Consider the following 72,089-nt stretch of genomic DNA (forward strand, 5'->3'; position numbering starts at 1 on the left):
TACACTTTGAAGTCTCTTTTGTACACTGCCAGACAGAAGACTCATCTTGACTGCAGAAGCAGACATTTTAAGCACTAGAGAGCAACTGTCAGTCAAATGTATGCATAATTTACATTTGTGTTGCAATCATTTTAAGCCTAGCAACTAGCTGACACTGACACTTTAGCAAAGTCCAGAGTATTGGTTGATTTCTGCTGCACCATAAAATCATTCCCCTGTATAACTGAAACAGGTCAATTCTTTCTGACTCATGTTTATTAAAAGTGAACACATGAGCAATTTCCTGTCCTGTCTACATGAGATTTGATGTAAGCTGAGTGAGGAAAAGGCAGTTTCATCTATTTAAAGTAGCTGTGGACACATTACATGACGTAGAGCTTGTGTCATTTTGTTACAGTGACATAAGCACTAATATGATTGGCTGTAGGTGGGCCCACATGACAGATGTTGCTTAATTTATTCACCTGAAAGATTCTTTAATTGAACCCAATCAGAGGGCTGAATGGAACTCTAAAACTCCAATGCACAGTAGAGGTGTCTCCCCGAGTATCAGTAGAGGTTCATGTTGAACCGTAGAGTAACGCAACCCAAGACCCTGGAAGCTTATCTTAAGGTGCCCTTCTTAAATTATTTTTATATCATAATACATAGAATTATATGTGAATATATAGGAATGAACATGTTGCACTGATCGTGATAGAAGTAAGATATTATTAAATATCTTAGCTAGCTAACACACTAATGTATTTGGTTAATTCGCCATAGATTGTCTTTTCTCAAAGCACAACATTCCTGGTCTCTTTGGAAATATGCTATGTGATGGTAATACACAACATGGGTGATCACAAGCTTTAAGACACTACACTCCCAAGACACAGCTGCTTCACTCAGGAGAGATGCAGTACCTAGAAATGCAGCAGTTTAGCTCGGGGGGGTATGTTATTTTTTATCTGAAAAGATGTGTAGCCGTCTGTTATTTTGCAACGCCTGGAGCAATTTGTGTGGCTCTAATACAACATGCCAGAGTGTACTCATATTTGAAAGTCTGTCATCACCTACACTATAAATACCATTTGTATGTTTGTAATCTATTAATTTGACCATTCATTTAGAGTCTGAAAGGCATTAATATTGGTTCCACATGAAATCCAATGTAAACTGGAGGATCATTGAAGAGGTTTGCAATCATTATCAGTGGTTCTTTGCTGTGGCTTTGGCTGACCTAGTCTGGGGTAGGCAACTAGAACAGAGAAGCAGCTCCTGAACTCAGGTTAAAGCACCTTAATGCAATAAAAAAAATAGATTTTTTTTTTTTTTTTTTTTTTTTTTTTTGTATTATTTGATGCTACTTACTCTTCAAAAGTGAGCTATAAACAATTCATGAGCTAGCCAGATTGAGACAATACTTTACAGTATTTTAGAGTATGAAGAAATATAAGGGGATGCAATTGTGCAATTTTTGGTCATTTAAATTTTGTTGGCACAAGGTGAAGAGGGGGAAATGGCAAATTGTAAATGTAGGGAACCTTTCTCGGTTATACAGGTTACCAACACCCCCCTTATAAAAAGTTTACCACAGTAACTTTCGTTTTCTCAAGCATTTACCATGTTTTTTTTTTTTTTTTTTTTTTTTTTTTTAACAAGCTTTACCATATCAATCTGCGCTTTGGAATTCTTGCATTGTGCTTTATTAGACTTTACCATGTTTTTACTAAGGTAAACTTTTATGTGAAACCCCACTCCTCAGTTTGCTTTTTTCCATCCAACCTGTTATCTATTATTAAAAAAAAGTTCTGTGAGATGTAGCGGTCTACTTGAGTGTTTTTTCAAGCCCACGCATTCATACACACATCCTGTTTAGTCTATTGACGTACTAGTATGTTTGGTTTGTTTTTTATATGTTCATCACATGTTTAACCTTTCTGAAATATTACCACAAATCTAAAACGATCATCCTTTTTTCTGCTAAAGATTTATAAAGCAAGATGTAATGCATGTCATAAAAAATGTGTATTTATCTGTTTCAGCTGCTATTTCAACTGCACATAAAACCATAGCCTTCTCAGCCCATTCCTCCTGCTATAGTGTAGGTCACTGGGCCTAAACATAGCGTTGTGGCATTGTTTCACATCTCACATGTGTGGCTTTCTGATTTCATACAATAAGGATTAACAATGTGACTTAAGGGTTTTCACTTCTCTCAGATGAAATCCGAATTAAATGTGGGGAACGTGAGGAATATAATTTAAAAAAATGGTTGCAATGTTCATGACCCTATTAGTGTAAACTTGATTGAAATCATTTTTAAAGTTGATGTTGTCTTTTTTAGATTCAGAAAGAAAGAAAGAAAGAAAGAAAAATATTTTTTACAAACAGTATTTAATTTATTTGGCATTACATTTTTAAATTGAAGCACTGAACTTGATCTAGGTCAGATATCAGTTCAGAGGTACAGTTGAATGCAGAAAAAACTGATGTTAGTTGAATCATCAAACCAGCTAGATAAGCCTGAATCATTTGGCCTGGATTTCAGCAGACTGTCTATTTAGGTGTGATCTTCGACCCTACTCTTTTATTTGAGAAACATATAAAAAGATTACAAAATCGTCTTTTTATCATTTGAGAAATATTGCAAAACATAGACCTATAATCTTTACATCTGATGCTGAAAGACTAGTACATGCCTTTGTATCCTCCAGAATTGATTCTTGCAATGCGTTATTTTCTGGCTTCCCAAATGTTTATTGTCTCGTTTGCAACTGGTTCAAAATGCCACCGCTAGAATCTTGACTAAAACCAGGAGAAGGGAACATATCACCTCAGTGCTGGCCTCTTTGCATTGGCTTCCTGTACATTTTAGAGTTGATTTTAAAATAGTGTTATTAACTTATAAGGCCCTAAATAACTTGGCACCAACCTATTTAGGAGAACTGTTTACCCCATATATCCCCAATCGTAACCTTAGATCCCTGAATATGGGTTTGTTGGAAATCCCTAAAATAAAGTATGTTAGATGGGGAGGAAGGGCTTTTTGTTATCGAGCCCCCAAACTTTGGAATGAGGAGCCCAGCAATACAGCCGGGGAATGGAAGCCAGCTCCCCCTAGAAGTAGCTGACGGTGTGCAACTGATACCAACATATTAGGCCTAGACATAGTCATGGGAAGATGTTGTGGTGGACTTTTGACACATCCCCGTGTTGATCAAAGGGTCCCCTACACCACGCTGGTGGACACCGGGTTGAGCGTGACACTGGTGAGGCCCAGTATCTACCAGAAAACCATCGAGAGTCAGCAGCACCACTTGACGCCAACCACCATGCAGCAGTGCACAGTGACTGGGGAGCTGTCGTCGATAAGATGGAAGTAGGCCATGAAGATTTAGGTCTGGGGCCTTACTTTGAGTCATGAGATCTGGGTTGCAGCAGTCCAGGACCCTTGTATCCTGAAGATAGACTTTCTCTGGCTGACCAGCAGTCAGCTGGACCTACAGCAAAACCCCCAGGAGGACCCCGCAGAGGCTGGTGAGCTTGACCACCAGCCATTTCCAACCCATGGTCAGCCCGACCTCAGCTAGCAACTCATCAGCCTGCCAGTGCGGCCGCAGTTCAGTCATCTGCTCACCAGGATGCTGCTTCAGCAGCAGTGAACGCAGTCTGGCACCGTAGCTGTGAGGGGCTAGGCCAGGAGCAGCAGATTCAGCTGTGTGAAATGTTACTGGAACACAAAAATACCTTCACAACCAGGCATTCGCAGAGGTGACAAAATCAGTGCTGTCCAGGACTGGCACGTTCCGTCCGACCAACACCAGTTGCGAGGGTTCCTGGGGTTCGCCTCCTATTACCGCTGCTTCATTGCCCAGTTCACCCCCATCGCTGTACCCTTACACTGGTGGCTGAGGAAGGAAGAGCTGTATGACTGGATTGCAGCTTGTCAGAACACCTTTGCTACCCTGCAAGCAGCGCTGACTCAGGCATCTCCCCTCATCCAACTCTCCTGTTCCTATCTGTGTGGATTGTCCTTCCTCATTCGCACAGATCATGCTGCGTTGCAGTGGCTGCTGTCATAACGGAAACCAGAGGGGCAGGTGGAGAACTGGATTGAGCAGCTACAGCCCTTCAGTTAACGAATCCAGCACAGAGCCGGGACTCACCCCAACCAGGGCGTGCTGTCCCGTCGCCCCTGTACTGAGGAGGACTGCAGCCACTGCCACTAGCTGGTCTTTACAAGACATATTTTAGTGTACCTGTTTGTCTGGCATCCACTTAAAACAGACAACACTAAGAAGTAAACATTTGCTTGTAGGGTTGTATGGAATTAGTAGTCTATGATAACCTTCTTTTTCACTCCTCTCTTAAACCACTAAGTGGCAGTATGTCCTATTTTATTCTAGCTCACTTTTATAAGGTTTTGCATTCACTGTGTTTTACCTCTATGTCAGTCTGTGTTCGTAAAAGACCTGGACTGAGAGGTCTCCACAGAGCTGCTCTGACCATCAGTTCTTATCGCTTTCAGTTGTGTCATTAGTCTTTCTTTGGAACAGCCTTGGGGTTATGGAATGCCCTTCCAGATTCCACTGTGTCATTGTCAAGCCCCTCTAGGTCTTGCATATCACTTTGGATGTATAGTATCTGTTTGGAGTTATTTAATTGTTTTATTGTTATATTTACAGAGTATGGTCCACTTAAGTCTATCTTTATGTACCTGTGCTGGCCCTGCAGGGAGAAAGTAAACTAATGTTACCCTTTGAAGTGGTGTGTGTGTGTGTGTGTGTGCGTGCGTGCTTGTTTGGTGTTTAGAGTGTTTGAGGAGGGCTGTTTGGACATGGTTAGGTTTGATTAGGACGTTTTCTTAAAGGAATGTTTTCCTTAAGGAGTGGCACAGCACTACATATTTGCTTAAGTTTTGGTTGGTGTTTTAAGGTTGTATACATTTGGTTACTGAAAAAAGGTTTTTCTGATTCTATTTACTTCCAAGAATGTTGCTCAGGTTCTTGGATGATTTGTTTAATTTGATTCTAATGGTGTTAGTGTGTTTAATTTATCTAGCCACCTCCTTTTTGCTTTTTTTCCCCCCTGAGTTTGTCTGTTTATTATTAGTTTGTAGCCCTGCCATTTGTAGGGAGTCTAGACTGTGTTCCCTAAAATGGATGTGCTTCTAAATTGTGTCTGATGTTGTAGAGATGGTGTGCTAGTCTGATTTTGAACTGTCTTTTGGTTTCTCCAATGTATATTATAGTACAAGTTGTACACTGGATTGCATTAATACCATTTTTCTGTTGTGGTTAAGTTTTTGTTCAATGTTGCATGTTATATTATAACAAGGGCTTGTTATGTGTTTCAGTTGTTTAAAGTGTTTGAGGCTATTTTGTTGTTTTTGTTGGAGCATTTACTATGAACGAAGCAGCTTTTAGGTTTTTGTTCCTCCGAATTTAAACTACTAGTGATGCGCTACTCCTCCTGCTGGACAGAAATGTGCAATACAATACTTACAGCTGGGTGTCTGCACTCATTCAGATGCAGAATACATAAATACATAATAGTACATAAATACATAAATAGACAATAATACATAAAAAGTACAGTAATGTCTGTGCAGGTTGTGAAGGGATACATTAATAAAGGCATTTACATGTCTCTCAACATTTTCAGTACAAACCAACTACTAAAAATCGGCAGTGCATGTATTTACCGGCATGGCTGATCTTTGTAAACTCAGGCTGTTTGGTTAGGGTTAGGGTTAGAGATAGGGTTGGAGCTGGAGTAAGCATTTCAGATAGATTTAGGATTAGGGTTGGAGATAGGGTTAATGTTTGAGCTAGGGTTAGGGCAGGGTTAGGGGGTGGACCTAGATTAAGGGTTGAAGCTAAGGTAGTGGCGTATTTTTGGTTTAAATCAAGGTTCATTTCATTCAGCCTGGCAGACTTGCGATCATGAACTCCCTCTTTGGAGGACCCTAAACATAGCTCTTCCCATAAGACTAACCCTAGCTTCCATCCCTAATCCTAATCCTAGCTCCCACGCTAAGCCTAACCCTAGCTCCATTCCTAACCCCCTAGACCTAACCCTAACTCCAAACCTAACCCTAGCCCTAGTGCTAATGCTTGCTCCATCGCTAATGCAAGCTACGACCTTAACCCTAGATCCAACCCTCACCTTAACCCAAACCCTAATAACTAGACAAATGTATCCTATAATCACAGGCTTAATAATATAAGACAACTTAGTTTTGGACACCATTAACCCAGAAGGATACATTTGCAGAGACAATCTGACTAAACCAGAAAGAAAGGAATTTAAAACACTAACCCAAATTAAAGAAATCGTAATTAAACCAGCAGACACAGGTAGCTCAATAATTATTATGGACAAAGAGCAATATTTATATGAAGCTAAGAGACAATTAAACAACTTGGTACACCATAAAAAATTAAACCAACCCATTTGCCCAGATACCATAAAAAGATTCTCCTCTATCCTAAATCAAGTACAACAAAAGGAACTTCTTAAACCAAAACAGGTCTACTACTTAACAAGAGAGAACGCACCCAGCTCTTGAGCATTTTATATATAACCTAAAAAAGCTTGTCACACCTGGACAATACCGTATAAAGTTCTTCCCAGTAAACCCATAGTTTCAGATTGTGGTAGTGAATTATATAGAATATCAGAATACATAGATGTTTTCTAAATCCAATCTCACAAAAAAACATACAAGTTATATAAAGGACTCATTTAACACAATTAAAAATATTATCACACCAATCAATTATTTCCTATTTACAATACAAATAGACAGTTTATACACTAATATAGAAACTCAAAGAGGCTTAGCACCAATACAGAAATTTTTTAAATGTACCTTGGTAACTCCAGACAGGACACAGAAATACTTAAACTGTAGGTACTTAGCCTAAAAAGGAATGACTTTGAGGACATGTTTTTGTATATTTCTCATTCATGCGCTTCCAAGAGGCTCATATTTGGAACCTCCTTAAAACAACTTGATAACTTCAAAAAATTGATAAATCAAGTTTTATCATCTTGTATCTTGGCAGGGGATGCTGCTCAAATGTTTTATTACCTGAGAAAAGGGGCAATAAAATATGCACAATTGACCTCGACATGACCTGGTGAAAGCAGGAGTTGTCTGGTCAAAATGTTGCTGACACACAGAGATAAACCAGTAATTAAGCTTTGCACACATGGGGTGTACCAACTGAATAAAACAGCAGGCACTTGGAGGTTCAATAGAGAAGCACCAAGATCTTCCATGAACACGCACCAGCAACGTGCCCGATGTCTCTTCTGGAAAACGGTAACAGATATCGCTGCTTAATTTCTGTTAATAACTACTGGCCTCATTAATGTGTATAATAATAATGATTGAGCTTTAAAAGTGTCTTTTGATCATTGGACTCAATAAAGGAAAATTCTGCTTAAATCCTTGTTGTGTGCACTCCTTTACACAGAGAAATATGTAAATAATTTAGTTTCCTTACAATCTGTTAACAAAACAAGTAAAATGACTGAATCCTTGTGATAACAGCAATAGACTTGAGTGTCACACTGGAGCTTGGCTTACTATTTTAAATCCCTTTAGCTGTCTCGTCTGGGAAGTCCAGGGTAAAGGGTATGGAAAAAAAAGAAAGGAAAGCATTTAGGCAAATAATGCTTGTGAATGTGTCCTAAATACAAATCAGATATATTTTAGCTTTTCTTCTTTAGTTGAAACATTTAACAAAGATATTTCACATCAACATAATGTCTCCAGTCTTCTGTCAACACTCATATACAAAAAGCTGACATAAATCTACCAGTTCAACATATCAGGAATAGCAGCTACTTTACTTTTTCTTTCCTGTTACAAAACCTTTGGCACTAATTAGCACATTCGCATTACAAGAATTTTAAGGTTTAAAGGTTTATTATTATTTAAAAAAATAATAGTACATGGACCGGTTCTGTTTGAAATAAAGAAGTATGATAAATCAGACACCGGCCAAAAAACAAATGTGCTAACCTCAATTTACTATGAGAAGTTTCCATAAAGTGACAAATAAAGTATAGTGCTTATTTACAAAAAAAAAAAAAAAATACCATTTGATGAAAAAAATAAATCTCAACAGACTATGCCCTTTAGAAAAACACTATCTGGGATTTGTTGCATCTGCAGTAGCATTTGGGACATTTGTACTACTCAGCAGGGCTGATAAAATACATCCTTCCATTTCTCCTAAAATATACTATTCTTACTGATCAGCTACAGAGCAATACCTGCTATGTAAATAACTTCATAAAAATAATTTTCCCAGATAAATGAACCACAGCCCCAGAGTAGAACTGAACTGTCTTTCAAGATCTAATTTCAAACTACTTTCCAGTTCATCAGCAGCATTAAAGAATCTGCATAGCCCCTGATCTGCTGGACAGTGCCACGTTGTGTTCAGGTGGGATGGAAACTTGCAATGGTTACAGTTGTTTGTACATGTCACATGCTAGCTGTCATTTCCTGTGTTCACATTTCAAAGTGCTTGAAGATGCATTCCACATACTCCAGCACTCTCTGCCAGTCAGGTCCTTCAGCTCTCAACATCTCCTCCACCGTCTGCAATAAAGAGACTTGGTCAGGACAAGCAGATTATCACTAGTATGCATCAATATCACCAACAAATTCATCAACTGTTATTAACTACGATGTACAGACAACAGATACAAGCTATCGTGCCATTCTGTGATAAATGTCATGTTTACTTATTTATTTTTACACTGGAAATCTCAATTTAAGATTGGAGGTTTTAGCTTTTGAACAGTTTCACTAGCATTTAAATTTCCTGGAATGCCTGATAATCCAGATTAATTGTTGTAAAGTAATCAAAGTGGAAGAATGGAGACAAGCTTTACAGAGATACTTCTCAATACAGAGTGTGAAAGCTTAAAGCTGAAGTTGAAGTTAACAGCTAGGCATGGTAGGCCACATAACAGCCACATTCTATCAGGGGTCAAGATTAAGGGCATCTCCTCATTTTGCCTGAGCCATTGATTCAGTACAAATAATTGTAAATCTCAACTGGTTTCTAAAATCTGGATGCCATGTGGGGCTGTGGAGATCAAGAGTGTATCAGGCAGTGCTGTGTGATGCATTTCCATGACCACTTGTGTTCCTCCCTTTCTCTTTGAGTTACGCAAGCCACTGTGTTGTACACTAAGATTATAGGGTTTACCTTCTGTTGGTGTTACTCACCAGAGATGGTGGTATTCCTATACCATCACCAGTTGTGAATGCCAAATTCAGATTCTCTCTCTGTGAATAAAAAAATACAATCCATATTTACATGCACACATCACTCCAATCAGAGCCTGCAATCACTGCATTCATTCATCCTAGTCTTAAAAATACAAAGTTACATATGATCAAGCATGTAAATAATGTGCTAATACAATTTAAAGGTAGATGAATGTGACAAGTAAAATCTTCCAGATTTAAATTAAGGAAGCAGTTGGCAGACTCCAAGCCAAGGGAAACTATTTGAATTTTTACAGGGAAGTAGGGGATTAATGTATGTATCAGACAGTGAGCAGCTCAGTGTGTGTGTATCACATAGTAAGCAGCTGTGTGTGTGCCTATCAGAAAGTGAACAGTTCTGTGTGTGTAGCAGATAGTCAGCAGCTCAGTGTGTGTGTGTATCATATAGTAAGCAGCTGTGTGTGTGCGTATCAGAGAGTGAACAGCTCTGTGTGCGTAGCAGATAGTCAGCAGCTCAGTGTGTGTGTATCATATAGTAAGCAGCTGTGTGTGTGCGTATCAGAAAGTGAACAGCTCTGTGTGTGTAGCAGATAGTCAGCAGCTCAGTGTGTGTGTGTATCATATAGTAAGCAGCTGTGTGTGTGCGTATCAGAAAGTGAACAGCTCTGTGTGTGTAGCAGATAGTCAGCAGCTCAGTGTGTGTGTGTATCATATAGTAAGCAGCTGTGTGTGTGCGTATCAGAAAGTGAACAGCTCTGTGTGTGTAGCAGATAGTCCGCAGCTCAGTGTGTGTGTGTATCATATAGTAGGCAGCTGTGTGTGTGTGTATGAGACAGTAAACAGCTGTGTGTGTTTATCTGATAGTGAGTAGCTCAATGCGTGTGTGTGTGTGTGTTTATCAAATAGTGAGCAGCTCTGTGTGTATCAGACAGCGAGCAGCTCTATGTGTTTATCAGACAGCGAGCAGGTCTGTGTGTGTGTGTGTTTATCAGATAGTGAGCAGCTCTGTGTGTGTGTGTGCATTGGATAGTAGGCAGATCACCTTATTGAGAGGGCTCAGTCTGCTGAAGGGGATATGGTTGGGTAGGTATGTATGATAGACAGCACAAAAAGCCAGGCCGTCTGTCCAGCTGCTGCTGAAGTTGGTTATGTCAACATTCTGCAGATTTAAAAGAACAACATTGTTTTAGAAAGGTGTTTCTAGCCCTGGATCTTCTTTTTCCCCTAAAATCTTGTATATGTATACTCATTTATAGGCTGATACAAGCTGCACAGGTGGAATATTGTCTAATCATGTTTATTTCATTTTCATTCCTAGTCTCGTGCACAGACAAAAAACACTACCTAGTTAACTGAGTTTCATAAAGAGAATCCTGCCAAACTTGGGAGACAGTCTATCCCTACCTGGTAGCCCTCGGTCCTGTTCTGGCACCAGCACAGTAAGGAATTTCTTTTTGAGCCACTGTGGCGCTTCATCAGAGAGCTCAAACCTTCCCTTTGTCTGCAAGAGAGGCAGTGCGGGGAAATCATGGCTGAGAAGTCTAATGATAACATTGATCTAAAAGTGTACTATGTTAAATTGTTGTATCTCAAAGTAAATAAATCATAAATGTGAATACTCACCTGATCTTATTTTTTAAAGATGCTGCGGATGCCATCCCAACAGGGTTCTGTTGAGTAAGAGTTAGGTCACCCTGCTTTTTCACTATGACAAACAAAAAACATTAAATAAAAAAAAATAAAAAAATTCTCATCTCCTTTAAATTTCTATTTCCAATAGATCTTTTTATTAGCTTAACAGTGTCACCTCTTCCCTTTGCCATCATGTCCCATCCTCCACTACCTCCCTGACTGTTTTGACAGAGCCAGGCTAGCAGCTCCTACTGCTCCATCAAAAACAGGGTTCCTTCTATCAATCTATAAGTGAAAATGATTATTATTTGTTAATTTAATTGTTAATTATCACCCGCACCTGGCTGTTATGTAAATTAGAGCCAGGTGCAGATTATTTAAGGAGAGCAGATAGGCTCTTCAGGGCTTTGCTGTGTGAAGAAGTCGATTGATAGTGTGCTCAACTGTAATCAAAAGGTACTGTGTGAAGCCTTTTGTTTTTCATGTTTTGTAAGTACTGTGTGCACTAATTGTGGAACTGTGTGCTCTGTTTTGTCAACCGGTAAACACCTTACCTGTCCGGTTATTTAGGTAGGTTCCTGTAATGTAAAGTTAGGGCTTGAAGAGAGCTAGGTTTTGTTTTCACTTTGTTTATTTCTGGTATTATTAAAAGTGCGCGTCGGCACTAAGCTTCAAGTTCTGTGTCATTTAAAGGGGCAAATGAACCAGAATGAGTGCAGCTCTGTTATATATATATATATATATATATACACACACACACACACACACACACACACACACACACACACTGAGTGTTCAAAACATTAGGAACACCTGCTCTTTCCATGAAATAGACTGACGAGGTGAATCCAGGTAAAAGCTATGATCCCTTATTGATGTAACCTGTTGAATCCATTTCAATCAGTGTAGATGAAGGGGAGACAGGTTAAAAGAGGATTTTTAAGCCGTGACAGAATTGAGACATGGATTGTGTATGTGTGCCCTTCAGAGGTTAAATGGGCAAGACAAAAGATTTAAGTACCATTGACCGGGGTATGGTAGTGGGTGCCAGGCACGCCGGTTTCAGTGTGTCAAGAACTGCAATGCTGCTGAGTTTTTCACGCTCAGCAGTTTCCCGTGTGTATCAAGGATGGTTCACCATCCAAAGGACATCCAGCCAACGGCAGGCCAGTGGTCGAAAGCGGCTCATTGATGAAAGAGGCCAAAGGAGGCTGGCACGAATTGTGCAGAACAACAGACAGGCTAAGTTAGTCAACTGACAGTCCAGTACAACATTGGTGCTGAAAGACCCATTAAAGTAAAATAATGCACAACTCATTGTACCTTGACACGAATGGGGTATGGCCGACGACCTAACAGAGTTCCACTTCTTTCAACAAAACACAAGAAACTGCGGTTGCAGTGGGCTAAGGAACGAAAACACTGAACGCTGGAGGATTGGAGGCCTGGTCTAATGAATCCTGGTTCCTGCTGTTTCACGCTGATGGCAGGACTAGGGTATGGAGAAAACCACATGAGTACATGCATCCATCATGCCGTGTGTCAACAATGCAGGCTGGTGATGGTGGTGTGATGGTGTGGGGTGTGTTTTCATGGCACACATTAGGACCCTTGATAAAAGTGACATTGAAAAACGTATGAATGCCACAGGATATCTGAACATCATTGCCAATCAGGTGCATCCCTTCATGGCAGCAGTGTATCCATTTGCTAATGGATTTTTTCAGCAGGATAATTCCCCATGCCACAAGGCTAGGATTGTCCAGGAATGGTTCCACGAACATGACAGTGAATTCAGCTTATTGCAGTGGCCTGCCCAGTCACCAGATCTCAATCCAATAGAGCATCTGTGGGATGAGATGGAACGAACTATTCGGAGTAGAGATCCACTACCAGCCAACTTGACACAACTGTGGGAAGCATTGGAGTCAACATGGGCCAGCATCCCTATGGAACGCTTTCGACACCTTGTAGAGTCCATGCCCCTATCAGTTGAGGCTGTTCTGAGGGCAAAAGGGAGTGCAACTCAATATTAGGAAGGTGTTCCTAATATTTTGTACACTCAGTGTGTGTGTGTGTATGTGTGTGTATATATATATATATATATATATATATATATATATAGAGAGAGAGAGAGAGAGAGAGAGAGAGAGAGAGAGAGAGATTCCGTGAGCAGATCTACCTGTCCTTTCTCCTTCTATTCTTATTTCTGCCCTTTCGGTTATGCAGAACTTCCCAGAATCCACACCTGCAGCAGTGAGTGCAGGGCTCCCACAGGCCTCCTCCGGTTTATCGGCTCTCCATCCTCCGGAAGCTTTCTCCTTCTGGAATCAAAATAGAAACACATCAACAATGTGTTTTAAACTTCACAAATGCAATTGTTCTTTTTGTTGTTGTTGTTGTGTGAATTAACAAGGTTTCAATGTCATTGCCACAACACATTCACTGCACGTTACAGGTAACAGATGCCCCCAGTTTCCCCATGTCCAGCAAAGAATATGGGTCTTGTGTGGGAACCCCCTAGCTTCCTATGTGCAGCATAGAACGTGGGGTTCCTGTGAGGTCCCATTACTGCAGCACAAGAAGTAATAGGGGGCCGTACTTCTAAAGTGTGTTTAAGACAAAACGTCAACAGGTATTTGTAAAATGACTTAACTTCACTCTGCATTTCGAAGTGTGAAATATTTGGCTGTGCTCATGCAGATACAAGTAGGTTATACAGCCATTATACGTCTGCTACTGTTTTACACTAAAAATATTTAAGAAATAAAAATAATCTGATAGAAATACCATTGAAAAAGGGTGTGGGGGCCCTGCTGGCTGACTGCTACCTGTATTACTGCAACAGGAACTGGCAGTCCATTAATAAAACAGACAACAGTATACCAACTATGCACAGCTCTGGGAAAGATAACTTACTGAGTGTCTCCAGGTTTCATGTCTCACTTTGCTCCTTCACATTGCATATTTGGGAGGGAGGCTTTTGATCATTGAACCCTGGATCAAGACTTAACCCTGGGCAGAACATTGGCATCTCAGTTGTCTTTTAGTGTACATATTTGTAACCCTACCTCGATGGAAGGTAGCTTTGTGGAAGACACTGTGGATTTCCAGCGGTGTAAGTCTCCATTCACTGTAGGGGGAGGCAGGGAGGACAGGGAGAGGTGTCTCTCTTTCAGCAGCTCTCCTGCATCCAATGCATCTGTTCTACAGCAGAATGGAGCAGCCCATAAATACAATGAAAACTACATTGATTGGAGCATTGACTAATAGGAGCTAGACATGATCATGTAAACAATTTAAACCCAGAACTAGTGTGTTTCTACTTTTAAATTGTTACGATTAATACACTTCTAGCTGAAATCAGCGTTTGGAAGAGGATTATTCAGTTCCAGCTAACCTGGTCCTCTCATGCTTGTCCTGTACTCTCCAGCACAGTGCCGCCTGCTGTTCCGGGCGACCTGTTCGGAGCCCCTTCAGCTCCGCCTCTATCTTCTGGTAGGCTGCTTTGAGCATGACCAGCTCCGACACCGTTTCCTGATGCGATACCTTGAGAGTATCAAACTCTTTCTCTGTCTCCTGCTGTGATATTCTGAGAGCACTCAGCTCTGCCTCAGTCTCCTGCAGTCTTGTTCTGAGCATGCTCAGTTCATCCTCTGCCTCCAATTTCATCCTGTCTGCGACAGACACTGCCACCTGCAAGTCAGCCTGGAACTGACTCCACTCCTCCGAGTCCACCTGATATTGCAGTTCACATCAGTTAGGGAAGTCTAGACTCACAGATGGATATTCTTGTATAGAGAATTCTATTATTTTTTCTTTTTAAAAACACTCAAAAGTATGATTTAAGCCTGGGTGTGCCCTGTCTGTTTGCGGAGCTGGATATGACATGAACTTTGTTTTTATGCACATCATGTGACAATGGACTTGTTGATTTCGATGACAGTGTTTGCACTGCCTGGTTGAGGGCAGGGAACCTGCACATCCTGGTGTGGATCTAAATTGGTCTTTCTTTGTTCCAGTAATTTTCGCCCACTCCAACAGCAGAACAATCTTATTTTAATCAAAGTACTCATATACACTACAACACATAGTACAAAAATCATTAATTCGTTTTTTACTTAGACATACAGTATGTCTGCCTCAAGTCCATATATAAAAGCACGAGGTGGCAATGCTATTTCCTGTACCTAAACTTGGCCAGTTTTAGGTTAAAAAAAAAATACTTCCACTCAACTGGTGCCAAGATGAAAAACAAGTTTACAGATGCAAGTTTAAACAAGATAGTCTTACAGTCTGGCATTGTCGCCTGTTTTGAGACAAGGATTTAACTCACCTTCATCTTCTCCTTCAAACTTTTTATTTCAGCAAGCAATTCTTTTTCCACATGCAACTGTTTCATAGACTCTGCAAACACACACACAGGCATTTTATTTTACTCTTATTTATTTTTTGATTTATGATTAAAAATGGCAGTATTTTTTTGTTATCAAAGAGGGTTTGGTATCTGAACTGACCACCATGTCCTCAAACTGGAAGTTGGTGCATTCCATGTACATTATTCCAGGGCCTCAAAACATGAATGACTCAAAACATTAATGACTCTTGTTTTAAGTAAGTTTTTATGTTTCGTTCATTTCCAGTAATGTTGCTTCATACACAGTACAGTATGTGGTTTTGGTTAATTAATTTTCTCCTGCCAACTTACCAGGATCCCATTCAAATCGAGATGTGAATGGATTAAATAAACAAAACTGAAAGCATGCAGAGTTTGGAATGCAAAACAATCTACAGCTGGAGTTAGTTTCCAGCTTTGGGACTGTGAGAGAAAGAAACCCCTCTCTGGGTTTTCTCTGTTGCAGACATGTGAAGTCACTTTGACATGTACGGCTAAAAGTTTTGCATCACTAGAATTTTCGGATTAATAAAAAAAAAAAAAAAAAAAATGTGTATATATATATATATATATATATATATAACGTGAACATATAATGTGCACATAATTTCAGTCTTTTGTCAAAAATTGCCAGATGTATCATGTTTTTGTACGATTACTATTTATTACTATGCAATAATGGCTGCTCCCCATTCTCCCCTTTTGCTGTCTGTGGTCTGCTGTTGTACTGTACTGCAGCAAGACTCAGTTTCTCTGTGCTGTGAAGTTCATTTTCACAACCAACCTGCAGTTGTACTTACCACTGTCAGTAGGTGTTGCAGTGCCACCCTGGATTCCACATTCAGAGGAGTGCAGTCTATCCTTTATCTCCTTCACAAACCCCTCCAGGTCATCTGATGAATATGCTACTCTGCTGTCCTGCTCTGCTGAATCATCCAGGCCACTGTCCTTCTCATCCCAGTGCACCAGACTGCAGTCTCTTTGATCACGTTGCAGCTCAGAGGCCTTCTCTGGAGATGGAGACAAGCTGCACTGCCTCTCTGTGGAGTGTGCTTGGCTTAAACACCCGGAGTCCTTGCTGGCTGAAGTGGGTCTCACATGATGGGTGGTGACTTTGTCTGGTTGGATTTCCCAGTCTGCAGTCCGTTCTGGTTTCCCGTCCTCATAAGGTCCTGTGCTGTGCAACACCACCAAGCTTTCCTGGCTCCTGCAGAGATCCTCACTGGCCAGGTCCTGCCCAAGATTCCCAGGTAGAGAAGCTTCCCTTCTACCACTGTTCTTTGTGACAGCAGACCAGTCCACCCCTTCATCCGTGGTGACACTCTCCTCAGATCCCCTCCTGCCTGGCACGCCTGGTACTGCAGGAGTGGAGTGTGGTGGGGGGCTGAGAGCTGTACTGTCTGGGCAGGTCTGAGATTGAGGTGCATAGGAGAAGGGATCAACAGGACCCTGTCCCTCTTGACGCATGTTGGGCACGTGATCAACAGGACCCTGTCCTTTGTGAATGGAATAGGAGACATGACCCACAGGAACCTGCCCCTCAGTCTGCTGATCAGTGTCTGCAGAAACATGAAGCACACATACAAGACAGTCATTATCTTACTTATTCAAAACTTTGAATTCTTGATCAAATATTCTTTTGTTAAATTTAAAGAACCATTTTTTTTTTTGTTTTTTTTTTATAATAATTTATGCCAAAGTGTGTGTGGGGAGGGTGGGGATTTGGCAGATCTCATTGGGGTTTTCCAGTTTTCTATTAGAAAAAACAATGATGATAATTTATCTTGTACCAACTAATGCAAATCAGTCTGAGTGCAGTGAGTGTTTTTTTAAACTGGTTCTATGACAGCAGTAATCCTGGCACATTCCTATCATACCTCCCCACCTTCTCTCCCCACGTCAAAGCCAGGGCAGGCCCAATCTAATACCAATGTCATACCAGTGGGTGATTCTGCTGCTAACAGGTCCTTAACTTTCCATTCCCTTTCTTTACAGTTTTCATATAAGACAGTGGAGAAGTTCTCTGAAAGAGGAGCTGCAAAGTTAGTGTTTTTCAAAAAATGGTGTAGTTCAACCAGTTCTCTAATTTATTTTGGACATTTTTAAAAGATACATTTATACAGCGGATCTTTTTACAAAGTTCTGGCCAGAATGTGTACAGTATCATAAGATCTGTAAATGGGCAATGATCTGAAAGCTGTGCAACAGAGGGTTATAAAAGGGATAACTACCTTCAACAGCTGAGCTTTCTCTTGCAGTCAGGTTTCCCATTCTGTTCAAAAAAGTGACAATACAGGTCCCACGCCTCTGGGAGGGTCTCTAGTATCTACAGAAACCTTTGGAGCTTGTGTCTACATTACCACATGGCAGGAGCCCAATTCCAAACACTTAAAACAAGAAATGCAGTCTCAGGGCTGTAGAAATCAAAACAGAAAGACAAACAATATAACATTTTAAATACGCCACGAAGCAGAAATATTAAGCCAGTGTATTATTAGTATTAACAATTTAATGTATAATTATGTCTGTGTTTAATGCCACCTCCCACTGCTTTCCCACTTTACAAGGCACAGAATGTTGTTTTATCACTCAAGTATAATCCTTTCAGTCTATAGAATAAAAACTCTGCTGACAATTTAGCTTATTAATTAGAAACAGGTAAACAGAAGCATCAATAGGATTGTCTGAAGGCAGAGGAGATGAATGCTAACAGAAAGCTACTTGTAATGTGATTGGATGCATTCATTAGCTGCACTCAATCAGCGGGCTGAAAACAAGTTTCAAAGCCCAATGCACCAGTGTCAGGAAAGCTAAAGGACTTCCAGATCAAGTTTCATCATAATTGAATAAGTGTTTTACCAAATATATGCAGAAACATACCTCCTTATCTAACTCCAGACTCTGGTTCAATCAAAAAGTCGGAGATGAAAATAAAACTGTCTTTGCATAGCACTTTGATCCAGATTGCATTAATATAAAAAAGATACACCTGAGTTTGCTATGCTTTAAACAAGCTGATTCCTGTGTGCTACAGAATGTCCTTTTCAAGTTTTATCATAAAAATCTAATTAGACAGATGGTCAGTGGGATAGACAGCATCCATTTACTCCAAAATAAAGAAGGTACTTATCACAACAGTACAAACGGTTCTCTATGTAAAATCATTACAAAAATAATAATAATAATAATAATAATAATAATAATAATAATAATAATAATAATAATAATAATAATAAACCTCTGGACATATGATTTGTAAAACTCACATGGGAGCACAAGTAAATGTTCACAGTTAAACTGCTTACTGCAGTCCAAGTTATAAAAAAAAAAATCTGAAGGAATGCAGACGTGCGGTGAGGATCTTAGATGTATTGTTACTGCATTGTTGGCAGCATACAAACCCGACCTATGCAACACTCCGATCTGTATAATTTGCTTGTCATCCTCTTCCTTATTACACGTATATTAAATGTATGCTATGATTCTCAATTTAAAAAAAAAAAAAAAAAAACTGCTTATTGCATCTTGTAGCTAAAGTAGAAATTATTACAATTAAAAAAATAAAATAAAAAGGTTACAACGAACACACCACTCTGATAGCTTAACACTCTTAACCTGTTTTTCAAACAAGGTCGATAAACGTTGTTTATTACGAGTACATCCTGGGCTCTGTAAGGACCGACAGCCGTTTTATTTCCATGTGTTTTTCCAATCCCCAAAGAAAGCACGCACCTCGTTAGAGTATTCCGTTCCTGTTCTGAGCTAAGTTGATTCACCACCACATTCAGTCAGTAATTGAGCGCTCCGCTTCAATCATCCAGCTCGCTTACACCTTCCAGTGTAACCAGTCCTGTGATCTCGATGTCTCTAAGGAATAAAGTTTCTCTGAATTCTGAAGACAATCTGTAAACTCAGTGTTGAGGAATAAAGGAAACGGAGCCTGCTCAACTGCGATTCATTTTAACCACGCCACCGCAGTACTTGCGTTCACAGCAAGCACAGCTATGGTATGCAAACAGCTTGTCAGCAGAGGTGGTCACATGTTAACTGGGCTGAAGGCAGATTATCCGAAGAAAAGGAGATATGTCAGACATGCATACCACGAGTGAAACAATTTCGCTATTGCCAGTAGAACGAGACAACCTCCCATTAAAATGTGAATTTACAGCTACAGCTAGAAAAACAAGGCAAGTACATTGCATGTGAGGATTAGGAACAAGGGAATACGCTTTGCTTGAATTATGATATGTAACAGGTTTGCTTTTTCTTTGTCAGTTTATATTTGTTTCTGTCAAGTGTGAAACTAGGTATGCACCCTGTCTGATTAAACGTGTGCAATCCACTGGTGTAAAGGGTCTTCAGATGAGAAGGCTGAGTTTCCAGATAGTCCTTTCAACACTGTACACTTTATACAGGTAAAACAGGTGAAATTGTGATGTGAGTGAGTTGGGGTCCACTTTACTCCGTTTACTATTGTCCCACTCAACATGGAAAGTTGAAATACTGTGTACCCTTCTCTGTGGTTAACGCCTGAATAATGCAAGGCACACTGGGTTAGAAAACAAAGACCAACACAAAGAGGCAAGGTCTTAACTTTGTCACCACTTGACTGTCACTCACACATGCTGATCAGTTTATCTGGGAGGAGCTGTTTTTGTTTTAATTATTTGTCTTTAAATCTGACTTGACTTGTACTCTGTTGAATACTGTTGTTTTTTAAACCGGTCATACAGGCGTGATTACTTAACATTTTCACAGTTACACCTTGAACACCAACAATTACATCTGTTTGAAAGTGTTTGTTGACAGGTAGGTCTTTGTTAAGGGAGAAGCAGCAAATCTAAATTCTAAATATACTTTTAAATTAATAATTTAAACTATGGTGAAGGCCACTGCAACTGGTTATTCACTGTGCTGTATTTAACAAAATTGTTAACTTGCATCTCAACCCATGTAAGGCCGCTTGTTAGTTAGAGTATAAAAGCAAAGGAGCGTGTGTGCTTCGGGGTTCTGTGTGTAACTGTGACGAAATAAATGACATTTGATTCAGTAAAGTTTTCGTTGTCTAGGTTCATTTATTTCCTTACCCCAAAAAATTAACACACTGAATGAATACTTTGTATTGTATAGGGGATAGGGCATCAGAAAGTTTCTGGTATTACACACTATTTTAAAGAATCAGGTATTCAATGTGGAATATGTCAACATTTTACACAGTGGTGTCTGGATGTTTTTCAGGAACCTTAATTAGAGTTGGTTAACTCAATTCTTAACATATTAATGAAACTATAATATCTTTGGCCATAAAATGTATTACAGTAATAACAAGTAGCAAACCTATTCAAGTATGAGCTCTGTTCTGTTTCTAGTCTACAGACTGCCACTTCGGGAACTAATTCAACAGCATAATAATAGATTTTAGATGTAGTATATTGATAGATAGTCCCTAAGTTCCCTTAGTTTACGTTTAGGGCTAAAGATGTTCTTGTAACATAATCCCTTTAACAGCTCCAGTGGCTGAGAGGGTCATGACTTACAGGATTGCCACATCAGTGCTAGTTAGTGGAGTCAGGCAGACGTTAGTAGGGCGTTGACAGCACTGTGTAGTAGGTCCTGTTCCTGGCTAAATAAAGCTGCATTATATTTACAGTACTGAGCCAGTGTTTAATTATTAAACTAACCAACAGTTTCTTACATTTGATAATGAGGATTTTCTAAAAAAAAAATCACATAGCTTTTTAATGAAAATGCTGGCATTTGAAAGCACTAGCGAGTACGATGAAGAGAGTGACTGGACAGAGTATGTGGAGCGGACGGGACACTATTTAGCAGAAAACGATATTACAGCCAGAGGTAAACATCACTCTATATTTCTAAGTGCTTGAGGTCCAAAAATGTACACTCTCATCAGAAATGTAGTTTTTCCACTGAAATTGGATGACAAGAGTTTCACGAAATTGTGTTATGCAACAGCTTAAAAACCCCACAGTGTCTGCCATTATACAGACTTTTACATTTAATAATAGAGTTAGAAAGCCTGGGGAATCCGTGACGACATACAGTATGTAGCTGAATTGAGACGGCTATCAGAACATTGTGACTTTGGGGATATGCTGGACAGGATGCTGCGGGACAGAATAGTTTGTGGCCTGGAAGAGGACCGCACCCAACGGCGCCTGTTATCGGAGACCACGTTGGATTTCAAGAAGGCTGTGGAGATCGCATAAGCTAGGGAGGCTGCTGCGCAATAGGCCCGAGTTTTAAAAAAATGGTGTGTCACCACCACCTGGGATTCATCAAGCTACAGTGGCTCACTCGCGGACCCTAGAAATGAAACAGGGTGACTGGGTTAAAAAATTACATGTTACTGCTATGAGAATGCTCATGCTGCCAAAGACTGTAAATTTAAAGAAGTTTGGTGTTACAACTGTAACAAGAAGGGAAATATTGCAAGTGTGTCACAATAAAATTCAGCCGCACCACTGGAACGTCGGATTATAGCCAAAGATGTCTAAATCTACCCTTATCCTTGAAGGGGGCGTAGATGAAGAGGAAGCAGAGAGTGTAACATATCAATTAAGTAAAAGCCAAAAGAGTGGACCTAATTCAAGTAACTGAAAGCTGTAGGAAAAGAACTGAAAATGGAAGTCGGTACAGGGGCCTCATTCTCAGTTATAAATGAGAGCATTTATAGTGTCATGTGGAATGGAAAACCTGTCCACATTTCCTGTCACCATAGGACAAATACAATCAGGAACCAGAAGAGGCCATATATTGTCACATGTCCTGGTGTATGTGAGACGTGGTTAGCCTGAAGCAGTGGATTTGGAAGAGTTGAAGCCCTATTTTCAAAGGTTAAGTATCCAGAATGACTGTCTACTCTGTGGAAGCAGAGTCATCTTACCACAGTTAGGCATGGAGAAAGTAATTGAAGAGCTTCATGAAGCACATCCAGGTATCTCCCACATGAAGATTCTAGCCAAAAGTATGGCTTAGTGCCTTGCATGGATCAAGCTCTGGAGAATTGTGTCTTGTGTACTGTACTGTAATTGTATTGTGTTACTTTCCCCCTCTGTATTCCCTGCAGTTGCTGGTCGACCATCTATGTCTGTATAAATGTAGCCTGCGTGTGTGGTACTTTCTGTGTCCCCTTGTAATTGGTTGTTGTCCCTATTGGCTGTTGTTTGTTTTTGCCCATTGGTTCTGGTGTGCGGCTGAGGACCAATGGGATGTGTGCAAGCACCGGTACCCGATTAGAATAAAGGGACGGAGCTACGTTATAAAAGGGTGCTGTGCCACCAATTATGTACGAAGCAGACAGAACAGTGGTCTCTGAGTAACTAAAGCAATTGAACTTGAATCATGCGTGTTGTCTCCTTCCTTCCTTCCTTCCTTCCTTCCTTCCTTCCTTCCTTCCTTCCTTCCTTCCTTCCAAATACTACACTGACATCAGAAGAGGGATACAGAATGGAACACCCTAGCGTCAAGTAGGAGTGGCTAGGAGTAGGAGAGATGAGCAGCGAGATGGAGTGACTGTCCCAGCGCCTCTGGGAACTCGACACAGAGATTGCCCGGGAGATGGAACAGGCTAAGAGCTGTGCTGAGGAATGGCTGTCACCACCGGCAGTGCTCATGGGGCCCGGCTGGGTCCCACAGAGTGCCACGCCGGATACCTGGAGCAAAGAGTTGAGCAGTACCTGACCACAGCCCGACAGGTCAAGCAACAGCGACACCACCCAGAGCATCGCATCACTGACAGAGATCCTGCAGGATATCGTGGCAGTCCAGTAAGCCATGATCAAATGGTCCAGACCACCACAGACCCAAGCTGAACATAACCAAAACCCTAGCCACGGCCCATTATGTTCACATATGACAATCTTTCAGCACCAAAAAGTGTGGTGGTGGTGTGATTAGATTACTTTCCATCGGCAGGGGGGGGGGGGGGGGGGGGGGGGGGGGGGGGGGGGGGGGGATTGTCACTAATTTCCATTTTGCTATTCTGAGGCTGATGATAAGTGTGCAGAAGGAAGAAGATGTAGTCTTGTGCTGTGCACTGAGACTGGGAACCTACAGTTTTATATTCACAACAATCATGTGTTATGTTTTTTTTTTTTTTTCACTTTTTACATAAGCTACCAGGCACAAGAAAAGCCTAAAATATGTGCTGTAAGTTACAGGGGGAAATTGTAAGCGACTGCCTGCACAGGCAAGCCTAATTCTGCTTGTTTTAAGCAGAACTGGCAACCCTGCTCCTAGTAGAGCAATCACATGACTTTAACACTGTCCTTTTGCCAGAGCGCTCACTGTGCGTCCCGCCTCCATGCCACAGTCATACCCTGTTGGACTGTGATTTGCGAATTTGTGTTTTGATTGACAGTCAGCCAATATTACTGCCTTTTTTTTTTTTTTTTTTTTTTTTAATCCCAATGGAGTGGACGGAACCTATATATATATTTTGTAGTCATTAAAGTGGGCTCAGAAAAAAAAAAAGAAATGGACTTGGGGCTAGGAACAATGGAACACATAAACAAACAAACGGGACAGACAACAAGTCCCGCTGCATCGCAATGGCCGGGTCGTTACAGCATATAGTTTATACCACTCGTGGCTAAATTTCAATGATTTTTTTTTTTTTATGTTATGGCTCTATTTTTTATTTTATTTTTTGTGGCATACAGTAATTCAATGAAAATACATCTATCTCTAGAATTAAAAACAAATTTATAAAAAAATGATCCAAAATATGAACAAACTTGCAAAAACTTACAAATAAGGCATGCAAATCATAGAAATTGAATTACCATTTGATCAACAATAATGCCTGTATTTAATAACAAACGACCTCACAATTGATAAACTTAGAGATGGGATAACAGTGTAAAAGAAGGTTTTATTATAATATTGAAAATGAGGTTAATAATAGTTGGGTAGATAAGGGGCAGGAAAGAAGAAAGATATTTGGGTAGACTAAGGATTGGGTATACTGCTCTGAATGGTCATTTATTTAAATTAGATAAACAGATCAATGGTTTATGTGAGAAATGTAAAAATCCAGAAACGTCTGAACATTGTCTAATAAAGTGTGAGAAATTTGAAGAACAAAGAAATAACTTGAAGAGGAGGTTGGTGAACATGGGGATATATGACTAGGGCTTTTGATTTTTGGTTTTAACTTATAAAACCCGATAAAACACCCCCACCGATACAAAAAAAAAAAAAAAAAAAAAGAAATCAGTGGCTAGCCAAGAAACACTGGATAACACCAGAAAAACTGTGGAAATGGTTAATCAATACACATTGACTTTACTACAAAAATAATAATAAATGCATTTCCCAGTGCTGCCGGGCAACGTCCCGCCTTCCTGATCTATCGTTGATTCGTTCTGAATACTTTAAACTCAAATTAAAATTCAAATGAGGTTTATTGGCATGACGCTCTGGTGTTATCAGAGCTTTTAAAATATTACAAACCAAAACAATAAAACAAGTAACTAATAACACCAACAGGACATTCCCCTTCCCTATGAACAATATAACTACCCTCCCTCCCTGCCCACTGTCCCTCAGGCTGTGGCACGCTGAAACATACTGGGCTGCCAGTTCAGCATTCTGCGCCGACTCCTAGCAGGATTCCTATTTTATCAGTGTCAGTAAGGAGGATGAAATTTGGCACGAGACTCATGAATTTTGGAGCAAATTATTTCTGTATATTTGGAGCAGGACAGCAGGAAGTGCATCTCTGTTTCTACCTCTCCTGATTCACAGTGGAGGCACAGCCTGTGCTCCCTGGCTGCCCAGGACTTCATGTTTCAGACGGTTTTGATGGCCAGGCTGTGGCCTCTGAGTCTGTACTTTGTTAACGTTTGTCTTTATTTAGTGTTTTTAATTTCGATTAAATAATCTCCTAATTGGAATTTTCTGTTTAGGGCCCGATAACATTCTACTTTGTTTTGTGATATAATATTGTTTTTCCAATTTTCATTGTATTTATTTTTTAGATTTGGGTCAGTTTGTTTCAGCTTGTTGTATTATTCACAATGTTCCTGTTCTCACTGCTGAGTGGTAATGCCAGTACAAGCTGGCTCAGGGGGGGTCTACTGTCTCTGGGGAAAGCTTGTTGCTCATCAGGGCTTTATAATGGTAGCTCTGTGTGTCGGCTTGATTCAGATGGGACCAGAATTTGGCTGCTCTCTTATGGATGGGGATTATTAATGGGAAAACCCCTAGTTTGGCTCTGCACGTGTTATTTGGGGCGTTTCTGTGGATTTGTAGTATATTTTTGCAGAACTCCATGTGAAGTGTCTCAGTTGGGCATTTGTCCTGGTTTTTTAGGTTATTATTTGGGATTGATCCCTAGATTTCACTGCCATACAATAGAATGAGTTGAATTATACTATTAAAGATTTTAACCAAATTTTAATTGGGGCTTTGATTTTTTTTTTAAATGACACTGGTGTAGAATGACCTATGTGCTTTTCTTTCAATGCTTTTCTAGCCAGGTTAAATTTGTTTGATGCACTAATTGTGAGACCCAGGTATATAAAACTGGAGCAGTGCTCCAGGGTGTTATTCCCCAGGGTAAAGTGGTACCTGTTTCCCTAAGATCTGGCTTTCTTTTGGAAGATCATAATTTTAGTTTTGTCCAGGTTTACTGCCAGGGCCCAGGTCTGACAGCACTGCTCTAGCAGTGACAGGCTCTTCTGCAGCCCCTGTTCTGTGGAAAACAACAGTACCAGGTAATCTGCATAGAGCAGGAATTTAATTTCAATGCTATGTAGAGAGAGACCAGGGGCTGCAGATTGCTCCAACACTGTGGTCAACCATTGATGTAGATGTTGAACGGTGTTCGGCTCACCCCACACCCCTGAGTGAAGAATTATGTTCTTTTGTTGTCAATTTTCACTCTGCATTTGTTCTCTGAGTACATTGGCTTGGTAGCTTCATAGACTTTACCCCCTACATCACTTTGAAGGAGCTTATAAAATAGTCCTTTGTGCCAGATTGAATCAAAGGCTTTTTTAAAATCAATAAAGCAAATATTTTACCTTCTTTTTTGTTTTACTTGTTTGTCGATTAGGGTGTGTAAGTTGTGAATATGATCGGATGTGCAATGGTTTGGTAGGAAGCCAATCTGACTCTTACTCAGGACACTGTGTTGGTAAGGAAGGCCAGTATCAGGGTATTAATGATATTGCATAATACCTTCTCCAGATTACTGTTCACATAGATGCCCCGTTAGTTGTCGGGGTCGAATTTGTCTCCACTCTTATAAATGAGGGTTATCAGCCCTTGATTCCAGATCTCAGGGAAACACCCAGCTCTCAAGACAAGGTTAAATATTTTGAGCAGTGCTTCCTGCAGCTTCGGCCTGCTGCGTTTCACCATTTCATTGCTGTTACTGTCTGGGCCGCTTGCTTTTTTGGACTTGAGTTTGTGAATTTGGGCTGTTTTCTTGCCATGTGATAGCGGCATCTAGTGGGTTTTAGCTGTTTTCTGATTATTTTTTCTAAATCATTTAATTTTTGGATGATAGTGGCCTCATCGGAATTTATGTGTCCTCAACTGGTTGATATAAATTTTCAAAGTAATTTTTCCAATTGTTTATCGTTTCTGGGGGTTAGTTTGTTTAGAGTTTCCCAGAAGGAGTTTTGTTCAGTAGACTCTTCGATGTTATTTAATCTTTGGGATGTGTGCTCTTGTTTTTTTTCTTTTGGAGCATGTTCTTATAGTGCTGTACAGCCTGGCAGTAGCTGATACGTAGTTCCTGATTGTGGGGCTCACTGTGTTTTTCATTAGATAGCCGTCTGAGGTCCTTTCTGGCAGCCGCACAATGGTTATCAAACCAAATTTCGTTTTGTTTAGTTTTTTTTGTTTGCACCTTTTGTATTAATAGGTTTTATTTTATTTTTTTTTGTTTTACTATAATTTAAAATATTTAATTTTATTTTTTGATAGCTACATTTAATACAATTTTATTAGACTCATATTCTGTAGACTGAAAATTGTTTAACGTGTTTTCAGTCTCTAGGCTGTTCACGTTGTTTAAAAGACTCTATACAGCTTTCAGTCCATTTATAACTGGGGTTGAGTTTAAATAATTTGTTGACCGTTTTAGGTATAGTATTATTTGATTGTGGTCAGATACGGGTGTTTGTTGCCTGACCATAAAATAATTTATAAATTCTGGGTCTACGTCAGTTATGGTTTAATCGACAACACTATTCCCTAGAGCTGAGCTGTATGTGAATCTCCCCAGAGTCCCCCCTGGTCCTGCCGTTAACTATGTACAGGCTATGTAAAGACCCAGGTCATTACAGAGCTGCAGGACCTGCTTCCTACTCTTGTTTACCACACTGTCGTGGCTTTGTCTTTGGGCGGTTACAGGTGTGTGGTATAGAGAGGCGCTCCCGCTATGTGGGTGTTTCCCTCTGTGCTTGTGAAGTCGATCTCTCTGCCAGTCCTGGCATTGAGATCTCCACAAATCAACACAGAGCCCAGGGTTTCTCTCTGCCATGCTTAACCTGCTTGTATTTCAGAGGGCACTAGGGCATGTCAGTTCTCAGGTTGAGGAACTCAGGTTCTGTGCTCTTCAACCAAAAGCAGAGGAATACAGACCCTGAATGTCCCAACTGCAACTTGATATCGATTTCATATTTACATATTTAATTATTATTTTCTAAGCTAACTTTTTCATTTGGAACAAAACACAATGTGAATTTTAAACACAAATCATGTTTTTTTTTTTTTTTTTTTTTTTTTTTTTTTTTTTTTTTACTTGTTCACTATACATTACCAGTATCGTGTCCCTCAGCGCAGCCTTGTACATTTTTAAACCCGTCCAAACTACTGAGTGACACCACATTCCTACATTTCTATTGGAGATTTAAAACGAGATTACAGTAATTGAGGATTGTTAGCTGGATTTAAAGCTGTATTACAGTTAAAATAATAATGATTTAAAACAGAATTGTGGCAAAATATAAAAAAACGCAAAACACACAAAAACCCTGAAGAATGTGCCCGTGACCATAGGGATTTCGCTGTGGAAGACAGCAAAAACAAAACAAAACAAACAAACAAACAAAAAAAACCTCAAGCATTTTGGAAAGTAACCGAAAACACTAATTTCATATATCAAAAACGAAAGCCGAAAAAAACAGATCTACATAAAACTCAAAAATAGCTAAACATAAGCAACGAAAAACACAATTAATAAAAACCGAAAAGCAGAAGCCCTAAGCTTGTTGAGAAAGGGAAAGGGAAAGGAGAAAATTAAATACTTGAATATATTGGGAAACAGAAAATAAGTAATTTTATAGTTGAAAAAATAAGACGTGATAGAAAAAAAAAGACAACAGAATAACATAATATAATTGATCAACTTCTGTCCAAAGCACAGGCAAATGTTCACACAAAGGCATGCGTCACTGATGAGAGCCGGCAATTCATGAAGGACCCAAGCCACTGTAGCGCTGGAAATCCAAACTGAGACTTGTGAGAGTGAACTGAGAAAGTGCATTGAGAGAGGTTACTACTGGGATCGAAACATTACATATTTTGGATACAGCCCTCCGTAATCCTGATGACATGTTAAACACCAAGAACCCACTGGATGAAAAAGCAATAGAGTGATGGGGAGAGGAACACCTTCGATGTGGATATTACTTGCTGAGCACTGAGATTTAGTATACCGTACAGCATTTATAAATTGTGCGAATCAAAAAGGCAACTAGTGGTGCATCAATTAGGGCGACAGGTTTGAATTCACTCCTCTGCTTACCGTTATTCTTAGTTTACTCGGTACATAAACCGAGGCAAAGCAGGCTGTGCAGAGACATCAGATCGTGTCTTACGTAAAACTGACCTTGTCTTGATTGGATCTGCTACAGACGAGACGAGTACCGTTCCTGACACTAAAGCGGGATGATTGTAGAGAACCTGTCTATACCACGCAAGATTTAAACAGGTATTATTTTTTGGTAAAGACACCATACATTGTTACATCAATTATACCCTATATATATATATATATATATTATTATATATATATATATATATATATATATATAATGATCAAGAATCACATTTACGATAATAGTAATATACATATTAGATAGATATAATTACTATTCTTAGTGTAAATGCTCTGTTAAAGCATGGAATTGTATTAATTTAAATGTACATTTTTAGTTTAATTTTAGGGTTTGAAATGGGAAAAAAAAAACAAAAAAAACATGTAACATCAGTAGAAAACTTCGACAACACCCATACTATAGTTTGTTGAACTGTCTTGTCCTGAATTAGCCACAGTTCCCCTTTCACAACCATTAATAACAGGTGTTGCTCCAACTCAGTATTTTATTGGAGTAAAGTGTTGCTGTATTTGTTACTTTGTGATTGTCCCCATTGGTATACATTTAAAACAAATGCACTGTAACTACTATACGAAGTCCACTTTATAGAGACCATCCTAATTCGATTCATAAACTGGAAAGGAATCTTAAGCATTTATTTGTAGTAAATACACTCAGTTTTATTAACTAGGCAGCGTTTGTGTCGGCATTAAGAACAATGAAGAGGAGAGCGGATTTTGTGGAGCCGCAGAAGAAACAGAGGAAACATTTTGAGGATTTGGGCCTGAACCTGAGCTCTACGTCCGACGACGAGCCACAGTACAGCAACCACATCAGTCAAGGTGCAGTAGATCAGCGCTGTCTCCCCGAATAGATGAGTAGACCGCCCAGTGCATTGCCTTCGTCGCCCTCTATAGGGTGTACAAAGTGCTGTTTACAAGACTTGCTCTATTGGGTCAATCTCTACAGCAGAGATAGGCAACTGTGACCCTTCCTGACTAGGTATTTATTACAGCCTTGATTGAATAACTGAACCAATTAGATCACCATCCAGGTCCAAGAGCAGGTAACTAATTTTTCATACCTGTTAAACCTAATATAGAATGGCCTTCCAAGACCGCAGTTGCCAATGCCTGCTCTATAGAGTCAGTGTAGCAGTCTTGCTCTATAGGTTCTCTCACAGTGATCTACTTTGACAAGATAAGGGTTGACAAGACTGCAGGACATTATATATATATATATATATATATATATATATATATATATATATATATATATACACACACACACACACACATACAGTACTAGTCAAAAGTTTGAGTACACCTGCTTGAAACCAGGTTTTTCATGATTATCTATGCTTTTAACTATATAAACTTGTCTATAAACACTTAATATTTCATTATATGACATGTGTACTTATATAAGCTGATAATCATAAGTGAATTGCATTCAAAAATAACATTTTTAAATGAAAATGTAAATCTTGTCAATTTCAATGAAATGGTCACCCAAAGCAAGGGGGATTCAGTCTGAAGCCCAAGTCGGTTAAAAGTCTGAAATGTGTATAACACGGTGTGTTCTGAGTTAACTTGCATGTTACCTAATTAACCTTATGTCACCAGTTATTGTTAACAGGTGGGGGGGGGCATGATTACTATAAATATAGGTAGCATAGGCACAAGTTTGTCGTTTCTGAATGTAATGGAGCAGAAAATACGCTCAGTTAAGCTGTAATTACTTTAAGAAATGAAGGTCAATCTTTAAGACAAATTGCAAGAACTTTGCAAGTGTCTGTAACTGCCTTGGCCAAGACCATCAAACGATTTGAAGAAACTGGCACTCATGAGGACTGAAAAAGGTCAGGCAGGCCAAGGGTGACATCAGAATCAGAGAACAAGTTCATTCGAGTCACAAGTCTATGAAACCGGTGATTAATGAAATACAAGTTAAGCTAAATGCTACTAGAAGTACAGATGTTTCAACATCAACAGTTCAAAGGAGATTGCGTGAAGCTGGCCTAACTGGAAGAATTACTGCAAAGAAACCATTGTTAACAGTGCAGAATAAGAGGAAGAGGCTTACCTGGGCCAAAAAACACAGAAACTGGATGTTTGAGGAGTGGAAGTGGGTCTTATGGACCGATGAGTCAAAATTTGAAATATTTGGGTCCAACCGCTGAGTATTTGTAAGACGCAGAGAGGGTGAACGCATGAGTTCTGCATGTGTGGTTCCCACTGTCAAGCATGGAGGAGGCAGTGTCATGGTCTGGGGTTGCTTTGCTGGTGAAAGAGTTGGTGATCTTTACTAAGTCCTTGGCAAGCTCAACCAGCACGGCTATCATAGCATACTTTAGAGGCATGCCGTTCCATCAGGATTACGGCCAGCTGGGCAGTCCTTTAATCTTCAGCAAGATAATGACCCAAAACACACCTCAAAGTTGTGCAAGAACTATCTGGCAAAGAAGGAAAGTGAAGGACAACTCAATCTAATGACCTGGCCTGCCCAGTCTCCAGACCTCAATCCCATAGAACTTTTATGGGACGAACTGGACAGAAGAGTCAAAGCAAAGCTACCCACAAGTGCCCTACATCTCTGGGAATTGCTGCAGAAGAGCTGGGAAGACATGTCGGGTGATTTCCTGCTGAAACTTGTTAACCGAATGCCTCGTGTTTGTGAAGCTATTATTAAGGCAGAGGGTGGCTATTTTGAGGAATCCAAGATTTAGAGACAATTTTCTTGAACATCGCTTTGATACTCCTTTTGTTTTGTATATTGTAACATGTGTTTTCATTTTCAAGTATTTACAGAAATTTTACAGATATATGTACACAGTAGTAGTGTTCCAGGGTGTAGGTTTTGTAGGTAAAATGTGTTAAGTGTCATACATGACTCCCTCCTTTTTCATGAAGCAGATGTGAAGGGTTTGATAAGTATAGATTTTATTGAACTGTTGTTCCAATATCCCTATTTAGATTGATTCTTAACAAGAGTTTTGATTATTAATAAGCTGGAGCAAAATCTAAGTGATCTGGAGTACAAATGTCTATAACTGTAGATTGTTTTAAAGACTAAAGTTAATAGTTTTGGTAATGTTTATCCTACAGGAGGATGCATATATCTGATTGGGGATTTAGCGCATGGCTTGTACGCCTATAATACTTTAACTTTTGTATACATCTTTAGTTTGGTCGGAGTCATTCTTTTTTTTTTTTTCAATATCAATTACATTGCAGATTCCTTTTTAAAATCAATTTCCCATTCCCTTTTAATCAATTCCAGTTCCAATTCCAAGTCCTTCAAAGGAATTGACCCCAACCCTGACTTATAGAATTACTTATTTAACTGTGATGAAACTTTTCTTCAACATATTCTTCAACACATTCTTTGATTGGCAAATCTGACAATTTTTATATATGAAGATAAATCAACATGAATGATGTTGATGTGAGATTCATGTGCCCACATGGACCATGACGATTATTCTTTTGGTCTGCAAGATGTCTTTGATAGATGGTAAGTGGATAACCGTTCAGACAAAGTTGAAGGTACTGTACCTTAGATGCATATCTTTTGGAAAGTGTAGCTGTTTTTCCTGTTAGTGTTTTTTTCCTGTTACTGTCTTCATTACAATTAATCTGAATTCTGGTTTACAGAGGCTGGTTGACTACCAAGCAATGTGAGGCCTGATGCAGACCAATGTTGTGGAATTCCAAAATAAAAAACAGTACTGAGATTCGTTGAGGAATAATCTTCTGTTGCACTTGCCAGCACACTTCATGAAATATCACAACACAGCTGGTGTATAATGGACATTTGCTGATGACTTGCTATATTATTTTAACTGAAAAAATATTAAGTTATGAAAATGTATTGTCATCTAATAATATTTGCTTGATAATTCCTTCCTAATGTTTGTATTTGTCTGTGAATGAGCATCTAGGCACAGGCACAATGGTGTAGCTCAGTGTTTCTTTACCAAGTCAGTGGTATGTCTGTGCTCAGCTATAGATAGTGTGTATGTGATACTGACCATGATACAGTAGTACACTGTGAATATTCAGTACTGTAGCTGGTGCAGTAGTCTATGCTCAGACTAACCCTGCTGTTTGTCTTGTTTCAGACTCCTCAAGCAGCAGCAGTGACTCTGGTAGTGACTCGGAGGAACATCGACCCGTCTTCGGAGCCCCTCTACAATCCCAGCATGCATCTCAGCCAGAATCCACGCTGGAGGACTCCTCCAATAGATTCGCTATGTACAACAGCGTCTCCCAGAAACTCATGGTAAACAAGTTGTTTATCTTGGTGTCTACCTGTTTGTCTGGAGACTTTCAATTTTCAGGCCATGTTCTTGGGGGGGGGGGCATCAGGGAAGAGATTAAATGCATTTCACATACTTTTCAGTCGAAATAAATCATCATTGTTTTTGAAAAAATGCATCCAAAAATGACTAAAGTCAGTTTCTTTTTGTTTACTGTTGATACCTATATTTCCCTGTGAAACTGTTTATCTGAGTATACAAACATTGAGCAAGATGTACATCCCAGATTGAAAAGTTACTTTTATGATCTATCAATTCCATTTTAATCTTGTGTAGACATGGTTGGGGTCTGTGTTCACACCCTGTTTCTCTCTTCCTCTCTCACACAGGCTAAGATGGGTTTCAGGGAGGGAGAAGGTCTTGGTAAGTTTGGCCAGGGCCGGAAAGAGATAGTGGAGGCGTCGACACAGCGTGGCAGACGTGGTCTGGGGCTCATGCTCAAGGGTTTCCAGGGAGAGCTGAATGTGGACTGGGAAGACGAGCCGCAGGTACTGCACTTTGCTTTCTCGTATGAGATCATTCATGTGCATAGATATGTATAGCTAACCAAAACAAATGCGGACAAGTTAGAATAATAGGAAGGTAGTAACATGTGATATATCTTCGAAAATGTACCAAAGATCAACATTCTTAATGTACAATCATTTTACAAAGCAGCTGCTGCTGTTACACCAAGTATGGCTACCATATTAAGATAATTGGAATTTCTTAGGTTTTTACATGATAAAGCACACTTTGCAATATTGTCTTCATTTCTATTTATCACATATCCTCGTCTATGTAATACCTGTTTGTTGTAGCCTAGTGCGGTGGAGCAGGTGAGCTGGTTCCCAGAGTGCTCTACAGAGGTACCAGATGCTCAGGAGCTCAGGGAGTGGATGACTATAGGAAAGGTAAGAGGTTGAACAACAAATGTGTCAGGGAGACCAATTAAATGGGAAGTGTTGTCTGCTTACACCAAACCAACAATTTAAAACACTTAGAGCAGCAATGTGGATTGACAGAGGTCTTTGATAAATCGGCATACAAATACATTACTAAAATCATGTTTTATGTTTACATACGGACCAACCTGCATTTATGTACTGCTCTTGCTGTCTGTTATACTTCTGCTAAGTCAGTTCCTGACTTACTGATTTGGTTTACATCCACTGGCCTGGAATAAACAGATAAAGACTCTCTCCATTGACTCCATATTTATGTTATTATTTGAAGTCAATCAAATATGTTAAATAATAAAGTATATTTTAGGAATGATTGATGGAAACAGTACCACCACAGCTATGAAAAATCTGTTCCTAAAGGAAGTATAGCTTTAGTCCTTTATGAAAACTTGATTCAATTATTGCCAATAGTACTGTTTCCCTTCTTTTTTGTCCTCCTTTATGAAATATACACCTGCATGTTTTATTTTTATTAGAGAAAGTTGAAGATTGAGGATGAAACAGAGTTTTGCAGTGAAGATCTTTTACACAGTGTTCTGCGTTGCAAGGTAAGAATTAAACATGAACCAGTGTCTTATCATTGCTTTTTCTGTCACAGACTCCTGCCTTTTATTCCTGATTGCAATATAAAGTGGCTCTTTGTACTCTATACTTGCCTTCATGTTGCTATGAAATCTTGTAATTTTCTGCAGTTTTGTACTACACATAGTGTAGGGTGTGCTTGACTCAGTAACTGACACCTCTCCCTGTGTCTCAACAGAGTGTGTTTGATGAACTGGAGGGGGAGGAGATGCGTCGTGCTCGAACCCGATCCAACCCTTATGAGACTATACGCGGAGCCTTCTTTCTCAACAGGTATTTATTCATGTGGTATAATGTGATACAGCCACCTGCAGTGAGCAGTCTATGCAGGGCTGTCTTCAGGCATTAAAAAGAGATTAGCGGAGAGTATTGCCAGTTTTCTTCTACACTAAGGAGGTTGAACAGTAATTTATGGATTTTCCTTCCTAGAGCTGCAATGAAGATGGCCAACATTGACCACGTGTTTGATAACATGTTCACCAACCCTAAAGACTTGCAAGGGGTAAGTGCAGTGCTGTCCTTAGCATTTGTTTAACATTTCCTTAACTGCGTGAGTCTGTTGTCCTGTATTTCGAACTTGAGAACCATTGATTGACTCATCAGTGCTCATCTAGTTCCTAGTAGCTGTTTTATGTTGGGTCTTAAAGGATCACAATTATCCTTGGTAACTAATTCCCCCACACCTCTGTAGAGACCTCAGGCGAGGGAACGTGATGCAGAGTTGCTGTATTTTGCGGATGTGTGTGCTGGCCCTGGAGGCTTCTCTGAATATATCCTGTGGAGACGCCGCTGGCATGCTAAGGGCTTCGGCATGACATTGAAGGGGCCCAACGACTTCAAGCTGGAGGACTTCTTTGCAGCGCCCAGTGAGCTCTTTGAGCCCTACTATGGTAAGACTGACACTTCATCTCACTGCTTTCACCACCTGGTTTGTCGTTTCAGGGAGCAAATCTCCTTCCTTCCTCTTTCCTCCTCTCTGTCTCTCGCTCTCTCTCTCTCTCTCTCTCTCTCTCTCTCTCTCTCTCTCTCTCTCTCTCTCTGTCATCCTCACTCTTGTTCTCAATCCCTCCCTCTTTCTTTTTTTCTCTCTTCACTTCCTCTGTCTTGTTTTCATTTCCTTCATCTCTCGCTGCAGGTGAGGGGGGTGTGGATGGCGATGGAGACATCACACGTCCAGAGAACATCAGCGCGTTCCGGAACTTCGTTCTGGAGAGTACTGAGGGCAAGGGGGTGCACTTCCTGATGGCTGATGGGGTACAGTCCTCTCAAACTGTCTGATGTACTTGCATAAATACTGTGTTCATTATTTTCAGGGTAGCTCTGCTAAATTGCAATTGTTTGCAAGTTAAACCAAACCACAGTTGTGGTAGTTGATTATTGTCTGTGTTCGCTTGGCAGGGATTCTCTGTGGAGGGGCAGGAGAATATTCAGGAGATCTTGAGCAAACAGCTGCTTCTGTGCCAGTTCCTGACAGGGCTGTCTGTCATCAGGACAGGTAACTGCTCTATATCTGTACATTCAATATATATCTCACTGCAATACCCATCTCAGCCTACGCACTCAATATAGAGCTCACTTGAATACACACCACAGTCTTTACACACTGCATTCAATATCCTTGATGACTTATTGACTGTTTTGTTTGTGGTCCCAGGTGGCCATTTCCTCTGCAAAACATTTGACCTGTTCACCCCGTTCAGTGTGGGCCTGATATACCTGCTACACTGCTGCTTCGAGCGGATCTCCCTTTTCAAACCTGTTACCAGCCGCCCCGCCAACTCAGAGAGGTCTGTCAGTCTGTCTGTCTGCTCTTTCATTGTAAACCCAGAGATCAGTCTCTGCTCTTTTAGTGTGAACTCGGAGGTCAGTGTCTGTCTGTCTGTCTGGTGTGTGGTGTTCCCACAGCATTAGGGTTACCAGTAAGTGTGATGTGAGATCGCTCTTTCTCTCACAGGTATGTGGTGTGCCGTGGTTTGAAGCCTGGAATAGACGCAGTGAGGGATTATTTCTTTGCAGTGAACCTAAAGCTGAACCATCTCAAGAACACCGAGAAGGACGTGAACCTGGTCGTGCCACTTGACATTCTGAAGGGGGACACTGAGTTCTACGAGTACATGATTCGCTCCAACGAGAGGTGAGCCCGCTCACACAAGCACACGCCAGAGGGGTGGTAAAAGGCTTGTCCTTTCTTTGATAAGGAGTTAGAGGTAAGGTAGATGGTAGACACTTCCTCACACAGAGTGGCAAGGGTCTAGAATTGGCTACCTAGCGATGTTGTTGAAGCAGAATCATTGGGATACTTTAAGACCCGACTTGACAAAGTTCATTTAAGTTCACCCAACTTTAATGTTCATTTTAAGACAGCTTCAGTGTGGTTAAAATGGATTCACAGTTTAAAATACACATTTTAAGTCAATTTTTTTAGAAGATCATGTATTTTACATTATAGGTTTTAATAAAGACTGTTGTCTTTTGTCATGTTTTTTTAGCCATTGTGCTGTTCAGATAAAAGCTCTTGCAAAAATCCACGCCTTTGTTCTGGACACGTAAGTAATTATGGTTCTGTCTCTTTGTCTTGAATGTGTATGTGTGCACAAACCCAGGGCTGTCCTCGGGAGTTTTCTATAGCTGGGTGGCAGAGCATTGTAGCCGGGAACACTTAATGTAAAAAAAAAAAAAAAAAAAAAAAAAAAAAAAGTTGTGTTTGGGCTCCTGCTTGCAGTACCAGGTGTTACCTTAAAATGATTAATAAGAAAGTGAAATACATTTACTGAAATACATGTCACATGTTGTTTTTGTTGTTGTTTTTAGTTCTAATATAAACGTTCTTAACTTTAGAACAACATATTGGTTTAGTTTTTAAATAAATGTCAGCCTCCCCCCCCCCCAACAAAAAATAAAAGTAATATCATTGTCTTTAAACCACCTCACATGAACGCACTTACCAGTAACCAGCAGTGCTGTGTGGGATTTGTAGTTTTTAAGTCTTGCTAGTAATAGAAATAATGACATAAAGGTCACAGTTATAAATAACACCCCTGTGTTCACCAGAAAACCTAATTTTAGTTTTTCAGATCAGTTTTTATTTGTAGTTGACAAAATGTTAATTTCTGATCAGTTGTTGAGGTCATGAAAGCATTGATGGCATACATGCACCTAAAACCAAATTGACGGTCATACCAATAACTTTGAGAGCAACGTAGGGCCTTGACGTTTTACAAGAATAACATATCTTAAACTTGCCTCTCTTTCTTTGAAGCCTGCCATGCATACAGACGAGTTTTGGTAAAACTTCAGAGAACCTCTTAACATAACCACGGCATTGGCAGCATCGGCATGTGTTTTTTATTTATTTTTTTATTTTTTTAAATACACAGGCCCCTCTTGCGGTTCCTGGGATTTCTGTATTTTGTTCTTCGTTGGTTATATCGGGTTGCTCTTATTTGCTTTCTACGTTTTGTTCTCCTTATTGATTTGATTTACTTTCGCGTTCATTTTCACTATTTTTGATTCCAGAACGATCGTTTATCTTTTTAGTAGTCATGTCAACGTTTCAGCCTTTTGAAGTGCTTAAAAAGGAAACCCGCCCACCATGCCATAACACTGCAATGCAGCTGTCAGTCAAATTGGTTTCTGTACTTTTTTTTTTTTGTTTTTTTTTAAGGATTTTGGAAGTTAGCCTGGAATCAATCACTTGTGTTGAAGGCAAGATGAGAAAAAATCTGGGGAGAACCTGAAACCTGTCTGTTTCTGTGCATGGATCTACATGAGTTCATATGTGTGTTTGTTGTGCAATGGAGAAGTTGCATATGAGTTGCAAGGGGGTTATAGTGGAGATTAATAAAAAAAAATTTCACTTTACAGCTTTGTATGTCCAGAGAACTGTTCATCAAATTGTGACAGCATGTGCATCTGCATAGATCTGCCACACTTCAATTTTTTATGCTGGGGAGCGTTTGTTACTCCTGTGTAGTTGGGTTCTAGTTTCTGTCTCTCCTGACTCATTCTCTTTTAGAACACTGTCAGAGAATAAGCAGGCGGACATTCGCAAGGAGTGCCTCAAACTCTGGGGGGTGAGTAATGCTTGCACAAATATATTGTACTGTACAGTAAACCCAAATGTAAAATTCATCTGTTCGAAATGCGTCACTGTACAGGGTTTGGGAAAGACATTTTATGTAGGGTCACTGTGGGCAACCACCGGCGGCCTCAGCAGTGCAGAGCATGTACTAAAGCTCTTGTGCTTCAGCAGTGCGCAGCAAGTAAACAGGCTAAAGATGTGTTTTGTTTTAATTGTCGTTTGAAGATTCCGGACCAGGCCAGAGTGACGCACTGCTCAACGGACCCCAAGTCCAAGTTCTTTGAGCTGATGAAGGTGTGGATGTAAATAAATACAGAAATACATAATTGTTATATTAAGTTGTTTAAGTACAGTTTGTATAACTAGCTGCCCTGTGTGTATCTGTAGGGCTCTGATATCGAGTCGTTCAACTACAAGCCCACTCCTCTGAACTCCAAGACCATTGAGAAGATTCATCACGTCCTGGATTACCGCTGCATTGTGGGAGGAGCAGAGCAGATGTTTCTGCTGGGGCTGGGGGTGAGTATCCTGGGTTTGGACCTGGTGTTTCTGGGCGCCATGCAACACACGCCCACAGAGTACTGCAGCCCCATAGTGGTCTTTATAAATTTCTTTGGACAGGCTAGGCAATCTGATTGGTTGTAAGCATCCACACGACTGCCCAGACCATGCCAGTTCCTCCTCTTTCACTCTTGCCTTATACTCATTGTTTTATAAGTATCAGTGTTTCAAATAGAAATCAAGTTGGCAGGGATTTTGAGGTTCCTTTTTTATTTTTTTGTGGAAGACAAGTAAATGTGATATTGAGAGAACTAAGAACAAATAAATAAAAATGGAAGAAAAACACATTGACTCTTTCAATAGAGTTCTCCTTTTTCGTTTGACCACATGTCCTTGCATTGATCACATGCCCCTGCTTCCCTATTAGAAATCTCAGATCTACACGTGGGATGGGAAGCCGCCACTGCGATGGAATAAGCTGGAGAACTTAAAGACCGAGCTCCCGAGAGATACCCTGCTGTCTGTAGAGATTGTGCAAGAACTAAAGGGAGAGGTGAGATCCTTACTACTAAACAACGCCCCATAACTAACCAGAATGGCACAGGTCCTGCGAGTTACTGCACACCTAGCTACCCCATACACACCTCAGAATGGGACAGGGCCTGTGTGTGTCTGCACACCTAACTACCCATGCACACCTCAGAATGGCACAGGGCCTGAGAGTTCCTGCACACCTAACTACCCATGCACACCTCAGAATGGGACAGGGCCTATGAGTTCCTGCACACTTAACTACCCATGCACACCTCAGAATGGGACAGGGCCTGTGTGTGTCTGCACACCTAACTACCCATGCACACCTCAGAATGGGACAGGGCCTGTGTGTGTCTGCACACCTAACTACCCATGCACACCTCAGAATGGGACAGGGCCTGTGTGTGTCTGCACACCTCAGAATGGGACAGGGCCTGTGTGTGTCTGCACACCTAACTACCCATGCACACCTCAGAATGGGACAGGGCCTGTCTGTCTGCACACCTAACTCTACCCATGCATATCTCAGAATGGGACAGGGTCTGTTATTTTTAGGTGTGTTTGTAAAACCAGTTGTTTAATCAAGAATGCAGATATGACGTGAATGTTACTTTGTTTTAACTGCAGGGCAAAGCCCAGCGAAGGATCAACTCTGTCCATGTCCTGGATGCTCTAGTTCTCAATGGCACAGATATCCGGGATCAGCATTTTAACCAGCGGTAAGGAATGCAGGAGGTCTACATTCAAAGTTTTGGTAATACCCTTTGCTTGCTTTTCCTACATGCACCACACAATACGCTGAACACTGTTTCTCATTCTACAGTACAGGCATCACACAATACAGTCGGCTCTGCTTTATCGGGACACCTCGGGAGAAGTAAAAATATCCAGAATAAGCAGCTGTCCCAATTAAACGAGAGGCATTCGAGACGACCTTAGTCACACTTTTTTGTTTCTAAATGAGAAGAAAAATGATGAAATCACATCACATTATGATTAAATTTAAATACATAATTTTAAATATGAGTCAATTGTTTTATTTATTCCTAAACAAAATTAATTGCTGTTGATCCTGACACACCAACTTTCTTTGCAACAGCAGCCTTAGAAACCACAGGAGACTCCAGCTCCTTCAAGAGTTCAACGTGGTTTACGCAAGTCTTAGTGTAATGACATGCTCGCTACACTGCATTATGCGAACCTGTCTTGCTCTGAAAAGTGATCTCCATTCATCATTTGAAAATACTGTATCCCAATTAAACAAAGTAAATAGCATTGGGAAGAATCACCCCCCAGAGTTGTATCCCATTTAAGCAGAAATCTCGGTTTATCAGTATCCCGATTAGGCGGAGCCAACTGTACACTGAACCATGTACTGATTCTCTTCCTCAGAATTCAGATGGCTGAGAAGTTTGTGAAAGCTGTTTCCAAACCCAGCCGCCCTGACATGAACCCCATCCGGTGAGTAACCGTTCCACTGCCAGCTGCAAACACTGAAATAAAGTTATCAATAACTAGTTAGTTTAGTACAGGGCTCATAATGCAAGAATTTTGTGTTTTAACCCTTTGTGGTCCATTTACTCAGCGCCTGTCAGGCGTGTCAGGTCCAATTTATTTTCACACGAGTTGTTTATTTTACACACGTTGTTTAAAAGTATTTTTAGTCACAGTAAAACAGGTTTAAAAGCCACTGCCTATTAACAGGACACACAGTACTTCATCTCCAGCCCTGCCCCACTCCGTGTTTGCTGTATTTATCACATATCTCTTTATCACCAATCTCCTCAATAATACTATCCAAGTCATTATTTTATTACTATAAGAACATAAGAACATAAGAAAGTTTACAAACGAGAGGAGGCCATTCGGCCCATCTTGCTCGTTTGGTTGTTAGTAGCTTATTGATCCCAAAATCTCATCAAGCAGCTTCTTGAAGGATCCCAGGGTGTCAGCTTCAACAACATTACTGGGGAGTTGATTCCAGACCCTCACAATTCTCTGTGTAAAAAAGTGTCTCCTATTTTCTGTTCTGAATGCCCCTTTTTCTAAACTCCATTTGTGACCCCTGGTCCTTGTTTCTTTTTTCAGGCTGAAAAAGTCCCTTGGGTCGACACTTTCAATACCTTTTAGAATTTTGAATGCTTGAATTAGGTCGCCACGTAGTCTTCTTTGTTCAAGACTGAACAGATTCAATTCTTTTAGCCTGTCTGCTATGACATGCCTTTTAAGCCTGGAATAATTCTGGTCGCTCTTCTTTGCACTCTTTCTAGAGCAGCAATATCTTTTTTATAGCGAGGTGACCAGAACTGAACACAATATTCAAGATGAGGTCTTACTAGTGCATTGTACAGTTTTAACATTACTTCCCTTGATTTAAATTCAACACTTTTCACAATGTATCCGAGCATCTTGTTAGCCTTTTTTATAGCTTCCCCACATTGTCTAGATGAAGACATTTCTGAGTCAACAAAAACTCCTAGGTCTTTTTCATAGATTCCTTCTCCAATTTCAATATCTCCCATATGATATTTATAATGTACATTTTTATTTCCTGTGTGCAGTACCTTACACTTTTCTCTATTAAATGCCATTTGCCATGTGTCTGCCCAGTTCTGAATCTTGTCTAGATCATTTTGAATGACCTTTGCTGCTGCAACAGTGTTTGCCACTCCTCCTACTTTTGTGTCGTCTGCAAATTTAACAAGTTTGCTTACTATACCAGAATCTAAATCATTAATAATTTAGATTAGGAATAGCAGAGGACCTAATACTGATCCCTGTGGTACACCACTGGTTACCACACTCCATTCTGAGGTTTTTCCTCTAATCAGTACTTTCTGTTTTCTACATGTTAACCACTCCCTAATCCATGTACATGCGTTTCCTTGAATCCCAACTGCGTTCAGTTTGAGAATTAATCTTTTGTGCGGGACTTTGTCAAAAGCTTTCTGGAAATCTAAATAAACCATGTCATATGCTTTGCAATTATCCATTATCGATGTTGCATCCTCAAAAAAATCAAGCAAGTTAGTTAGACACGATCTCCCTTTCCTAAAACCATGTTGACTGTCTCCCAGTACCCTGTTACCATATAGGTAATTTTCCATTTTGGATCTTATTATAGTTTCCATAAGTTTGCATATAATAGAAGTCAGGCTTACTGGTCTGTAGTTACCTGGTTCAGTTTTGTTTCCCTTTTTGTGGATCGGTATTACGTTTGCAATTTTCCAGTCTGTCGGTACCACCCCTGTGTCAAGAGACTGCTGCATGATCTTGGTTAGCGGTTTGTAAATTACTTCTTTCATTTCTTTGAGTACTACTGGGAGGATCTCATCCGGCCCAGGGGATTTGTTTATTTTAAGAGCTCCTAGTCCCTTTAACACTTCTGCCTCAGTTATGCTAAAGTTATTTAAAACTGGATAGGAACTGGATGACATGTGGGGCATGTTGTCAGTATCTTCCTTTGTAAAAACTTGTGAAAAGTAATCATTTAACATATTTGCTATTTTTTTTTCTTCCTCTACGATTTTGCCATTTGTATCTCTTAAACATTTAATCTCCTCTTTGAATGTTCTCTTGCTGTTGTAATATTGGAAAAACATTTTGGAATTGGTTTTAGCTCCCTTAGCAATGTTTATTTCTATTTCTCTCTTGGCCTTTCTAACTTCCTTTTTGACTTGCGTTTGCAGTTGCATAACATCTCAAAAAGCTTGGCAAATGTCCACAATGATTTTTTGAGCACTGGATGCGGAAGCAGCTGTCTTTTTTGTTTATGTCTGTGGTGAAGGGACTATGCTAATTGCTCAGGTCTGCCTCCATTTTTTTTTTTCACTCGGCCATTGAAAGCTTTTTCCAGAAAAAAAACGACTAGGGACCTGTGTTTGACGACTTTTTGATGATGTCGGACAGGAAAGGAAAAATTGTAATGTTGGACCTTGGGTTAACAGGATTTTCATTTACACAGCTGGACAATGGCTGCTGCGTTCCAATAATACAGTGTGCTGTTACTGATTTAAGTTTATTGTGTGCTTTCACAGAGTGAAGGAGGTTTACAGACTGGAGGAGATGGAGAAGATATTTGTGAGGTGAGAGATTGGGGCATTGAGAAGCAAAGTAGATTGCCCTGCATTCCGACACAATGATGGTGCAAATGTCACTAATGGGGAACAACTGAGTGTTAATTATAATGGGCCATTCTGTGAAATTGGTTTGCTTGTTACATTTGTGGTGATGGGTGTGTCCTAATACGTCCTAAAACTTTTGTATTATGACAATTTCATTGAATGCTCCAGTGGCTCTTTATACTGCAGTTGCTTCTTATCCAATATCCTGTTGAATGAGGCTCATTGTCTTTTTTTTTTTTTTTTTAAATATCAGTGTGAGCTCATGTGTTTTTGTCAACCTGCCACCGCTGCTACAAGTCATTCCTGATTATTTTGTTCTGGAAACTCCTCGGGCAAAATCTAACAGTATCCTTCACTTTGACCTGTGACCTGAGGACTGCCATATTGGGGTCATGTGACTTTTTGGGTTCCAACTTGCATTGGCTCCATACTCGGTATTGTGGTATCCTAAAATGTTCTATTTCAGGATCTATTATGGTTATTGGAATAAGAAAAATGAACTGTTTCTTTCTAGTATTTATTATTTGACCAAAAACCACATACTTGTAAGAAAACAATCATGGTGGACTAAAGGGAAACCTGAAAGGAGCTTATTCTGTGCTGCAGGCTAGAGATGAAGCTGACAAAGAGCTCGGGAGGATTTCCAAGGCTGTCCTACATGGGGAGGGACGACCGGTACTTCCTGCCCACTGGCCTCTACATCATCAAGACTGTCAACGGTGAGCAGCGCTCCTGATAAGGTTTTGGATCATTTAGTAATTTGCTCTCCAGTTTAAACACTGTAAACTGTAAAATTGAGTAAAATGTAACATTGAAGTCATGAGTACTTCCAATAAATACAGTACATACTTTAATGCTAACTTATGGGATATGCATTAACTGCAGCCTTACATTTTAACAGTAATGTTAATTTGAACTGCTGTACAAAAACTGTAGTCCTGCCTTAATAATATTATAGTCTGAGGAGTTGCAACTCTCGATGTAGTTAGCTACAGTACTGCATTCACAGAGTCTTCTCCTACTAGTACTAGGCTGTTACAGTTATTTAGTTTTCTGTAAATCTTCCTTTTTCCGTCTCTTGTGCGCTCCCTTTCCAAGTCGACAGACACGCTCCCTAAAAATTAAAAAACAAACAAAAAAAATTCCCCAAACACTAAATATTGTATTTGTTATATAAATTTACTTTCCAAAAATTCAGTTGACAGATAGGTAAATTGGTCGGTTAGGTTGAGGGGGACTAAGATGGCACTGGGAAATCCTAAGGATCAGTAATACATATGCTTATTCAGCAGTCACAAAACATTTTTTTTTTTTTAAATAATTGAAAACCTGTTCTTATTGGTCATTTGTTTTTGGCAATACTAAAGACATAACCTATTAGCAGCAAATATGCAATGACACAAAAATGAATATATACACACAACAATTTGTTTGTCTGATCCTATTTGTTCCGGAAGAGTAGTTTTAACTTTTCACTGTATGTCTTTGTAGACCCCTGGACAATGGCCTATAGTAAAAACTCTAAAAGGAAGTTCTTCTACAACAAGCTGAGCAAAGAGTCGACTTATGACCTTCCGACCAATGCTGTGGCCCCCTTCCAGTGAGTACCCTGAAAAGCACAGTGCAGTGCTGAACCTCTCCTGACTCTAAATCATGAATCTTAAAGCTGAACGAAGAGAGGTTAGAATATTGTGGACATTATAAAAGTTATTCATCACACTGATAAACAGGTCAAACCTAGGGTACGTCCTGCTTCAAAAAATTGAGAACCAATATAAAAACTGGAGAAATTCCTGCTTTCAAGTAGTTATTTTATGCTGACACATTGAGAAACCCAGATTTTGCCCTGCAGCACCATCTAGCAGGTACAATGTGTAAAAAGGATTCAAATTGCAGCAAGAATCTTTGGTTCCTCTCCCTCTTCATTGAAATGTCTCCTTCCTGTTCAATGAAACTGCTTCTCTTTCTCCTCCACAGAGTTTGCCATTTAGAGCGCCTTTTCTGGGCATGGGTGGAGGGGGTCAGAGTTCATGACTGTCAGACCCGGGTCGATGCTGACAAGCTGTCCAAGGAAGATGTTCTCACTTTCATCCGGGCTCACCACCACGCCTGACCAATGTGCAACCCTACGTCCTGGCTGCTACTCGCTGTGGACCACGACTACAGCCCTCTCTCCCTGGATACAAGCCCTTTCTCTGCCCCATCACTCACCAGAACCATGGAGACTGATTCCCACAGACCCTTACCCCTCAGCCAGCCTCCATTCCCACCTCGCCTCATCCACATATGCCTACTGTAATAAATTACCACATCATTGGAGCCCTCTAGTGTCTATGGACTAAGTCTACTTTTGTTGTAGATTTCTTGCACAATGGACTATACACTTGTTTTCACATGCTCATATCAAGTAAATAAATAAGCTTTCTGGAAGTTGAAGAAAAAATATCAGTGTAGTTTAAGAGGGCTCCTAGTATCTGGACCCTTTAAAGTGGGGGCTCTCCTGTTTGGACCCTCAGCCCTGTATACTACCCCTTCTCCAGTGCTGGAGTTTTTTCACTTTCTCCACAGCCTTGATTTATTGCTGCATCAGTCAGTCAGGTTGCACCACTGTTCCAGTACAGGGTGGCCTACGGTGAGATGTTTACCTCCTTAACCCTTTCAGCTCCAGAATGTCTGTCTGTCTTTCCTGACCACTCCCGTGTGTCCCTCAGCATCAGGAATCTGGCGAGTGTGTGGAGTTGTGATTGGTTCAGCTGTGTGCCGTGTTTACAGGGTGTCATTACTGTGCACCTGGGAGCAGTGCAAATGTGAAAGTGCTTTAATTCTGTACTCTCCTTCCAAACTAGTTTTCAGTGGTGAGCCCTGCACATGTATATAACTATGACATCTGTGCCAGGATCCCTGAATACATGACCCACTCACTAACCACTAATCGCTGAGGATAAAGGCTGACGATGCCATGGGAAGGGAGCAGCTTCCCAACTACCCAAGAAAGATCCCTCGGACATCTCCACACTCCAACTAGTTTGCAAGTAAGGCCTCTCTTTCTCATAGCACTTTTTAAATGAGGGCAGATGATTGTGGATCAGTTTCCTTATTTGAAAAGGATTACAAGAGACAGCACTTAGTGTGGGTCACAATTCACAGACAATCTAAGGAGAAGAGCAAGACCCGTTGTGATTAAACTGGAAACCAAACTGCAAACTTGCGGAACACTGGTGCTGGGTGAAAAACTGTTTAACTCTGCTACCTACTTGCAGTCAATTGAGGGATCTGCTGTAGAGCATACATTTTAGAACACGGCAATTCTGATTATTTCTCTATCTGATTTTGTATTTGAAGTATATTGTGTGCACTAAATACCCTTCTGCTTCCTCTGTACCGCTTTCTTCCTGAGGGAGCTGTTTGCAAAGGGGCACTGCAGCTGAAATTGAAATTCAGATCATCTTTTATTTTTGTTCTCTTGTTTTGATTTTGTTTGTATCGCAGTTAATGATGAGTGAGGTTTTTCCTTTCATTATCAGATGAGCTGACAAAAAAAAGGTAATTTAAAAAAAAAAAAAAGTTTGCGGTCTTAACCCTTCGATACATTTTGAGTTTCAGTATAATACTTTGAGTTTTGGAGGTTTCTGTAAGTTTATTTGAGTATGTGTCCGCCTAAGTTCTTCTATTTAGAGTGCAGCTTTCAATGCACTTTAAAGTGTTCTTTTTTTATTCAGATCCCACTGCAACCCAGCGCTTTCTCAAAGTATTTAATTGCTTACCTGTTGAATAGCCTGTTGTATTGTGTACTTAATGTCCCTTTGTGCAACCACTGAAGCTGCTACTAAAAAGACTCCCAAAAGTTGAAACTCCTTTTTTGTGTGTGTGTGTGTTTGTAACGGTTCTACCCCTTTTGCAATTGTAATATATTAGTATTATAGTATGAAAATATGCATTGCCCTGTCATTAAAATGAGCAGCCCTGAAAATAGTTGTATCACCTGAAGTACCCACAGTATCTCCACACCTGTGGTATAAATATCATTGGTCTGCATTCTCGAGCTCAGAAAGAGTATACACTATAACTTGACTAAGCTTTGCAGACATAACAATGAGTCAGCGTACAGGTTCTACATAGGCTGGGCTATTATGAGAGAGTAACCAGCACACGCAAAGAACCCAAACGCAGGGTGACAGGACAAGCCCACAGAAGAGACTATTCTGGCACACTACCTTTATTCTGCTCTCATTTTTAATTGATCACAAGTTGACAGTGGAATTTCCATTAGCAATCTTATATTGCTTTTACATGCATAAGTCCTCTGGATTTAAGCTAGTTTGACAGATATAGTCTGATTGTGTTCTGTCAGTTTACAAAAAAAACTACAGTACTGTAGAGCTGTGCTGGACTGTGATACCTAAAAATAGATATCTTCTGGATTGCTTACCAAAACAGGACCAAAGGTGGAAAATAGTGATTATGGGAAAGAGAGAGAATATATATATATATATATATATATATATATATATATATATATATATATATATATATATATATATATATATATATATATTTTGTATTTACAGTTCACTTTTAATGTGTCTTCCACAGCATTCCAGCACACTTCTAATCTGAAACCTTCCTCCAAAGTGTCTTATTTTTTGCTGGAGCCATGGTGCTGTTGTTTCTTACTGGCAGCATAACCTGTTCGGTGAGATCTCGCTGCAACATATTTTAACCTTTTTTTGTATCAACGTTTTTTTTTTAAACACCTAATTAGTGAAATAGTGTTCTCAGATTATGGAAACTGGTTATGCAAATGAGTGTGGTACAGATCTACTCTTTTTTTTTTTTTTTTTTTTTTTTTTTTTTTTTTAAAAAGGGCTGTACAACAGTATTCTAGATTAATGCTACAATCTGCAGTAATAATTTCCTGTAAATGATTTTGACACAAACATGTATTGGCATGTATCACAGAGACGGCACCTTTGGTGGTGGAACCAAGCTGCATGTGGGCAAGTGCTAACAGCAAGCAGCACACTGTAAATAAAACAATACAGATAATAGTGGTACTAGTAAACATATATCATTTGTTAAATAGAGAAAAAAGATGGTTTCTTCTTATTTAACCTTTCAATTTTCAAAACTTAAACCGGTCAGAAATCTGCCACAAATTTAAATATTTACCTTTTGCATATTGTTCCAGCACAGGAATTATTTCCTTTAATACACCAAATTGAGAACCAGATGATTACAGAGGTGACCTGCATTGTATTAATTTATTTCAAACTTTTGCTCTCCAGGATACAGCCCTTGAGATGCACCCTCTTGTTTACAAGGGGGTCCCAGGGACAGTAGCAGTAGTTACATACTGTACATTACAAACACATATACATTCACTCACAATGTAAAAGCAGCCAATCAGTCAGTAACACTAACACTTTAGTATTACAACACTTAAATGTTTGAAGTCACAATACTGTAAAACAAAAAAAACTACACCGCACCTTCCAGCCTGATGGGTGTGGTATTTACTGTGTTGACCTTGAGGATCTTGCTCTTCCCCCTGTGGATGTTGAGGCCCAAGCAAGCTGAGGTTTCCGCAACAGTGCTGGTCTTTTCCTGCATCTGTTGCTGGGTGTGGGAGAGAAGGGCCAGATCGTCGGCAAAATCAAGGTTGTCCAACTGTGTCCAGAGAGTCCATTGGATGCCATTCCACTTTTCGGTTGTTGATGACTTCATAACCCAGTCTATCGCGAGCAGGAACAGGAAAGGCGACAGCAAACATCCTTGTCTCACTCCTGTCCTTACTTGGAAGGTGTCAGTGAGTTGCCAGCCATGGACCACCATGCAGGTCAAACCCTCGTACGAGTTTCGGATGATGTTCATAATCTTCTCCGGCACACCGTAGTTTCTCAGCAGCTTCCAGAGCGTCTGTCTGTCTACGCTGTCGAATGCCTTTTCATAGTCAATAAAGTTGACGTGGAGGGACGAGTTCCACTCCAGTGACTGTTCCAAGATGATGAGCAGCGTCGCTATCTGGTCAGTGCAGGATATATCCTTGCGAAAGCCAGCCTGCTGATCTTGGAGCTGGGGGTCGACAGCGTCCTTCATCCTGTTCAGTAGGACTTGGTTGAACACCTTTCCTGGGATGGACAGCAGCATTATCCCTCTGTATTTGGAGCAAGAGCTGAGGTCGCCTTTTTTCGGGAGCTTGATGAGGTAGCCCTCTTTCCACTCTGAAGGAACTTTCTCCTCTTCCCAGTTCTGGCTGAAGAGTGGGTAAAGCATCTCCACGCTGGTCTCTGTCAGTCTTCAGCGCCTCCGTCGGAATGCTATCTGGTCCTGCAGACTTGCTGTTCCTTGCTCGATGGCCATGCGGATCTCCTCCTTAGTAGGTATACTGCAGTCGATCAGCAGGTCGCTATCAGCGGGCTGGATATCCGGTGGTTCCTGTGGAGCTGCTCTGTTCAGCAGATCCTCAAAATGCTCCACCCATCTGTTCCTCTGCCCCTCTTCATATGGTATTGTCCTCTCTTCCTTATCCTTCACGGGTCTTTCTGGTTTGCTGAACTTTCCTGACAGCTTCTTGATGGTGGCGTACAGGTCCTGCATGTTTCCCTGGTGAGCTGCTTCCTCTGCTTCTGTTGCCAGCGACTCCATGTAGTTGCTTTTGTATTTCTTGATGCTTCTCTTGACACTCTTGTTCACTTCAGAATACTCTTCCTGTGCCTTGGCTTTTCCAGCTTGCATGCGACTGTTGTTGACTGCTGCCTTCAAAGTTTCTACAGACATCCATTCCTTTTGGTTGTGTTTCTTGAGGCCCAGGACTTCTTGACAGGTTGATGATAGTGCCTCCTTTATTCCTTGCCATTTCTCGTCGATGGTCTCATCCTATAGCAGCTCTTGTAGGACATGAAACTTATTGGAGAGTGAGATGGTGAACTCTTCTAGCTTGGTTGGGTCTTTCAGGAGCATGGTGTTGTAACGCTGGCATTGGTTGGTCCCTCCAATCCAATTCCTCTTCAACTTGAGCTGCAACCAGGCAACAAGGAGATGATGGTCCATAGCAATGTCTGCTCCTCGTTTGACACGTACATCCTGAAGAGATCTTTTGAACTTCTTCCCCATGCACACATGGTCAATCTGGTTCTCCGTCGACAGGTCTGGTGATAGCCAAGTCGCCTGTGTATCCTTCTCTGATGGAAGAAACTTCCTCCGATGACCAGGCTGCCTTTGGCGCATAGGTCAGCGAATCGCTCCCCGTGGTCATTCATCTAACCCAGCCCCTGCTGCCCCATGACCTCCTCATAGCCCCTGTCGTCACTGCCAATGTTGGCGTTGAAGTTGCCCATGACGCTGATGACGTTTCATCCTGGGCGGTCCTGTACAATGGTAAGCAGTATGTTGTAAAAGTCCTCCTTGTCCTCCTCTTCACTGTAATTCGTTGGTGCGTAACACTGGATGACGTCCATGTTGATCCTCCTCTTTTTGGTACTGAAGGAGGCTGTGATGATCCATGGGTCATGTGCCTCCCACTCAATGAGCACTCCCTGGGCTGTCGTAGATAACATCAAGGCAACTCCCTGGGTGTGCGGCTCGTCTTCTTCCTCATGCCCTGAGAACAGCAGCAACTCCCCTGTGGCAAGCCTCCTCTGACCAGAACCAGTCCATCTTGACTCGTTGATTCCAAGGATGGCAAGGTTGTAATTCCTCATCTCCGCAGCCACTTGTGCAGTCTTTCCTGTTTCGTACATGGTGCGCACGTTCCATTTTCCGATGGTGATGGTGGTCCTGATAGAGGTGATGGTCATCGGCCTGGCAGCTTCCAGAGACTGGCTTTCACTACCCGGCATCATAAAACCTCCAGCTGGAGATCCGTCCTCTCCCAGTACTGAAATGTTTGTTGATGTATCTGTTGGCGTTTCTGTAGCAGTGGGTTTTTCTATGGGGAGGGGTCGCTATCCCCTCGCCCAACCCTCCTCCTTTCTCATCACGGGCTTGGGACCGGCAATGGCGGAGTTGTGATACCATTTAGTTACTTATATTTTCCAAGGTGGTTCCAAGATGTTTAGGTTAGCACCATGCAGTGTACAGACTATTTTAGTAGCTAGTGCAGTCGTACTCCATTGCTACAATGTTATAATACATTACTATCTCCCACTAAAACTATTCTGGAGAGCAGTGATGGTATGTTGACTAAGGATTTCCAACACACTGACTGTAAATTCATATTGATTCTTTAAATGGGATTATTTGTGTGTTGTAATGGACACATACAACCAGCAGGGGCCACCATTGATCTGTAAATAAAAAACTTCATTTCAGAAATGTACCAACAGAACTTGTGAACAGTACTCGTGGAAAGAAATGATGAAATCTGATGAACTACAGAATGTCCGTAATAAAGGGGAAAAAAAGTAATTGATTGAAGAGTGTATGCAGGCAGCTCTTAAAAGATTACCAGAAGGAAACTCTTAAAGCAGGAACTGCATGACCAGGGGCCTGTTGCACAAAAGTGATTTAAAGGGTTACCCTGATAATTTCCAGTTTTAATTGTGAAAGTCAGGCTTATTCTGATGCACAAAACAAGATAATAATAACTCAGGTTTAAAACCATGGTAACATATCAGGCTTAAATAAACCTGCTTCGGAGCAGAATAACTCAAATTAATCCTGACTTTTAAAACTGAAAAAAAAATGGTGTCACTTTTTATAACAAGAGTGGTAGATGTTGGTGCTATAATTATAAGAAGGTCTTTTCGTGGGGAGAGGGTGTTCAGCGATCGCCAGGATCCGATTAATAATCCAGATTCCACCCTGTACGAGCAATACTGCTTCTCTCATCTAGACAGTATCATGTATCTGGTGGATCTCCTAAGACTCTCCCTTGAGCAACCAACCCGACGGAGCAAAGCCCTTACCCATATACAGGTACTCTGCATAGCTCTAAGATTTATGGCCTGTGGAACATTTTTGCATACAATCGGCGATGCCAAAAATCTTAATAAGACAAATATATGAAGGGCTATAAGGAAAGTGTACCTTGCACTGAAGAAACTGCTGCCAGTGTTCCTGAAATTTCCCGGACATGGTCCAGTGAAGAGGAACAAGGAGGAGTTCTATGCTATTGCAGGTAATTATTATAATATATATTTAATGTTTTTGTCCATATAAACAAGGCAAAAAAAAATCTACATAGTACAGATTTTTTTACATTTTTCATTAATCAAAATGCAATATATATATATATATATATATATATATATATATATATATATATATATACACACACATACACACACAATGGTGGCTCGTCACTATAGGCAGGTTAGCACGGCCTTAACGTTAATTTGTCCAGTTTTTTTTTTTTTTTTTTTTTTTTTTTTTCCTAAACGAATACAATGAAATTACTCTGAATTAATATCATCTTTCAAAACGCCCAAACTCCGCAGCTTTGCTAGCGCTATTCGCTGCCCTGGACTGGGGGCTATCGGTGAGAAGGCTGAGAGCATTGCAACTCCCTTGAGATTTCATGCAAGCACAGTGTATCTAGTAAGGCACCGGTAGGGATCGGCCTTACCCATGCAAGCAACTATAATGGGCTCCAATGGGACGGTTTCCATGACAACTCTTGGCTTGGTAAGGCACTAACGGAGAGGTGTCTTATGAGGAAGCTGGCTAGTTTGGGACTGAGCAGAGCAGAGGTCGTAAGTGTTCTGTTTTATGCATGTGTTTTGTTGTTTGTATTTTGTTCACTGAGTAGCTAATAATTTTTAACTAATTCACTAATATGTATATAGTCTTCAGTTTATTTTGTTAGGTGACTGGCTGGCTTAGCTAGTTAAGCAGAGTTAATCAGGGCTGCTGACAGCTAGCTAGTTACATAATCGTGATTCGTGATACCGTTACATTTCTGGAAGCGAGCGGCAGAGGAGTTATAGTGCTAACGATCCCCCGTGGACTGTTATTTCTTCAATTTGTTTGAGCCGTTATAACCTTAGGCTATGTCTACACTAAAGTCTGTTTGTGACTGAGAATTAGGCCGAGCCTGCCAAATAAAAATCTGTCAAGGAATATCGTTGTGTGCTGTCATTTGTAAGGATAACACACTCAGTCGGGCTCTTCACTCAGCAGCCCAGAACAGTCTGGCTGCCTCTCTTAAATACCCTGCACCTGGCTCCAATTTACAATTAGCACCAGGTGCAGGGGATTAACTAAACAATACAAGCAATTAACAATTACAAAAACCCTTAGCCCCATTCACCCACAGTGCATTTTCACATGGTTTTAGCAGGGAGGAATTTTAACCCCCTCCCTGCTATCTTATATATATATATATATATATATATATATATATATATATATATATATATATTCGGGTCCTAAACCACGACACATGAGCCCTATGTTGGCTGGATGTGAACTTGTGCCTTAACAGCAGTAGCAGGTTTTTTTTTTTTTTTTTTTTAATTTTTAATTATTTAGTTATGTAACTTTGAATTTTACACAACGAGGTGCTCGCAAAGCAGCCTGTAAACACTTGTAAAAAAAAAAAAAAAAAGTCGCCCTTTCGTTTTCTCAATTTTTTCAGATGACCGTTATTAAAGATTACCATGACAACACACTCAAACAGCTGGTTACATGCACATAGATAGAAACAATAACCTGGCTTGAGTTATCTAGATTAATTTAAACCCATCTATGTTCTTGCAACAGAGTTAGCCTGCTAAAATATATCCTGTTAACTCAAACCAGATACTTAAACAAAATCTGGCTTTTTTTAAAACCACTTTTGTGCAGTAGGCCCCTGGTCATTCCATAAACACTCTTCCACCCTCTGTCCTGAATCTGTCTCCACACTACCTGGCTTCCTAAAGCATCCTCTGGTCCTGGTCTCTGTGCTGAGTTTGAAATAGTGACTGGGGTTGAGATTGTTGATCAACTACTCTCAGACCGTTCTATATAGGTTCAGTTTTCAGCCTGTCATCATTATTACGCTTAAGGTATTTTCAGCGTCTAGCGTTTTGTGACGCCGTCAAGTTGCTTTCACACGAAAGGAGTTCAGGTAATTAGAACGCAAGAAAAGGCAAACCTGTGCTGCACAAGTCGAGATGTATTATTATTAAATAATATACGTATTAATTACTACTCGTTCATGTGTATGATGGAGCACTATCCCTTAAGATAAAAACCTAAACAGCTACAGTTAAAACAAATAAGTAAAAGAGCAAGCGCAAATGCCTTATTTGGCAAATGCCAAATAATTTTATGAAAATAGGTATAATATTAATGACATAAGCCTAGCTAATGTTCTACCTATTAATCCAAGTAATATATGTTTTACTGAAACAGATTAATTAAAACAACCCAAAATAACAAAATAAATATGCATATATACACACACACACACACACATATATATTATATATATATATATATCTATACATCATATATATATATACGCTGACCATATATCATATTAAGTATATATATATATGAATTCTACCCTGTATCACATTTTTTAAAAAATTTAAAAAAAAATGAACCGACACAGGAAGGGAAGGGATATACTCGCCACTTCCAACATTCAAATTTTGAAAGTTATCTGTGGCTTACCGGTAGCTGTCAATTTAAAAAAAAAAAAAAAAAAAAAAACGTATCTTTTGTTCAGTACAAAAAAGATGATATGGAACAGCAGTGGCTACAGCAATCTATGATAATCTAGTGAAGTCAGCACAGAAACATGAGCTTTCCCAAAGTCACTTGTGAGCCACTGTAACACCTGTAAACTTTTGGACAAACCCGGATTGATGTTCAACTGGATAAGCAGAAGCGTAGGGATACAATACGTCAGCAAGAACTGGCTTTCAGAGGCATGATGAAGCATCAATTAAGTGGAATTACTTTCTCATGCTTCTACTACAGCATGTTAAGCATTATTGCTTGTCAATAGCCACAGTATTCTCAGGTACCGCTAACAAGATTCAGAATGACTTAATCTCTTCAGTGTCTCAGTTTTTGCTTGATGCAATAAAAAGGAGAAGTACAGGAAGCCAAGTACGTAGCTCTAATGGTAAATGTAGCTCAGCTGTCTTGTGTTTTCAGGTATGTGACTGAGAGTGGCCCAAATGAATGGTTGTTCTGTGAAAATGTGTTACATTTAATACAAAAATAATAATAATAATAAAAACTATTTTAAAAACACCAGATTCCCACTGGGCTTTTTTTTTTTTTTTTTTGTATTACTATGCAGGGCAGCCACTGTAAGATCGTTACCTTTATTAAAAACGTGGATGGATTAATCTACCTATTAATCAACAAATGCCATAAATTAACCAATCAAAAATCTGAATTGAGTGACAGCCCTAATATATTATAGTGTTTCAACAGGAGGCAAAAAAAAACAGGAAAGACGCGCTTTGTTTGTAGTTCAATGCTCTTTTATTTTTGGATGCTATCTTGCACCGCCAGGGTCCACTGCTCTGTCCGCTTCTCCACATTCAAGTACTTTATTCCACAACAAGAACAAAATAGCATTGCAGCGCCTACTTATAATCTTAGCCCTGACCCTTTATGCAAATAGGATGTCACGGCTCAGGCACATCCTATTGGCCATTAGCCGCACACTAGGACAAACACAAGGCACAGATAAACAACAGCCAATCATAACAGACCAGGGAAAACAAACAGGCAGGTTACATTATACACGGGAATACACACACAAAAGGTAAACAAAGGCAGAATACAGTAAGGAGGGAATAAACACACAGCAAATAAACACATATAGACAGCGGGGATTATAGTACATAGACACCGTGCGCATATATATATATCAGTGGTTGGAAATTCTGGCCTGTGTTTGGTTAAAACCTCGTCATAGGAGCAAATATAAATTGAACTATTGAACTATTGCCCTAACATCCTTACACCACTGGGCAATATTCTCCCACGGTCATGTGATTGGTTCACATCACTGTAAGTCCTGCCCCTTTTTAAAGGAACACCCTTCTTTCCTGCACCCCTCACAACAAGAGAAAATGGTTGATTGTGAAAAAAAACTGCTGAACAGCAATTCTGTGACAACAGAAAATTAATTAAAAAAACATACTACAAAAGAAAGATGCTCCAACACTAAAATGGTGATTAAAACATCACTGTCACTGTTTTCTGACTTTCTGAAATTTATACAAATACAGAAACAGAAACTTCTCACTTACAGAAACGTCACACTCTGAACTACACTTCCCTTTGACCCTCAGGTCAGTCTGTCTCTTGTCTTTTTCATATTAGGTATCAGTCAAAAGTTTGAGTACACTTGCTGAAAACTAGATTTTTTTTCATAATTGACAATGTTTTATGTTGCATACGTTTCTGTAAATACTTGAAAATGAAAATACATGTTACAATATACAAAACAAAACATAAGGAGTATCAAAGCAATGTTCAAGAAAATTAAAAATTGTCTTTAAATCTTGGATTCTTCAAAATAGCCACCCTTTGCCTTAATAACAGCCTCACAAACACAAGGCATTCGGTTAACAAGTTTCAGCAGGAAATCACCTGACATGTCTTCCCAGCTCTTCTGCAACAATTCCCAGAGATGTAGGGCACTTGTGGGTAGCTTTGCTTTGACTCTTTTGTCCAGTTCGTTCCATACAAGTTTTATGGGATTGAGATCTGGAGAATGGGCAGGCCAGGTCATTAGATTGAGTTGTCCTTCACTTTTATTCTTCGGCAGATAGTTCTTGCACAACTTTGAGGTGTGTTTCGGGTCAATATCTTGCTGAAGAATGAAGGACTGCCCAACTAGCCGTAATCCTGATGGAATGGCATGCCTCTGAAGTATGCTATGATAGCCATGCTGGTTGAGCTTGCCATGGACTTGGTAAAGATCACCAGCAAAGCAACCAGCAAAGAAATGTATGTCTTTTTGTTCACATAATGTCAGAAAAAAACAACATATGAATCCAAATTAACATGGAAATAGTGATATTTTGAAATATCACTGTCCTGGTCACAAAAACAAAGTTTGTGGGGAATAATAGCCATTTTCTATACTTTTGAGGCATAAGCAATTAGGAAATAACACTTACTACCCAGGAACAAAAATTGTGTTACATAGTGCAATCAGATGCTCCAGCAAGAACTGCACTGAAACCTAAAGCAGACATTGTACAGGGAACCTTTGCTTAGAACATACTTAGGAGACTCGTATTCTTTATGTGTGTAAGGGGGTGGCCCATGCCACTTTATTTACGCACTTTTTATTAACATTTTAAATAGTAATCACGTTTTGATTTATCACCTTTGATTTAATGTTAGTTTGTTTTGATTTTATCACCTTGTTTTAAAGCACGTTTATTTTGTATTGCACATTGCTTTTGTAGTTTAAGCACAGATCCCACTGGCACATTGATGCTCTCCTGTTCTTAGCCCCCATAGGTGTCAATTGGATAATTTGAAGAAGCACCTGGTGTAAAAGTTCCTGATTTCATCCATTTGAGAGACTGGATTTTGTCGTAGATGTGAACCCGGTGTAGTACGCTCAAAACACTCATGGGAAAAAAAAAAAAAAAAAAAACACACTGAGGAGTGTTTTAAGTGTACGTTCAAAACACTCAGGTCATGTTCATAACACTACTTCTACGTTCAATACATTCCCCTACATACTTTGAAAACAGTCTCACGCTCAAAACAGCCTACAGCAATACATTACGTTCAAAGCATTTATTACTTTCAAAACACTCTTAAATCCAAGGGGACACTAGTCTACATGTTGCTAGAAAATGTAAAATAAAATCTGTTGCTTCTACATTGTTGTTTCAAGTTTCAGGAGATATCATTTTGATGGACAGCACGGAAAAGGCAATATATAGATGATATTTCCTATCAAAAAGTTTACTGGTGTTTGTTAGTGTCCACACAATTTACCAGCATTTTTTTCATTATATAATATAAATGTTATTCTTAAATACTAGGTATGTATATATATATATATATATATATATATATATATATATATATATATATATATATTATATATAGTAATTGTATTAGTAATATTAACCATTACCATCATCATTTTTGTTCTGAATGAGTTATTTAGGGCATGAATGTTTTTTGTGTTAATAAACATGTAATAAAACTAACTGTAAATAGCGAGAAGCTGAAATATGATTATTATTATAGTTTTGTTTTTATTATATTTTTTAACAGAATTCCTTATTATGCCAGGTGAAGATTTTTTATTTATTTTTCTTCAAATCGTAACTTGTTAACTGTGTACAATATTTGCAAGTTACATCTCCTGAACTGCAATGTTCAAAATGTCTTTAAACAAAAAATAGGACTCACTTTATCCAATCCATTACTATTAAGTTGTAACAAATAAAAGCCTTTATTTGAGACAAAATGACCACTGAAAACAACTTGGGAACTTAAACGTAACTTACCATTAACACACCTCTAACATACCATTAACACACCTCTAATATATCGTTCCTCAGAGTGTCATGCATTTGAATGAGGATTTTTTTCCCACTTATCTACACATCATACTCCACACTGTTAATGGGAAAAAAAAATGTTTTATTGAGAAAAAAAATTATATATTAAAAATATGAAACTGAAAGATCATAATTGGATAAGTCTCCACCCCCCTGAGTTAATACTTGGTGGAAGCACCTTTGGCAGCAATTACAACTGTGAGTCTGTTGGGATAGGTCTCTACCAACTTTGCACACCTAGATTTGATAATATTTGACCATTCTTCTTTACAAAACTGTTCAAGCTCTGTCAAGTTCCTTGGGGAGCGTTGATGGACAGCAATCTTCAAGTCATGCAATTGGATTTAGGTTGGGGCTCTGACTGGGCCACTCAAGGATATTTACCTTTTTGTTCCTTAGCCACTCCAATGTAGCTTTGGCTGTGTGCTTTAGATCATTGTCATGTGGAAAGGTGAACTTCCGTCCCAGTTTCAGCTTTATTGCAGAGGGCAGCAGGTTTTCCTCAAAGACTTCTCTGTACTTTGTTCCATTTATTTTCCCTTTTATCCTGACAAGTGCCCTAGTCCCTGCCGATGAGAAACATTCGCGTAACGTGTTGCTGCCACCACCATGCTTCACAGTAGGGATGGTGTTCTTTGGGTGATGCGCTGTGTTGGGTTTGTGCCAAACATAACACTTTGCATTTAGGCCAAAAAGTTCCATTATAATTTTGTCAGACCGCAAAACTTTTTGCTGCATGGCTACAGAATCTCCTGAGTGTTTTTTTTTCTTTTGCAAACTTCAAACTGGTTTCAAGGTGGGCTTTCTTGAGGAATGGCTTCCTTCTTGCCACCCTACCATACAGGCCAGATTTGTGGAGTGCTTGGGATATTGTTGTCACATGCACACTTTGACCAGTCTTGGCCATAAAAGCCTGTAGCTCTTGCAAAGTTGCCATTGCCCTCTTGGTAGACTCTCGATCAATCTCCTTCTTGCTCGGTCATCCAATTTGGAGGAACCGTCTGATCTAGGCAGGGTCTTGTTGGTGCCATACACCTTCCACTATTTTTTTTTATACCCATCCCCTGATCTGTGCCTTTCAACAAGTTTGTCCCGGAGTTCTTTTGAAAGTGCATTGGTGTTCATGGTTGAGTCTTTGCTTTGAAATGCACTACCCAGCAGAGGGAACCTACAGGAACTGTTGAATTTATCCTGAAATCATGTGAATCACTTCAATTTAACACAGGTGGAGGTCACTTAACTTGGTGTGTGATTTTGAAGGCGATTGGTTACACCTGAGCTAATTTACGATTGCTATTACAGGAGGGGTGGACACTTATCCAGTCAAGCTATTTCAGTTTTCATTTTTAATTATTGTTCTACAAATTTCTAGATTTTTTTTTCACTTGGAAGTGTGGGATAGAATGTGTTGATAAATGAATAAAAGCACTATTTTAATGCATTTTAATTCCAGGCCACAAGGCAACATGAACATTTTGAAAGGGGGTATAGACTTTCTATAGGCAGTGTACCATTGCAATTTAACATGAACGCTCTAATGGTTCAGCATCGGCACCAAACCATTTTTTTTTCTTCATCACAATATCCCACACCGTCTCCGCATTCTTTTTCTCCACTATTTTTCTTTTCGCCAAAGAAGTTAGTCACATGGCTTTTTACATCCCTTTCATTGGCTGATTTATTCTATGACGTAATGTTGCTGCTTCAAAATCAACAGTCCTTTGATACCTTTGCTTGCAACAAAGTTGCCTGAAACTCGTACCTTGCACGAACAAAAATATTCTACATAAGTTTCGCTTCTACATTTTGCTAGCAACATTTAGTCTAGTGTCCCCTCGGCTTAAGGCCTGGTCACCTCGTGTGACCACTCTGGGCAACACCCCAGCAACACATAGGCAACAGATAGGCAACATGTCTCCCACTTAGGAAAATGTTATATTTTTCAGGTAACACAAGGGCAGCATTTTCAATACCAGCCAATCAAATTTGATAGTAGTGTCACATGACAATAAGGCACAACCATAACGTCAGACAGACAGTGTATCCATTCTGATTCCTGCATTTCATCCAATTAATTATATGTAGTCTATAGATATGCAATACAGTGTGTATGTGAATGTGAATGTTAATGTCGACGATTATAATAACATAAATCTGGGCCTCAGTGTTATAAACCTACATTCAAAGCACTCTAGTGTTTTATACTGTGTAGTGTTTTGGGAGTGCTACATCAGGTTTGTCTGGAGTGGAGGTTAGACACACAGCCAGCAAGATCAGAGAAGAAAGTAGACTTGTTTTTGTTCGACGTTGTGCTGGGAGAAAAATGAATGAAACAGCCGCCGAAATTTAGAGCGAGGCTCCTGCTGTGCTTGCCGTCCCCCTCTGTGTGCGTGTGTTTTTAGCTGTTTTAGATTTTAGTATTCTTAAAAGACATTGTGGATTTTGGAGGAGTGCTAGAGACAGAGAGCATTAAAGTATTGGTTTTATTGTAGTTTTTAGTAAGTACCGTCTCCGCGATCATATTGAGCATCACTGCACTTTGTTTTTTTAACTATAACTATTTATTGTTTTTATTAAACAGTGCAAACCCCATGCCGTAACTGTGTATTCTAGTCTTGTCCTATTTGTTAAATATAGTTAACCACCTGTATTTAATAAAATATAGTAAACCATCTGTATTTAATAAAACTATGCTCGTTGCCTTGCATATTGTTGTGGTCTTAATTTATATCCTTCTGGGTATACTGCCTGACTGATCCTATCCGTTTCTAAAAGAATGAGTGCCCCTCTCGGGTGTTACATGTGCTCCTCGGAATACAGGAGGAAGTGTTGGCAGCCCTAATGAGAAGCTTTCTGTTTGGGCACAGAATAGAAAATTAAATGAAACACAGGCATTCATCCAGTCCCCTGCTTGTATTGAATAACTGAATCTGTAGTTATTTCGAGTTTTGAATGAATGATTTAGATTCACAAAGCGTATGAATACATTATAACGAGGCACAATTGGATTTTATACCTTATATGTAAATTATTACAAAGAAATCAAGTTAAATAAAGAATTGAAAAGTAATCATCTATTAGTGGGCTGATGTCAGTTTATTTCAATAATTATTTGAGTTATGTATTTGTGTTTGCCCTGTTAGATGCAATATTCCATAACCCTGCAGCAATGTTATTAATATTTAAAATTCAGCTCAATTCTGACACAGACAATATGTCATCATACATCTGAGCTGCTCCAGCTGTGATCAAACAACAGTCTATACTACCATAAAGGTGATGTCTTGTCCCTGAGCATAGAACATTCTGATGCTGTCTCTGATAGCTGAATGGAGATTTGCAAGAGGCCAGTGGCTGACTTTCACACAGAATTGGAACCATAAACTGTAGGACATTTCAAGGTTTTCAGGCCAAATCAAAGCTCCAGCATTCCTTTTTTGCTTTTTTTCCCCACAGGTCTAAATGAATGGTACAACACATATCACTCAAATCCAGCTACACTGCGTGACTCAGGTACTCTAATTCACCAGAAACAATTCTCTAACCCTCTAAAGAGGTGGACAAAATAACTGATGTCTCTATAAAAAAAGGAATAAGCATTTACAGAAGACAGCAATGAGTGTGACAAAGGATTTTTTTGGATAATTCCTCTTTATAGTAATTTGTGTGATATTAATGTAAGAGGCAGGGGAATCTTTCGCCAAGTAGTAAAAGAACAGGGATAGTGCAATTAGAAATGCTTAACAACCCTGCTGTAGTCGTGCTACGCCACCCTCATTTTAATGAGTATAGGGACTTAATTACAAAGGGAACTTGGACAGGGAGCAGCAACAATAGGACCAACAACATGCACTGGGACACCACAATTAAAATACAACATAAGTTTATTAACGTTACACCAATTGTGTAAAGATATATTACTTTAGTTTGTGTAACTAGACAATGTTTTAGAAGACAAAATAAACAGGCATACACTCTGAGGCATAAAAAAACAATAAAGACCCTATACAGTCTGTGCCCGGTACCCTGCATTGTGGACCACACCAGGCTTGCGTAGCAAGCGTTCGGCACCTTCCCCCAATTTAACGTGGTCAATAGCCCCCCCTGAAGGTGTCCTCAAGTGGTCACACCCAACACAGCTCTTACCCAAATTTAAATGAATTAAAGCAATAAAGGGTCACAAATAAAACTATTTAAATAATAATCAAGTTCAATTTTCTAACTTCAGTCCAGGTCCAGAGAGGTCTTGACTTGTTTGTGTAGGACAAACAGACACTCGCAGCTGGACCGGTCAGACAGTATGCATACTATGTTAACCTGTAAAATGATAAGATAAATCTGAGCAGTAAGAGCAGTACAATAAAGTGCCACACAATTAAAATCCCCTCTGCACAAATAAACGCCTCCCACAATGGTCACTAAAACCCTGTTGAAATAATAAATTACTAAAAACCAAAACTGGGTATAATCAAGATAAGAATAGAGTAGAATAAAATACACTGTACACGTCTCAGATAAGCAATATATTTAAATACAGCATCCTCTCATCGTTACTATTGCCTTAGCCCACAGCAATAAAATACCCCAGTCTGTCCTCTTCCCTGGTCTCTCTCTTCTCTTCCCCAGCCTCTCTTCTCTTACTTGGTCATTCTCTTCTCTTCCCTGGTCTCTCTCCTCTCTTCCCAGGTCTCTCTCTTCTCTTCCCCAGCCTCTCTTCTCTTACTTGGTCATTCTCTTCTCTTCCCCGGTCTCTCTCCTCTCTTCCCTTGTCTCTCTCTTCTCTTCCCCGGTCTCTCTTCTCTCTTCCCCGGTCTTTCTCTTCTCTTCCCCAGTCTCTCTCTTCTCTTCCCCAATTTCTCTCTTCTCTTACCCAGTCTATCTCTTCTCTTTCCTGGTCTCTCTTGTCTCTCTTCCTCCCCCAGTCTTTCACTCATTTCTCCCCCTCTGTGCAGTCACACAATGAAACCAGTGAACATACTGTATATACACAATGTGCAAATAACAAAAAAATAACAAAACAGAGCACTAAAAAAGCCTAAGAATAGTGGAGCAAAGTGCTATCATTTGTTAAGGGCAAGCATGCAACATCCACCAGCAGTTGCTGCTGACATTCTCTGTCTGGTGTGGACTTGCTCATACATTGAGACTGCACGTTCTGCATCCACTGAAACAGTGGCGTCATCTGGGGGGCCTGTGTAAGCTATGTTGAAATATGGATAGGCAAGTCAGTGCTTTGCAAAGGCATCGCAAGAACGCTGTGTGCTGAGAACATCTTGTGATACTTTATTTCTTTTTAAGTAGCTGCAGAACAAGGCTGGACTCGCTGGAGAGTCGTGTCTCCCTTTGTTTTTGTTTTTTACAGCTGCAAAAAGCAGAGGAAAATTAAGAAAGAAACATGCAGCAAGCTGCATAGGTTAGAAAGCAGTTGAGATATAGGCTGATATATATAAAATCAGTGGTTCTCAAAGTCGTGCCCACGAAGCCTGGCCATCGTGCCTGCGGCAGCTGTTCTTAAGTTATGGGTCCTGAACACATTTCTGGTGGGTCGTAGCTTGGATAAATAAATAAAACTTTAAACACCTTTTCCAACAAAAGCAACACAGCAGTCTGTTGACAGCGCTGCTCACTTATGTTGTGCTTGTACGTACGTGACTTGTTTTTTTGTTTTTTCTAAATGGCTTTTGCGATACGATCGACCAATTGAATATCTGCATTGTTTCTATATATATAGAATCACACACACACACACTGTATATGTCGCGGGAAGGTTATGCTATAGTCAGCATGCCCGCAAACAGACAAGTAAGATCAATTTATTCCTGTGCCAAAATTATATATATATATATATATATATATTTTTATTTTAAACAAAACTCAGTTGCATAGCATTAGCTCAGCCTTCAGTTGGTGAGTTTCTGATTCTGGGGAAGTAGAAAGCCTTCTTCTCATAAAAAGGAGAAGGAGCTCTAAAAGAGTCAATCACGACTGGAAAAGGTTAGGGTCATACTCACTCACCTTACCTACCTGTCTGTGAAAGGCAAAAGAGACTGATGTCTCCACACAGTGAATATTTATTTCCTTGGTGAGGCGAGACCGAGGACGTCACTCCACGGAGGGGCCTAGCGGCAGCTTTGATATAAAATGCTCAGGGAATGTCTGACAAGCAGGCATATCCCAAAAGTATCATTGGCAGTCACCTTCGACTAGAAGGGAACAAGGTAGACACAAAAGAATAGGAAAGATGGCTGTACATGGAATACATGAGTATATATTGGAAAAAAACTTCTAAATTGAAGGAAAAGATGAAGAAAGACAGATGGTCGAGTGAATTGAATCTTGAAGCACAAAAAGAATGGTTTGTTAAAAAAAGATAAATTGGACAAAGTCTGTGTTATGATGATATGTAGAGCATAAAAACTAGTGGGAGAACTTGAAGAAAGTGAAAAAGAAAATGGGATACTTGAACAGAGGCTTACTGAGCATCGGGAGTTTGAAATAAAACTGTCAATTATTAGAGAAACAAAGACTAATTATGCTTATGGTACAGTAAAGGGAAAGAATGAATCCACAGCTGAGTAAACAGTTCGAAAATGGAAGGTAGTGGGCTTGATGTCAATAATGGAGCAGGACAAGTGAACAGAGATTCAACTGTGTTTGTGCAGATATTAAAGACCGGTCTGTCAGCAAAGTTTAACCCTGTCCAGTCCATTTATTCAGCACTTGTCAGACGCATCAGGTTCAATTTATTTTCACATGCGCTGTTTATTTTACAAGTGCTGTTTAAAACAGATTTAAAAGGCACTGAATCACAAAAGGACACTCAGTACTGTATCTACAGCCAAGCCCCACCCTTGTTCGCTGTATTTTTCACATACCTCTTTATAGTCATGCATACTGATAAATCTTCTCCTGTTCACTCGTTTTATCACCAAACTCCTCCACAATGTGATCAGAGTCATTATTTTATTACTATAACATCTAAAAAAGCTCTGTAAATGTCCATGATATTCTTTGAGCGCTGAAGCAGCTATCTCCTTTGTTTATGTCCGTGCTAACTATGTGATGCATGGGGCTATCAGTTAAGCCCTTTTTTTTCGGCTTCATTTCGGCCATTGAAAGGTTTTTTCAGCTTTTTCCGGTGAAAACACAACTAGAGAACTGTGCTTTACGTCTTTTTGATGATGTCGGACAGGAAAGGGAAACTTGTAATGTCGGACCTGGTCGAACATAGGACTGCAAAGGGTTACACAAATAATGGGTAGACCCTGGAGTACAGTAATTGGAGTACATCAATTGAGCGACGGGAACATATGAAAGTGGCAGCTATGGAGATAGCTACATTCGATGTTGCAGCAGTGTAGTCTAACTAAAGGGGTATGAAAGGTCTATGTCATACATGTGGAAAAATGGGACACTTTGCAAGGGAATGTAAACAGAAAGGAAATCAGGGAGGTAGCCAACAGGGTGCTCAAAATGGAACCCCAATATGCTCCAATTGTGGTTGTAAAGGACACACAATAGGAAAATGTTGGGCTAAAGGAGGTGATACTGATAGGAAGGGACCCTGGCAGCTAAGTCAAATAAAACTAGAATCTAGTGCACCGCTGGCGGAGATAGGTGCCAGGTATGCAGAGTGTAGGAGGATGTTGAAGGATATCAAGTCTCGGTTCCCGGAGGAGAACTGACGAGATGTGGCCTCAGTCATGGTCAGTAGTGTCAGTGAAGGAAGTGATGGTAGAATGTTCATTAGTGTATTGTTAGGAGGCCAACAATGTGAAATGCTAGTGGATACAGGTGCCAGTGTCTCTATTACTGATGTGCAAATCCCTGTAACTGCTGACTGTGATTAATTAAGGTGTTGATTGATCTTCCTGATCTTGCTACATCTGTTCCAGTTGAATATCACCCATGTCTCATTGCTATCTGGTCGTTCAAATTGCACGCCTCTATTGTCATTATCATGTGTCACACTGTCATGCATAATGTCATCCTGCCCATCAGAACCAATGCAAAAATCGAATAATGTGCTGCTTGTTACATTTTTACATTTCTACATTTTTACAGTTCTGGAGACTTATAATTTGTCTGCTGTTCGGGTTCAAGTGCCATATAGTGGATTCTGTGATTTTCAGCAAAGTGACCTAAGAATATCTGACCTGCTTCACATCTGTTTGCCATATGGAAATCATGACTTGCTGCTGGTCCTAGAGTGAAAATCACAACAATGATTACATTAAATATGTTAGCGGCTGCTCTAGTGTTTGCTCAGCACCAAATGAACCACTATGAGACATATTTTCCAGGTACTCTTCCCACGTCCGGTGATTGTCTACATAATTAATAAGTGCACTCCCTCCATCATCATTTGGATTATGCCGTAAATAATTGATAATGTCATTCCTAATAGCTATTGCAGAATGAAATATTCCAAGATGCAGCATATATGCTAACATGCAAATTGACAATCATCATCCCCTTCTAGATCCAAAACAGCAGAAAAGGGCTCCCAAGTGGCGCATCAGGTAAGGCGAGTGCAGGATGCGCCCTATAGCCTGGACGTCACCGGTTCGAGTCTGGGCTATTCCACAGCCGATCATGGACAGGAGTTCCCAGGAGGCGGTGCTCAATTGGCTGAGCATCGCCGAGGGGGAGCTATGGCAGCCAAAGGATGTCCTCGGCTCACCGCACACCAGCAACCCCTGTAGTCTGGCCAGGCGCTTGTGTGGGCTTGCCTGTTAGCTGCCTGGGAGCTGTGTTCTCCTCATACGTTGTAGCTCCTGGGTGGCTGCATGGTGAATCCATAGTGTGTAAAGAAGCAGTCGGCTGACAGCACACGCTTCGAAGGACAGTGGGTGTTCATCTTCGCCACTCCCGAGTCAGCACAGGGGTGGTAGCGGTGAGCAGAGAATAAATAAATAATAATTGGCCATTTCAAATTGGGAGAAAATAAAAAAAATAATTAGCAACAACTACATTTTTAAGAAAAAAAAAACAGCAAACAGCAACTCATAAATTCAGTCATTGTGGTCTTTTACTATATACATTTTTTTTTTTAACAGTGTTCTGCACGTTTATGTCTTTTGTACCTGTTGGTAGCCAATTGTTGCTTATGTTTTTCTTGATCAAATGTAAGGCTAGTTATATAATTAACTGGCAACCATTTTACTTCAAAAGTTTTTGAGTCCATTGATTTATAGGAAACCTTGTAGTATAATGATGCTTCAAATTTCAACTTTTTATGACCCCCTTTACAACACAGAATCTGTCTTTAAGTGATCTATGACCCCCTCTCCTAGGTAAATGTACATCAACACGTTCACCAAAAGAATAAATCGATGGAGGGTGGCCTTTCATGTCTTTGTTATTTTGCCAGAACTCTTCAATTCTTTTACCACTAGTTCTAAGAAAAATATAAATTTGACATTCTTCCAAAATATATTTAAAAAGGGGATTTGTAGCCCAGGGCTTCTTGAGAGAAAACATATCTATTTAAAAAAAAAATCTGCTGAGATCAAATGCGGAAGGTCTAGGGAAAAAATGCATTCAGAATATAGGTAACATTAAATAGTCCAGAACTGTCAGCAGATATTCTTTTAAAAATACATTTAAAAACAATTCTCATTGTACTGATACAGTTCTTAAATTGGTGACTAATAAAAAATAAGTGCGCGTTTGTGTGATTCATAATTTTATTGGCTGCAGAGCTCCAGGAAAAACATGGGGGGCCAAATAGCCAAATAATAACCAAACCACCAAAGACAACATATACCTGCTTTAGATGCTTTCAAAACAAGCCAAATCTGGCAGCAACTATCAAGGGGGAGTAGCCTAAAAGTCGCATGCGAGATGCATGCATGACCTATTAAATGTTACCTCAAGTTCAATGTACAAATAAAACGCAAATTCATATAATTTGTTTAAGAGAAATCTATATTTTAATTGTCATTGCGGTACTTTCAGATTTAGGACTACACCACTTTCTGTTGGATAGATACAACATTTGCCAGCAGAGCATTCACATGACCTTAACACTGACCTAGAGTGCTCGCTCTGTGTCCCGCCTACTGATAGACAATCTGTTGGCTCTGATTTGCAAATTAGTTTTTTGATTGACAGTCTGACAATACTACCTTGTTACGATTTATTTTGTGATATCAATAGATTAGATGGCACATTATACACACGTTGAGAAATTACCAAGATATGTTAAAGATACTACACAATTTTTAAAAAGCACAACCTTCCAGAGAATACAATTTTATTTTGCATGGATGTAAAATCCTTGTATCCAAGTGTCCCTCGTAAAGAAACTTTAGAAGCTTCTCAAAAAGCACTAGATAATAGACTAGATAAATCAATACCCACAGCAGAGGTGCTGAACATGATCAATGTAGTTTTAGAAAACAGTTATTTTACATTTGTTGATAAAAATTACAAACAAAATGATGGTACAGCAATAGGATCTAAATTGGGAATGCATTTTGCCAGTACATACTTGGGGAAATGGGAAGAACAATTACTTAGAAAATCAGAAAGAGAACCTTTAGAATACATTCGGTTTGTAGATGATATTTTTTTGGGTTTGGACACATGGAGAAGAATCACTTTTCCAGTTTCATAAAATGGCAAACGAAATACACAGTAATATTAAGGTGGACCTTCGATGGACAAGAAAAGAAATATAATTTTTAGATACTGTAGTAAAACTTGAAGAAGGTTCAATTGAGACTTACCTCTTCTATAAACCTACTGACATGCACCAGTATTTACACATGTCCTCTGCACATCCAACACACACTAAAAGGGCAATCCCAAAGGGGCTAGGAATAAGAATACGAAGAATATGCTCTAAAGAAAGTGACTATGTAAAACAAAGACATGTATTAAAAACAAATCTTAAAAAAAGAGGATACAAAGAAAGAATTACAGAGACAGAGTTAAGAAAAGTGAATAAACTAAAAAGAGATGATCTACTAGATTATAAAAATAGAGATAAAAAGGTTAAATGAGTCCCATTAGTAATGACGTACTCTAAACTTTTGCCCAATATTTCTAAAATAGTTTGGAAACACTTGCGTGTTCTACATAATTCAGAATGTTGTAGCATTCAAAAGAGAAGCTAATTTAGGTGATATTCTAGTTCACAGTAAACATAAAAGAATAATTGACAGAATAGGTTCTACAAATACTTGCACTAGTACATGTAAAGTTTGTAAATACATGGACAAAAGTGGAAATATAATTAAACATAAGAACACCACATATCCACTAAAAACTAATACCTACTATAAAAATAGCAATGTTGTTTATGGAATAGCCTGTGAAAAATGTGATGAAATAAAATATGTTGGAGAGACTGGAACAACTTTATAATAACTAATTCAGAACCACCTTTCATTAATTTGAAATTTAAAAAAATGAATGAACCAATAGTACAGCACTTCACCAGTCAAGGACATGACATAAATGATGTAAAGTTTGTAGTATTAGAACAGCTAAAATTAGACAATGCGACATATAGAAGAATAAAAGAAAGTAAATGGATAAATAGACTGAACACAATTATGCCAGCGGGACTCAACAGAAAAGAATGAACTAATTAATTCCAATAAATATATAAAAGTTAAAAATAATTAAATAAACAAAATTAATTCAAAAGTTGTGCATGCTGATGCGCTGTGGAGACCATATCAAGGCTGATCCTCAGAGCCAGCATTGCATGATAATATAAATATAAGTTTATATAAAATAATGTTAATTAGAATTAATATAGATGTAAAGATATAAGTAAAAGTGAAGTCACATATAGAACACCATTACATCATGTAAGAATAAATCATGGATTTGAATATAAACAATAACAAGTAGTTGTCATGCCGTCAAACACCTATAAATACCTCCAATGTTTTGATTCAAACACAGGCTCTCTTGAGATATGTACAACATATCGAAACGTTGGGCAGCTGGATCCCCCCCAAATGTACAATTATACAGTTGCAGACGAAAGTATTTGGGCAGTTAAAAAAGAAATGAGAAAAACCACAAGGAAAGTGATTTATATCATTTCTAATCGTTCAAATGAAAGATATACATTGGAGATTTAGCTTTACAAAAAAAAAAAAACAATTTCTAACATAACATGCATAAAATGAAAAATAACATGTAAAAACTAATTTCATACTTTGACAAAAGTAGTTGGGCACCCTCTCATTAGTATTTTGTGTGACCACTCTTTGCATCATTTACAGCTTGCAGTCTTTTTTGTCTTTTGAAACCAGCTCCTGGCATCTTTCCAGAGATATATTGTCCATTTTTCAGCTGTGAGTTCTGCAATTGACTTTGTTTTCCTTTTTACAACAGCAGCCTTCAAGTCACTCCACAAC

At 39.7% G+C, this 72,089-nt stretch overlaps 2 protein-coding genes across 5 annotated transcripts; one reads left to right on the forward strand and one right to left on the reverse strand.

The window, feature by feature from the left end:
- Positions 1 to 4,506: 4,506 nt before the first annotated feature.
- LOC121317322 (cytospin-A-like) lies at positions 4,507 to 19,290 on the reverse strand. 2 transcript variants are annotated; one of them, XM_041253133.1, is made up of 12 exons: positions 19,005 to 19,290; positions 17,504 to 17,686; positions 16,073 to 16,831; positions 15,213 to 15,283; positions 14,277 to 14,614; positions 13,948 to 14,083; positions 13,125 to 13,200; positions 10,868 to 10,949; positions 10,649 to 10,745; positions 10,287 to 10,403; positions 9,242 to 9,301; positions 4,507 to 8,605 (listed from the first exon to the last, which is right to left on the reverse strand). In XM_041253133.1, exons 2-12 carry the CDS (start codon positions 17,541 to 17,543, stop codon positions 8,516 to 8,518), a joined length of 1,866 nt encoding a protein of 621 aa, XP_041109067.1. In that variant the 5' UTR covers positions 17,544 to 17,686; positions 19,005 to 19,290; the 3' UTR covers positions 4,507 to 8,515. The 2 variants fall into 2 exon arrangements, with proteins under 2 accessions (XP_041109067.1, XP_041109066.1); XM_041253132.1 differs by having other exon boundaries at positions 4,509 to 8,605; positions 13,059 to 13,200.
- Positions 19,291 to 28,739: 9,449 nt separating this feature from the next.
- LOC121317323 (cap-specific mRNA (nucleoside-2'-O-)-methyltransferase 1-like) lies at positions 28,740 to 48,169 on the forward strand. 3 transcript variants are annotated; one of them, XM_041253134.1, is made up of 24 exons: positions 28,740 to 29,241; positions 29,820 to 29,970; positions 33,252 to 33,412; positions 33,779 to 33,937; positions 34,250 to 34,342; positions 34,870 to 34,941; positions 35,154 to 35,248; positions 35,405 to 35,477; positions 35,667 to 35,865; positions 36,111 to 36,229; positions 36,374 to 36,470; positions 36,630 to 36,762; positions 36,930 to 37,109; positions 37,465 to 37,521; positions 38,991 to 39,048; positions 39,282 to 39,350; positions 39,444 to 39,575; positions 39,985 to 40,110; positions 40,719 to 40,810; positions 41,484 to 41,552; positions 44,129 to 44,176; positions 44,822 to 44,934; positions 45,707 to 45,815; positions 46,193 to 48,169. In XM_041253134.1, exons 2-24 carry the CDS (start codon positions 29,847 to 29,849, stop codon positions 46,326 to 46,328), a joined length of 2,514 nt encoding a protein of 837 aa, XP_041109068.1. In that variant the 5' UTR covers positions 28,740 to 29,241; positions 29,820 to 29,846; the 3' UTR covers positions 46,329 to 48,169. The 3 variants fall into 3 exon arrangements, with proteins under 3 accessions (XP_041109068.1, XP_041109069.1, XP_041109070.1); XM_041253135.1 differs by having other exon boundaries at positions 29,843 to 29,970; XM_041253136.1 differs by lacking the exon at positions 29,820 to 29,970 and having other exon boundaries at positions 46,193 to 48,168.
- Positions 48,170 to 72,089: the final 23,920 nt, after the last annotated feature.

Source organism: Polyodon spathula, chromosome 6 (assembly GCF_017654505.1).
Source record: "Polyodon spathula isolate WHYD16114869_AA chromosome 6, ASM1765450v1, whole genome shotgun sequence".
In the NCBI taxonomy this organism is placed as follows: domain Eukaryota; kingdom Metazoa; phylum Chordata; class Actinopteri; order Acipenseriformes; family Polyodontidae; genus Polyodon; species Polyodon spathula.

Excerpts from the sequence above, each read along its gene's own strand:
- LOC121317323 (XM_041253134.1), top strand. The coding sequence starts at position 29,847 with ATGAAGAGGAGAGCGGATTTTGTGGAGCCGCAGAAGAAACAGAGGAAA. Across the intron at positions 29,971-33,251 it reads CAGCAACCACATCAGTCAAG|ACTCCTCAAGCAGCAGCAGT; the intron begins GTGCAGTAGATC and ends GTCTTGTTTCAG. Across the intron at positions 35,249-35,404 it reads GGAGCCTTCTTTCTCAACAG|AGCTGCAATGAAGATGGCCA; the intron begins GTATTTATTCAT and ends TTTCCTTCCTAG.
- LOC121317322 (XM_041253132.1), bottom strand. The coding sequence starts at position 17,543 with ATGGGAAACCTGACTGCAAGAGAAAGCTCAGCTGTTGAAG. Across the intron at positions 15,284-16,072 it reads TGCAACACCTACTGACAGTG|AGTCTATGAAACAGTTGCAT; the intron begins GTAAGTACAACT and ends GTGTGTTTGCAG. Across the intron at positions 10,950-13,058 it reads AATAGAAGGAGAAAGGACAG|TGAAAAAGCAGGGTGACCTA; the intron begins GTAGATCTGCTC and ends TGTTTGTCATAG.